This window comes from Pseudophryne corroboree, chromosome 6 (genome assembly GCF_028390025.1).
Source record: "Pseudophryne corroboree isolate aPseCor3 chromosome 6, aPseCor3.hap2, whole genome shotgun sequence".
NCBI lineage: Eukaryota > Metazoa > Chordata > Amphibia > Anura > Myobatrachidae > Pseudophryne > Pseudophryne corroboree.
The window spans coordinates 35,266,978-35,339,066 of NC_086449.1; the positions used below are offsets into that span (position 1 = coordinate 35,266,978).

Below are 72,089 nucleotides of genomic sequence, written 5' to 3' on the forward strand. Positions count from 1 at the left end.
CTTCACATTCTCCCGCAACTGGGGGTGCGAGGAAAAGGCTCAGAATTCCGAGCCCACCCGCTGGCGGTGATGCAGGGCAGTCTGGAGCGACTGCTGATGCTGACATCTGGTCCGGACTGAAGGACCTGACAACGATTACGGACATGTCGTCTACTGTCACTGCATATGATTCTCTCAACATTGAAAGAATGGTGGAGGATTATATGAGTGACCGCATCCAAGTAGGCACGTCACACAGTCCGTACTTATACTGGCAGGAAAAAGAGGCAATTTGGAGGCCCTTGCACAAACTGGCTTTATTCTACCTAAGTTGCCCTCCCACAAGTGTGTACTCCGAAAGAGTGTTTAGTGCCGCCGCTCACCTTGTCAGCAATCGGCGTACGAGGTTACATCCAGAAAATGTGGAGAAGATGATGTTCATTAAAATGAATTATAATCAATTCCTCCGCGGAGACATTGACCAGCAGCAATTGCCTCCACAAAGTACACAGGGAGCTGAGATGGTGGATTCCAGTGGGGACAAATTGATAATCTGTGAGGAGGGGGATGTACACGGTGATATATCGGAGGATGATGATGAGGTGGACATCTTGCCTCTGTAGAGCCAGTTTGTGCAAGGAGAGATTAATTGCTTCTTTTTTGGTGGGGGTCCAAACCAACCCGTCATATCAGTCACAGTCGTGTGGCAGACCCTGTCACTGAAATGATGGGTTGGTTAAAGTGTGCATGTCCTGTTTATACAACATAAGGGTGGGTGGGAGGGCCCAAGGACAATTCCATCTTGCACCTCTTTTTTCTTTTATTTTTCTTTGCGTCATGTGCTGTTTGGGGAGGGTTTTTTGGAAGGGACATCCTGCGTGACACTGCAGTGCCACTCCTAGATGGGCCCGGTGTTTGTGTCGGCCACTAGGGTCGCTAATCTTACTCACACAGCTACCTCATTGCGCCTCTTTTTTTCTTTGCGTCATGTGCTGTTTGGGGAGGGTTTTTTGGAAGGGACATCCTGCGTGACACTGCAGTGCCACTCCTAGATGGGCCAGGTGTTTGTGTCGGGCACTTGGGTCGCTGAGCTTAGTCACACAGCTACCTCATTGCACCTCTTTTTTTCTTTGCGTCATGTGCTGTTTGGGGAGTGTTTTTTGGAAGGGCCATCCTGCGTGACACTGCAGTGCCACTCCTAGATGGGCCAGGTGTTTGTGTCGGCCACTAGGGTCGCTTAGCTTAGTCATCCAGCGACCTCGGTGCAAATTTTAGGACTAAAAATAATATTGTGAGGTGTGAGGTATTCAGAATAGACTGAAAATGAGTGGAAATTATGGTTTTTGAGGTTAATAATAATATGGGATCAAAATGACCCCCAAATTCTATGATTTAAGCTGTTTTTTAGGGTTTTTTGAAAAAAACACCCGAATCCAAAACACACCCGAATCCGACAAAAAAAATTCGGTGAGGTTTTGCCAAAACGCGGTCGAACCCAAAACACGGCCGCGGAACCGAACCCAAAACCAAAACACAAAACCCGAAAAATTTCAGGCGCTCATCTCTATAAAATACTAATAAATTATGACTATTTTTTATTTGGAAATAACAAAAAGGGGAATTCCATGGAATATTTTATAAATAAGCGCTTTTCTATGTATAATGATCATGATCAGATTTTATGGTTTACATGATTAAAAATTTTTGGATTGTTATGCATTTTTATGTTGATAATTTGGTTGATTCTCTTGCAGAAACAGGTCCCACTGTATTTTCAAGATGAGATCCAATTAATGAACTGATCAGGTTTAATAATGATATTGTTTGGCAGTGGGTTACATACTGGAACTTCACAAAGGGTGGCTGTATCTTTATGAGTATTTTTAAATACATTCAAACAACAGTCATAATTCCTAAGGAAGGAGTACCATAGCAGTATTTATATATCTGTTTACATAAAGGAACTAGCCTAATTAAGTAAAGAAATAGAATGTACCTTTTGTTCAAAGCCCAGTTTAAAGAGTTTGAACACTGATCCATAGTGTAACTCAGTACACAATTGATCAATACTACTGGTAACCTTTAGAGTCAAATCTACCGTATAATATATGAGTATCTAACAATACACACACACACATATATGTATGTATACATATATATATATACATATATATATATATATATATATATATACCAGGTATGTGAGATCAAAAAATCCCAGCAGAGGGCACTCACCAGTCCAAGATAAATGTAAAAGGCTTTTATTAGTACATCAAAATCTTTGGTAAGTAGTCGACGTTTCGACCCATAGGGCCTTTCTCAAGACAGTCAAAAAAGACATCCAGTCAGCATGTCAGCTACAAGCATACTGACACTGCCTACCGGGTCCCCTTATATAGCATATCACATCACAATCAATAATGTAATCGCCCCAAATGAATCAAACATGCTGCTGCTTTGTTACCAAACCCTGTATATGATATAACTTTAGGTTTACCATAGCCAGACAGGCGCCACATTACATATTACAGGGACAAGCCAACAAGCACTCATTACCGATTCATGACAGCTGTAGACGCGAGCCACGCACCCAGAATTACCGGAAGTGCGTCATTCGCGTCTCACCAGTCACCATAGAAACTCTATACTCTGTATGTGGAACACAAACCCGGAAGTGCCGGAAGCGCATAACATGCGTTCCACCAGCACTCCGGGCTGCGCTCCACATTACCAGCGTCAGCAAAGATTACAACCATCAATACATCACATAGTATACTTTAGGAGTTTAGAATATTAATAAGTAATATCAATGGCATGGATTCATTATAGACCCATGAAAACAACTTTATAATCAGACTAAATATCTAATATAACATTTATGCTCATACTAGCCAACCATAGGACCACATTGCATATCACAAAAACAAGGTAATCAGTACTTATTAACGATTAGTACCGGCTGTGGACGCGGACCGCACACCCGGGAATCACGGATGTGCGCCATTCGCGTTCCACCGGTCACCATGGAAACCTTCCAATAGATCTATGGAACGCAAGCCCAGAACACGTCGGAAGCGCATCATATGCGCCACCCCAGTGCTCAGGGCTGCGCTATATATCACCACCATACATAGAGGATCAGTACATCAATATATCCCACTGTGCACTTCAAGAATTTGGAATAATCTTAATTAGTACCAATAGCGTGGGTACATTTCAACCAATAGGGACATTAAATCCCCGACATCATGTGATACACAGATCATCAATTGCACCATGATATGACCCCTATCAATTGTAAACATCTCATAAGGGAAATTGTACAAATCTATAACAAGTTCCCTCAAAATAGGCCACAATATAGCTCCATATTTCTAATTGCTATAAAAGAGGAACCGGCAGAAACAGACCACCAACAAATACATACACCAAATACACAAAAACACATAAAAACATTTTTTACACAGACAATAACAATAACAATAACACTGTACCTCCCAATGGCAGAAATCAACATGTGATTCCCATTACTAGTACTTAATGGATAAAAATATTCAGAGGATTATGTTCATTCAGACCACGTGGGGTGATAGTATCAAGTCTGTGAATCCATCGAGCTTCACACTTTTTCAGAGTAAGCACTCGATCACCACCTCCCAGAGGTTCCGGAACATGATCAATGACCATACAACGCAATGAGGCCACCTGATGATTAGCCTGGAGAAAATATTTAGCAACCGGTTTATCAGTATCACCAACTTCAATTGCTTGTCGAATATAATATCTGTGGTTGGCCATCCTGTCCCTAAATGGTCTCTTGGTCATCCCAATATAGTAGAGACCGCAAGGGCAGATAATTATATAAATCACATAGGCACTAGTGCATGTCAGGTTATACCTAATGGATATCCTTGTGCCATTATGTGGATGGCAAAATTGTTTACCACTGATCATCGAGTTGCATGTGGTGCATCCCTTACACTTATAGCAACCTGTCCTGCCAGAGCGCAGCCAACATGAGGGTACAGCGCTTGGTTGCATGGTGGGACGCATCAATAACTGGCATAAATTAGGGACCCTTTTATAGGCACACATTGGGTGTTTCACTCCACGCAACTTCAAAGCCAGATCTGTGGTTATTACTGGCCAATATCGATCATAGATCTTCTTTGTTGCCTGTGAAGTATAATCAAATGTACTCACATATATCATTCGATTATCCGGAATCTTATTTGTCATAGTGACACTCGGATGTCTATAACGGTGATACGCTTTATTGATACACCTCTCCAGTGTATTTGGAGAGTACCCTCTCTGCAAAAACCTTGATTTCATCTCATCGATCTGTGTGCGAGCAAATTCATTAGATTAATTAATCCTGAACACCCTTAAAAATTGGGAAATCGGGAGACTTTCCTTTAATGTAGGAGGGTGTTGGCTCGTAGCTTGTAATAAAGTGTTCCGATCCGTCTGTTTATGAAACAGCATGGTACTTAGTGTAGAACCCTCCCGCGATACAGTTACATCAAGGAAATTCACTGACTGTAGATCCTTATTATACGTGAATCTTATGGGTTAATCCAACATATTAAGGGAATATATCATATTGATCACCTCGTCCCTAGTGCCAAACCACAGCAGAAAAACTTTGTTGATAAATCTAACATATAATAGGCATTTGTGTCCATACTGTTGGAAAATAAAATTTTGTTCATAGATAGCCATATACAAGTTGGCATATGCTTGTGCCAGGTTGGAGCCCATGGCAGTACCATTGATTTGAGCATAAAAGGGTATAAACTGGACTATGAGAATGGTAATATACATGATTGGAGTAATCATGTCAGTCAAAAACCTGGTCAAAGAAGATACCCTGACCAGGGGGGTTGGGGAAGAGAAACGGACATACTAGATAATGAAGTTTTTCACCGAAGACGAGAATATCCCCCCCCCACAACAACAAGGCTGACGAGGCGGCTATGGCATGAGGAGAAGAAGCTCATACACTTCCCCGATACGTAGATATAGGAGGACATCATCATATTATAATCAATACTCGCCCCGAGGGAATCAACAGAGGTTCGCACAACGGAATAAATTTGAACATAGATATGAATCCCCTAGGAATAAAGTTTTTTTAGGGGAAAGAAAGAGGATGGTTTTACCATACCTCCAAGAAAAGGAACATCTTCATACCAGATTGGATTCACCGCAAGGTGTGAAAAGACAACTTTACCCAGGAGAAGAGGGACGAGAGGTGGAAGAAAGGTCACCAAACAAAAAACGAAGAGCGATCAACTTCTCACAAGAGCCAATGAATCAAGCATCGTCAACCTTATTAAGAAGGAACTATCAGCCCCACAGATCTCGGTATTAAGTAAAGGTCTGAAATTTGCTCCGAACCAACACGTTGATAAGTTTAATCTCTATGTGGACCTCAATAAATACATACACAGTTTAACCCTAAAGAGGCATTTCCTTAAAAATCCTACACCGAAATTGTCTTACGAACCGAAAAGCAAACCCTTAGTGGCTCCACCGTCTAGATACTATCCAGTGGAATCGAGAGGGAATCATATCGATTTTTTCTTTGACGCAGTAAAAGAGGATTTTAGAAGATTGAAAGTCCAAGATGATAAGTATTGTGGCAACCTTAATCCACAGGAAAGGTATGCCATTAAACAACTTAAGAATGATAACGAAATTGTTATCAAAACAGCAGATAAGGGAGGAGCGGTGGTAATCCAGGAGAGGGCGGCCTATGTCAAAGAAGCCATGACCCAAATTAATGATGCGGCAACATATAAACTGCTTAACGAGGATCCGACAGCCAGTTTTGGAGAAGAACTGTATGTGCTATTAAATGATGCACGTAGTAGAGGCATCATATGTCGAGAAGAGTTTGAATTTTTCAAGCCTCGGGTTCCGGTATTTTACCACTTACCTAAAATCCACAAAGGCTTAGTCCCACCCCCAGGAAGACCTATAGTGGCTGGAGTCGAGTCCTTGACTTCTAACTTGTCGCACTTTCTCGATTTAAAATTACAACCTTATGTGAGAGTACAACCTTCATATTTGAAAGATTCAACCAGTCTTCTCAGGCTACTTAATGATTTTTAGTGGCAATCCACTTATAGATGGGCCACAGTGGATGTACAGGCCCTTTACACATCCATTCCCCATTCTAAAGGACTTGAGGCTGTGAGCAACATCCTAACAATGGATGTGAATGTTTGTAAAGAAGAAAGAACCTTTTTATTGGAGAGTATAAAATTCATTTTAAATCACAATTATTTCGAGTTTGAAGGAAAGTATTACCTGCAAGAACAGGGGACAGCGATGGGGACTAAATTTTCATGGACAGCTGGGAGAGTGTGATGATCTATGCGGACGGCGGCTATCGATACCCTGACATCAAATTCTATAAGCGATACATAGATGATGTGATACTTATTTGGGATGGAGAGTTGGAGGAATTGAGTGATTTCATTTCAGAGATTCAAATTAATTCCCATAATCTCAAATTTACCTATAAACAGCATATTTCTACTATTGATTACCTGGGCGTCCTTTTAAACATCGAAGATGACGGGACTCTTGATACAAGAACCTTTTTTAAAAAGACCGACGCTAACAGTTTCATACCTTCAAATAGTTGCCATCTGTCTCGATGAAAAACTACAGTACCCTACTCCCAGTTTGTGAGGATTAGGAAAAACTGTAGCAGTTTGGAAAGGTACTGGGAACAATCTTCTATTCTGGTAGAACAGTTTTTAGATAGGGGATATAATGAGATCCATCTAAGGAGAGACCAGGTTCGAGCTTCTGAAATTGATAGAAATAGCCTTTTGGAAGTAAAAGAAAGTAAAAAAGAAGAACGTTTCACAGAAAGACCGTTCATAACACAATATAATCAAGAAAATATCAAGATTAGATGTGTTATGAATCGGCATTGGCATCTCCTTTTGAAGGACCCCATATTGGGACCACACTTACCTACCAAGCCTAACATAGTATTCAGAAAATCCAGGAACCTTAAGAACATTCTTGCTCCCAGCCAACTTCAGAATGATAAAAACAAGGGTGAGACTCTTAATGAACATCCTGTAATGAAGACATCAGGGCTCTTCCCCTGTAATAAATGTAAATGTTGTTGCTTTATCGATAAAAAAGGCTTTTGCTGTAAAGACGACAGCAAACGAGTCTTTAAACTGAGGACCATTGTTACCTGCAATACTAACTACGTAATCTATAAAATTGATTGCGGTTGTAACCTTTCTTACATTGGTAAAACCAAACGGTGTCTTAGGTTAAGAATACAGGAACACTTACGATATATTACCAACAAGGTCCAAAACCACAGTTTACCTCGACATTTTCAGGAGAAACATAACTCTCAAGTCCTGGGTCTCTCATTTACGGTTATCGAGCATATTATGGGAGATAAAAGAGGAGGAGATAGAGATAGACTGCTAGCCCAGCGAGAATCCTATTGGATTTATTCGCTGAAAACTTTTATCTCGTTTGGTTTAAATGAAACTATAGATATGGTAGCGTTCCTGTAGTATCATGTTTTTTCACACTTCAATATATTCCCTTGTTTATGTCTTTGATTATGATTTATATTCCCAATATTGGTGTATTTATAAATAATGGTGTTTAAAAGGATGATCATTTGTATTCCTATTAGGGGGCATTTGTTAATATCTAATATGTTATTTGTAAAAGTGGAGCCACTTTTAGGAGCGGTGCTTTAAATGTAGGTTGTTAATTAACAATAGACTAATTTATATAATTTATATTTTTTTCTAAATCATCATATATATGTAGCTAATAATGTAGGTGTTTAGTTAATAGACTAGGTAGAGTATCGCACTTTATCACATTATTCATTACTATGTGTATATACACATTATTATTCACTAACAAATGTTATTTTTGGTAGCAATTTCGTAGCGGTCTCCTAGGTTACCTAGTTTGATCTGTTTATTGGCCGCCCAAACCACATGTCTAATTGTCACGTGGGGTGGTCATGTGGTGAGATACAGCTGCGTGGAGTACTAACGTCCGCGTCACTGAACACTAGCTGCCCTGTTCAGCACCTATTGGCCAGTTCAGATCATGTGTCCGAGTGTCAGGTGATACAATCACGTGACACCATCCCGGCGCTGTGGAACGCAAACAATCGCGCTGCTGGAACGCAAGCCGTTTTACTCAGCGGCGCGATCTAGATGTAACTAGCTCTGTGGGACACTGGCCTTATCGACGCCGAGACATCAGTGTTCTAGTCCCAGCGCGGTGGGATTAGTTTTATCACGAAAACACTGTTTAAGGGGATAAGTTTCCCCACTACTGAGGTGTTTATAATTAACACCAGGACAGCTTTTTCACACTGTCAAAATCGAAAAATATCATGATGCATACCCCTTGTACTAACCCCTCATGCACATGCACGCTGCTCTTGCACCTGTTCCCCCGTGCGTACACATACCCGCAAGTTGCGTAGGGGACGCTCCAGCGTCTCGTGCGCATAAGATGTGTATTTACGGCGGAGTTTGTGAGCATGTAGCATGCGACTCGATCGTAGCATATTTAACCCAAATAGTGCATTTTGTAGTTAATATTCCCCTAGACCATGTCAGCGAGTATGATTAGTTTAAACTGTTCCTGGACAGAGAGATTCCTCTTTGCATGATAGGAAGGGTCAGATAAAGGTTGAAAGGTGGTGTCTAGTATCCAGCTGTAGGGTATTTTAAGGGTAACATTCCGATGTTAGTTAGGAAAGGATCGCTCGCTCCTGCATATAGTTATGTACAGAAGTAGATTATGAACATTAACTGTATTTGCTGTAAATTACACATGCGGCGGGAATCCTGAGGATACCTCCCACCAGAGCAGTTGGGGAAAGACACAGCCCACCTGTTCAAATCCACCTATGACGTTTGCTGTAATGTAGAGACACATCCCTGTGTCCAATGAACAATGAGATTACAGGTACCATTGTATTGTGAATGTATGTTGTGTATATAAGGACCACTGTTGCCTGGCCAGCCTCATGTCTCTGAAGGCTTTCTACCTGAATAGCTGAGGACTGGATTCCAGGTCGCGCTTGCGAAAGATTCCCCACGTATGTATATTCTCTGTAGCCATTGTTCATCTTATTCTCTGTTATTATGTTAGATTTCTGTGTTAGCTTGTAGTGTATAACTTGTACTGTTTTCCCCTTTTTCTCTGAATAATCCACGGCGGTGTTAGAGCTGCTGTGGTTGTAACCAAACCCGGTGTTGTGTTTTCACTTTCCTGCAAAGGGCTTTCTTAGCGTCTTAATCGCTCAAACAGCATACACATTATTAAGGTTTTTAAGCGTTACATCATTGCAGTATTTAACTACTAAGGTTTAGAGTATAAGCATATTCTTACTGTGTTTTATTAACAAGGTTTAAAGGTTATCAACTGTGTGTGCGCCCGCTGTGTGTATTCCGTACACTCAGCGCAGCGTGTGTACGCCAAGTGCGTACCACGTGCGGGACTCTGTACGCAAATAGCGTACAAAGTGCGTAGCACGTGCACGTGGTTTAGCGGCCATAGCGGCTCCACGGAAATAGTGTATAGCTTTATGTTTGAAGATAATAATTGACATTATCAATTGGGAGCTCGTCCGGTTCTCCTCATATCCGCAGCCTAGCAGGAGAAGGCTGACTTTTATCTATCAGCAAAGGGTGGGAAGGTAGAATCCCCTGTTAGCCGTTTTGTGGTCGGGGATACATTAGTGCTGATTAGATAAGCGTCTGCTCCGCTTGGTTTGAAGGGATGCTGGTGGGATCCGAAAGGTAAGAACGTAAAGCTATTGTTTGGTTTTAAATCTGTTAAATTTCTGTTTGGTGCCAACTGCGCACGCAACACACGTAACACATGCACACACCTGTATTTCATTTGTATATTTTCGCATATCTACCCTCTTGTTTGCCATTAGCATTGATCACGTGCTGAGAAAATTTGTTGCTATTTTAGTTAAAAATATAAAGTAATATTTAAGGGAGTAATTGTAAAACACACACGCAGCCTGAACCAGTTATAAAGGTTTATACAGGAGATACTGTGTGGTGTTAGTAAGCGATTATAGTTGAATATCGTTTACATTTATAGAAGCGTGTTATTTGTGTTACTGCGGGCGTATCCGGCCTTTGTACACGTGTCTCGGACAGCGTGCGAGACTGCGTACGCAACGCAAAGGCCTACACACGTGGCGTATATTACGCAGCGTGCGTACAGATACGCCCACTAGATACAAATCACACGATAGCATTGTTTTAGTTTGGGCGATACGGTAGCCACGCGATAATAGCACAAATTTGTTCAGTTTCCAATATTTTCGTTTAAAAGATCCTTCTCTTATTGCATCACCTCTGGGATTAGCCTGTTTCACCTGAATGAAAGTAATTTTCTGTACAGAAAAATCGAAGTGTATATGAGTGAACGAGCGTGTGTATGCAAATAAAGGTTTTGTGAACCCGGGATCCGGGATCCCAGAGGACACCAGTGAAGTGAACACTTGGTGGTGTGAGATTGGCTTGCTCACGTTAACGTTGATAAGGTATAAAGGAGCAGAGTAGCAAGTTTCAGCAGCCCTAGAGTTCGGCGAAGTCAGAAATCCGCTGACTAGGTCAAGCGAAGCTCTGAAAACCGTGGCCTGAGAAAGGTCAGCGGTGAGAGCGCAGCCCCGGGGGTTTGCGTAGTACCCATATAGGCCCGTTAATATGCTCCGGCTGAGGTTTCGCAGCTTAAACAACCGATTCCGTTGGTCGTTCAGCGGATAAGTAATAGTTACTTATACGCAGTGCGACTGTACCGCACGTTACTGTGTGCATTAGTTAGTTCACCTTGATACCCATTACGCAATTTGCGTACAATCGCGGGGTCATAGACGCTAATCGTACACGTAACGTGATTTGTGTAACAGGTTTTTTTATTTTAAGGGAGTTTCGCTGTTCACTCAGGAAATCTTCAGCAACTGATATTTACTGGGAGGGGTAGCATACTCCCACATGCTCTCAGTAAATAGAGGTTACACAGGGGCCCTAGGTTGGGTACGACCAGCGCTGCAGACAGTGTGTAGGTGTATTGGCCGACGTGGGCGAAAGTGAGTGAAAGCACTTGTTGGACTTTCACCGTTGCCTTACCTCTGAGTAACTTGGTTTTTGTAGGAATTCGCTGAGAAGGCAATACCTGCAAAGAATGGGGGCCAGTTGCTCAAGTAAGGGACGATCAACCAGGGTTCAGGTTGATATAATTCCGCGGCCCAAAGGGTCGGCGAGGTACATAATGTGTGAAAAATCACACTGAGGGCAATGAATGGGAACGAATGACTGTGGATGATAGGGAACCGTTCCCTAGGGTAGGCAGTTTTAATCCTGAGGTGTTGCAAAATCTAAGGAGAAGGATATGTCTGATAAAATCCAAGACACAAAGGATTAGACATTATGATTATTTACAGTTATGGCAACAGGAAGGTGAGATACAACGTGGATTAGCTCAAGCAGCTGGTTCCAACCCTAGCAGGAAACTGATAGCAACTGCACCACCACCACCGTACATAACAGGAGAGAAAATGGCTACAGAGAATGGCATACTGGTATACGATAAAAGTGCACTTAATAAATGTATTAATGGTGATAAGAGTAAAGTAGATAAGTGTATTGATGCTAATGCTAACCCGTGCAAGTTGTATCCCTTCCTAAACTTCCCTCAGGACTGCGACCCAGATGATGAGCCCAGCACGATATCGGCACTCTCTCTAGCAGCCACCATACAAGAAACTCAAGTGGGCACGGCCCAACCAGTAAGAGCAGTAGCGAAGGCCCCTAGTGGAGGGACAGGTGAGGTCGTGTCCAAAGGTAAGTACGGTACTGTACATTATGCACAGACAATTGCACCTCACATTGTAGAGTAAGGATAATGTATATCATAGAGAGGTAGTGGTGTCCGTATTAATGGACAGTTTAAAGGAAGTGTTGAGAACAATGGTACAGACCACTCAACCTAACTGGAGAGGTATCTCGGTGGCTGCATTAAGAGAGTCCGCTATTGAGCATGATCGGAACATCATTAGGCACAGGGAGTCATAGGGGGACAAGCTGATGACAGTAAGTATACAGGCCCTTACAACAAGGCCTCATCAGCCTAAACCCCAGACCCCTGTTGGTAAGTCGAATGTGATAACATGTTTTAACTGTCAGAGAGAAGGACATATTGCACGGAATTGCAGATTAAGAGACCCACATAAGGTATATCGACCCCCTAGACAAGAAAATGACCAAAGTTATGACGCATGTAATTGGAATCAGGGATCACATAGGGAAAATTTTGGGCCGCACCTGTAGTCTACAGCCAGTGAAATTAATTGCGAGCCTTGGAAGTAAACCTGAGGTCCCAAGTTGATGTAATTGGTAGGTCATTCCTTGTGGATACAGGGGCGGCCAGGTAAACTCTGTGATTTATCTTTAAATGTTTCCTCTTCATTTCTGACGTTCACCAGCAGAACTATAGCTCAAACGTCACATGTCTACTTGGTCTTTTCAGAGGTTTGCCCAACCCCAGTATATCTTACCAGCATCATTGTGCCTGGCCATGCACAGAGGGTGGAGAGTGGAAATACTGGTGGGGGAGACTGTGCAGAGATACCGATAGACATGTTGGTGTGACAGCCTGATGGTGAACGGAAATCTGACAATTTTTCTCTTTTCTATTATTCTCTCTCTTTTTGTTTTTTCATGTTCTACGGATAGTATGTCACACAACAGTTAAACAAATGGTAATGCAAGATTTATGCTCCCTACAGAAAGGTCGCTGACCCGGAGAGAACATCGTGTCACTGGAGTGTCTGTTCCTGGAGGACTGGTAGACAGCACTGTTGAGACGGCATCTGAGCACAGAGAACAAAAAGACTAGAGGCGGTTATCGCACCAGTTTTCTTTCCCTTCTAATTATTTTCTTTACCTCCCATTACCACTCTTTCTTTCTCCTTCTGCAAGATGGACTTACCCCAAGAGACTGCGTTCCGGGTTTTCCTGTTGACCCTGTTGTTGACCAGAACAGTCTGTTTCGGTGAGAGTACCAGAGAGGTCGAGAAAGGATCTGGAATGGGTTCTGATGACAAGGACGGATTAGTAGAATTCCAAGAGCAACACAGTCACTGAGCAAAGGCGAGTATCAGAAAACGATCTGGTAGTCAAGACACTAGGAGACATTGTGAAGGATTGTTAGCTGAAGAGAATTGTATCTGTAGGAATTGCGAAAACATAGTTGAGGACGGGTGCATCCAGAGATGTCAGTCCAGCCTTAATATCAACATGGACCGTCATCCATTGAGTGACTATCACTCATTAGTGGGTAAGGTTTTAAACCAAACGGAATGCTGGGTGTGCTCACAAGTACCTCAAGGTCATAGCAAGTCAGGACTAGTGCCATACTCTTTAACAATAGGTGAGGTACTTGAATTAAGGGGTGGGAGACCGGTGGACAAGAAATTTAATATTTCTAGGCCTCCTAGTTTGCAGCTCCACCAATATCATGTGGATAGGTCCTTAGTATGTTTTAACATTTCCAATCCCCGAAAGCCGGGAAATTGGGAAGTGACATGGAACAACCAAACCATGGCATTTTCACACAGAGCCGATAGAATGCCCGTAGACTCAGAACTTATACGCCAAATAGCCAACGGTGGGAGATATTTTCAGTATAGGTATACTCTAGGAAGTAGGACCATGCGGGTTGGAGAAGTATCACCAGGATACTGTGCGCATACCATACAGCCTGATACGTGTACTGAACAGATGAGAAAGTTAGGGATAGGATTTTTCACCTGGAAGGTTTGCAATATGGTGATGTCATATTCTGTCCCATATGTTCTCCCCGATGATGCATATTTCATATGTGGGAGGAAGGCGTATAAGTGGCTGGCCCCAAACTCAGAGGGATTGTGTTACATTGGAAGAGTGTTGCCAGAAGTAATGACCATTACCCATGATAAGATGAAAGACGTTCACCGCAATGCTCAAGCTCCTTACACTCACACTCACTACGAACACATTGTTAAGAGACACCTTATAGATAGGACAGAGCACGCAGCCTCTGATTTGATCCACGAATCCACCGGGATTCAATTTCTACTCGCGTTAGATATCACCCGTACCGCCAGAGGAGTTATAAATTTTAGGTACAGTATATTCACGTGCTAGCGAACCTGATAGACAATATCACCGAGATGTATGATGACACCTTCAGGTATACTGGGAGGGAATTGCAAGCTTACAAAACGGAACTGATCCAGCACAGGATGGTTCTCAATTACATCACAGCGGTGACAGGCGGGTATTGTGTCACCCTAGCAACTCAGTATGGTGTGAAGTGCTGTACATATATCACAAACAGCACAGATGACCCAACCGAGGTCATAGATCAAAAGATGGACGATATCTTGCAATTGAAGTGGGAGTTCCGAAGGAGACACAACCTTACCCTTACTGCTGTGAGTAATGAACTGACCGGCTGGGTTTCATGGTTGAACCCACGCAATTGGTTCTCAGGTTTAGGAGAATGGGCTCAAAATGTTATTGTGAATGTAGGGAAAGTTTCTCTTGTGTATCCTGGGAGTTGTCATAATGATTGGTTTGATATTTAGATGTGTTCGGATTTTAATGCATTGCAAGCGCAGTACCAAATTGATGAGTTTAAGGAGCAAGGGCATTGTTACAACAACTGGTTTAATTTATGACCCATCAATCGAGACAATGTTGTGATAAGACGTGATTCCACGGTCCGCTTCTTTCACCCGTTTCTCCTTTGTTTTTCTCCAAGGTAAAAAGACATCCACTCGGAAGAAGATTTTGATGCACATTTCTACAGACCGATGATGAACATTTCTACAGACATTTGATGAACTTTTTCACAGACTTTGCGAGACACTTTAGAGACTTTAAAAGACTTCGTATGGACACTTGAAAAAACTTTGCTTATCACCCACAGCAAAGATACACCTATCCGGACAAGACTTCGACAGACATCCAAGGACAATTACACACATTATCATATGAATGTATTTGTGACATATGCTTCTTATCTTCATCTCTACGATCTTCAGGTAGTGACACACATAGTCGACAGGTGACATAGGTACATATATTAGCACTCACATATTTTCCCCCTCCGTGTATCATCAACTAATGTGCACCCCATTTGTTGGAACTAGAAGCCGAAAAGAGCTCAGTAGTGTTTGATAGCCCACTTACAGACCCTTAATACGGGATAAGAAGGATTTAATGTATACTTCGCAATACCTCGAAGCTTATTTAGAACATGTATGGCACGATGATACATGACCCCTCAGACATGAATTTCATACATACATGCTTTTACTATCCCACTAGGTCATACATTTCCCACCTTCTCCTCTCCTCCCTCCACCCAATCATTTATAGGTATTTCATTGTATTGTATATTTTTCTGCTTAAGTGTTTGGATAGTGGCAGTTATTGTTGACTGACAAAGGGTGGACTGTCAAAGTCGAAAAATATCATGATGCATACCCCTTGTACTAACCCCTCATGCACATGCACGCTGCTTGTGCACCTGCTCCCCCGTGCGTACACATACCCGCAAGTTGCGTAGGGGACGCTCCAGCGTCTCGTGCGCATAAGATGTGTATTTACGGCGGAGTTTGTGAGCGTGTAGCGTGCGACTCGATCGTAGCATATTTAACCCAAATAGTGCATTTTGTAGTTAATATTCCCGTAGACCATGTCAGCGAGTATGATTAGTTTAAACTGTTCCTGGACAGAGAGATTCCTCTTTGCATGATAGGAAGGGTCAGATAAAGGTTGAAAGGTGGTGTCTAGTATCCAGCTGTAGGGTATTTTAAGGGTAACATTCCGATGTTAGTTAGGAAAGGATCGCTCGCTCCTGCGTATAGTTATATACAGAAGTAGATTATGAACATTAACTGTATTTGCTGTAAATTACACATGCAGCGGGAATCCTGAGGATACCTCCCACCAGAGCAGTTGGTGAAAGACACAGCCCACCTGTTCAAATCCACCTATGACCTTTGCTGTAATGTAGAGACACATCCCTGTGTCCAATGAACAATGAGATTACAGGTACCATTGTATTGTGAATGTATGTTGTGTATATAAGGACCACTGTTGCCTGGCCAGCCTCATGTCTCTGAAGGCTTTCTACCTGAATAGCTGAGGACTGGATTCCAGGTCGCGCTTGCGAAAGATTCCCCACGTATGTATATTCTCTGTAGCCATTGTTCGTCTTATTCTCTGTTATTATGTTAGATTTCTGTGTTAGCTTGTAGTGTATAACTTGTACTGTTTTCCCCTTTTTCTCTGAATAATCCACGGCGGTGTTTGAGCTGCTGTGGTTGTAACCAAACCCGGTGTTGTGTTTTCACTTTCCTGCAAAGGGCTTTCTTAGCGTCTTAATCGCTCAAACAGCATACACATTGTTAAGGTTTTTAAACGTTATATCATTGCAGTATTTGACTACTAAGGTTTAGAGTATAAGCATATTCTTACTGTGTTTTATTAACAAGGTTTAAAGGTTATCAACTGTGTGTGCGCCCGCTGTGTGTATTCCGTACACTCAGCGCAGCGTGTGTACGCCAAGTGCGTACCACGTGCGGGACTCTGTACGCAAACAGCGTACAAAGTGCGTGTTAGGGTCTCCTGCCCTGTGCTGCCACGTCGTCATGGCAACCGGGAGACAAGTGCTAGTGGAGTAACCTGAGCGCAGCTGATAATCCGGTTCGGGTCTTTTGCTGTGCAGTGGTTATAGGCTCTGTGCACGACTGGGGATCCGGTGCTGGTTTTTGTGCTCACAGTCTGTGAGGTCTGAGTGGGGCGTGGACAGCACCTGCTTTATAAGGCCTCTTTTCAGGGTAAGCAGATGCTGCTGAATCTTTGTTGGTTAGTCAGTTCATGAAAGTTAGCCAGTACTGTGTAGCTTTGTATTTGTTTGTTGCTTACTGCAAATAGGCCTGGGGATTTGGCATTACACTCTGCCAATCCAGACCTAGCAGTAAGACTGGAGTCAGTCGTTTAGCTTGCTGGGGTTCTGTTACTACTCTGTGAACTTAGCAAGTTTGCGGCTGTATTCTAAGACTTGCCTGTCTAATCCTGTCTCACTGTGCTAGGTGTCAGGGGTCAGTTTAGTGGCAGTAAGCTAAAACCTGTGCACTGCAAGTGAGAAATAGGATTGTGGAGACTCTCCTTGTGTCTATCATTCCATCTCTGACCAAGGAGTTTACTGCCACACCCGTTGGTAACCCTTTAGGGTTTTGCTGTTGCCCTTAGCAACAGCATTTCGGGTTCTCTATGTATTAAAACACAACATCTTGCTTTTTCCATCTGTGCAGTTCTAATACAAGGGAGATACCCAGTTCCTTAGCCTCTGGGCTTCTCTGTTCACTTTGTGTGTATTTTGTTACCCTATTACCTTCTGTGTACGTTATGTCATATTCCCCAGTTTGTCTGTGAGTCCATTTGTTTTGCATAACAGTTCAAACACCAGTACATTCCTGCAGACACTGGAGTGCATAACAGTTCTGACACCAGTACTTTCCTGCAGGCACTGGTGTGCATAACATATTCAGCAGCCAAATACTCCTGTTGAAATTTTGTGGGAATATGGAGCATACCCCTCAAAATACGTTGCAACAGGTGGTCGATCAGGTGCAGGTCCTGACTCGACAATTTAATGATTTGTCCATTAAAATGCACACCTCCCAGGCTGCTGGTGGAGCTCCCGCAGCAGCAGCACCTGCAGGGGTTAAGGAGCCGAAAGTAAATCTCCCGGATCGTTTTTCTGGAGATCGCTCGCAGTTCTTTTGTTTCAAGGAGAGCTGCAAGCTATACTTCCGGCTTAGGCCTCAGTCTTCTGGGTCGGAGATTCAGCGGGTGGGCATAGTGATTTCCTTGCTACAAGGAGACCCACAGGTCTGGGCATATGGGTTGCAGCCTGACTGTCCGTCGCTTAAAAGTGTTGATGCTTTTTTTACGGCACTGGGCATGTTGTATGATGACCCTGACAAGACGGCCTCAGCCGAGGCTCAGATTTCGATCCTTAAGCAAGGGCGAAGGCCAGTTGAGGTTTACTGTACGGAGTTTCGGAGGTTGGCCCATGATACCCAGTGGAATGACCCAGCCCTGAGACACCAGTACCGAAGAGGTCTTTCTAACCAGATAAAGGACCAACTGGTACAATATCCCTTGCCTGATAGCTTGGATCAGCTCATGCAGTTATCCATCCGGGTGGATAGACGGCTGAGAGAGCGTAGGCTTGAAAGGGAGACTGAGATTTCCTTCCTTCCCAAGGGAACCTCAGACTCTGAGGAATTTTCTGAGGAGCCTATGCAGATTGGGGCTACCCGCCTCTCCTCGCGTGAGAAGACGCGGAGGAGACAGCAGGGGTTGTGTTTGTACTGTGGGAATAAAGGTCATGTGGTAGTATCATGCCCAGAAAAGCCGGAAAACTTCAGGGCCTGAGGGTGATGGGAAATATCCTGTCAGGCCAGAAGTCAGAATTTCCCAAGAAGACGTTTATCATTCCGGTGACCTTGAAGATCCTCGGTCAAACTGTCAAGACTGAGGCCTTTGTGGACAGTGGGGCCGACGGGGTTTTTATGGACCGCCAATTCGCCCTGAAACACTCTGTTCCCTTAGTACCCTTGGCATCGGAAATTGAGATTTGTGGGTTAAACGGGGAACCATTATCCCAAGGTAAAATTACCTCTTGCACTAGCCAGATTTCTTTGTTTATTGGAGCCACACACTCTGAAAAATTGTCCTTTTATGTGACTGTCTGTACTTTTGCCCCATTGGTGTTGGGGTTACCCTGGTTAAGGGCCCACAATCCTCAATTTGACTGGGTCTCTGGGGAGATTCTTAGTTGGGGTACTGATTGTTTCAGGAGTTGCTTGAGCCTTCCAGTCAGGCTCTCGCAGCTAAGTTTGCCAGGATTGCCAGGGTGTTATGCAGATTTTGCGGACGTGTTCTCCAAAAAAGTTGCAGAGGTACTACCTCCCCATCGCCCCTATGACTGTGCCATTGATTTGTTGCCAAATGCTAAGCTTCCCAAGAGCAGGTTGTACTCCCTGTCACGTCCTGAGACTCAGGCTATGGCAGAGTACATTCAGGAGAACTTGGCTAAGGGATTTATCAGACCTTCACAGTCTCCAGTTGGGTCGGGGTTCTTCTTCGTGGGTAAAAAGGACGGTTCGTTGCGACCCTGCATCGACTTCAGGGAATTGAACCGTATCACGGTTAAAAACTCATACCCACTGCCTCTCATTTCGGTCTTGTTTGACCAGCTTCGTACTGCCACCATTTTTTCTAAGATTGACCTACGCGGTGCGTACAATCTAATCCGAATAAGAGAGGGGGATGAATGGAAGACTGCCTTTAATACCCACTCAGGGCATTATGAATATTTGGTGATGCCTTTTGGGCTCTGTAATGCCCCGGCAGTCTTCCAGGATTTCATGAATGATGTGCTCAGGGAATATTTGGATAGATTCTTAGTTGTATACTTAGATGACATCCTAATCTTCTCCCATTCCCTGGAGGAACATCGGAAGCATGTACGCTTAGTCCTCCAGAAACTCAGAGACCACCGGCTTGGGGCGAAGCTGGAGAAGTGCGAATTTGAAGTTCAGCAAATCGCATTTCTAGGATATATTATCTCCCCAGAAGGTTTCCAAATGGAGGGTTCCAAGGTACAGGCAGTCCTGGATTGGGTGCAGCCCACTAGTTTGAAGGCGCTTCAGCGTTTCCTGGGCTTTGCGAATTTTTATAGACGATTTATCGCTGGATTTTCGTCTATAGTGGCGCCCTTGGTGGCACTCACTAAGAAAGGGGCGGATGTTGCTCACTGGTCTTGTGAGGCTAAAGCGGCTTTTGCCCGTCTCAAAAGGGCATTTGTTTCGGCCAAGGTGCTGCGACACCCAGATCCAGAGCGTCCTTTTGTGGTGGAGGTGGATGCCTCTGAGATGGGTATTGGGGCAGTGCTTTCTCAGATGGGAGTGTCTGATAATCGCCTTCATCCCTGTGCTTACTTTTCCCGTAAATTTTCGCCTGCCGAGATGAATTATGACGTGGGTAACCGGGAATTGTTGGCTATTAAGGATGCACTCGAGGAGTGGAGACACTGGCTTGAGGGGGCTAAGTTTGTGGTCTCAATTCTCACTGACCATAAGAATCTGGCATATTTAGAGTCAATGCCAGGCAGGCACGATGGGCTTTGTTTTTTGCTCGCTTTAATTTTTTGATAACATATCGCCCTGGGTCAAAAAACATCAAGGCTGATGCGCTCTCGCGGAGTTTTGCTCCAATCCAGGAGACCACCGAGGAGCCGTTGCCCATTGTTTCCCCATCATGTATTAAAGTGGGCATTACCCAGGACCTCTTATCATTAGTCCTTAGAGCACAGGAGCAGGCTCCTCCAGACCTTCCGGTAGGTCTTTTGTTTGTGCCTCCTAGGTTAAGACAGCGAGTGTTCCTGGAATTCCATGCCAAGAAGTCGGCAGGTCACCCGGGTATTGCCAGAACTCGGGAGTTGCTATCTATGGCGGTGTGGTGGCCCTCGGTGGCTAAGGATGTGGATCAGTGGGTTCGGGCATGTGACATCTGTGCCCGAAATAAGACTCCTAGAGGGGTTCCTGTTGGCCCATTACATCCACTCTCTATCCCATCTAAGCCATGGACCCACATTTCAATGGATTTTGTGGTGGACTTGCCCAAATCCTCGGGGATGACAGCCATCTGGGTTGTCGTTGACAGGTTTTCGAAGATGGCGCACTTCGTTCCACTGGTTGGGCTGCCATCAGCCAGACGCCTGTCTGAATTATTTATGCTGCATGTTGTGCGTCTCCACGGGTTGCCACTTGATGTGGTCTCTGACCGCGGATCCCAGTTTGTGGCCAAATTCTGGAGGGCATTTTGTCCCGATCTCCAGATTTCTGTCAGCTTGTCGTCAGGCTACCATCCGCAGTCTAATGGGCAGACTGAAAGGGTGAACCAGTCCTTGGAGCAGTTCCTCAGGTGTTATGTCTCCAAGTGTCAGACTGACTGGGTTGCTCATCTGTCCATGGCGGAGTTTGCCTATAACAACGCGGCTCACTCTGCTACAGGGATCTCTCCCTTCCTTTGTGTGTATGGGCATCATCCTAAGGCCAATTCTTTTGACCCCCTGGACTCCACGCCTGGTGGTTCCTCTGTGGTTTCGGTCCTTAGAGGTATTTGGCGGAAAGTGAAGAAAGCCCTTGTGTCTGTGTCATTAGTGACCAAAAGGGTTTTTGATAAGCGGAAAAGACCCTGCAGCTTCAAATTAGGAGACTTCGTCTGGTTGTCTACCAAGAATTTGAAGTTGAGACAGCCATCTCATAAGTTAGGGCCCCGGTTCATCGGCCCTTATAAGATCACCAGGGTTATCAATCCGGTGGCATTTCAGTTAGATCTGCCCCGTTCTTTGGGTATCAATAAAACATTTAATTGTTCCCTTTTAAAACGGGCGATTAGTAATCCTTCTTCCAGTGGAAGACCTTCCCCTCTTCTGATACGTGGCCAGAGGGAGTTTGTTGTTGAAAGGATTCTTGACTCCAAGGTGGTTCGGGGTCGGCTGTCATTTTTGGTGCACTGGAAGGGGTATGGCCCGGAGGAGCGGTCGTGGGTGCGCAGTTGTGATCTTCATGCCCCCAGACTGATACGCTCTTTCTTCTCGCAGTTCCCCGATAAACCCGGTGGTAGGGGTTCTTTGACCCCTCGTCAGAGGGGGGGTACTGTTAGGGTCTCCTGCCCTGTGCTGCCACGTCGTCATGGCAACCGGGAGACAAGTGCTAGTGGAGTAACCTGAGCGCAGCTGATAATCCGGTTCGGGTCTTTTGCTGTGCAGTGGTTATAGGCTCTGTGCACGGCAGGGGATCCGGTGCTGGTTTTTGTGCTCACAGTCTGTGAGGTCTGAGTGGGGCGTGGACAGCACCTGCTTTATAAGGCCTCTTTTCAGGGTAAGCAGATGCTGCTGAATCTTTGTTGGTTAGTCAGTTCATGAAAGTTAGCCAGTACTGTGTAGCTTTGTATTTGTTTGTTGCTTACTGCAAATAGGCCTGGGGATTTGGTATTACACTCTGCCAATCCAGACCTAGCAGTAAGACTGGAGTCAGTCGTTTAGCTTGCTGGGGTTCTGTTACTACTCTGTGAACTTAGCAAGTTTGCGGCTGTATTCTAACACTTGCCTGTCTAATCCTTTCTCACTGTGCTAGGTGTCAGGGGTCAGTTTAGTGGCAGTAAGCTAAAACCTGTGCCCTGCAAGTGAGAAATAGGATTGTGGAGACTCTCCTTGTGTCTATCATTCCATCTCTGACCAAGGAGTTTACTGCCACACCCGTTGGTAACCCTTTAGGGTTTTGCTGTTGCCCTTAGCAACAGCATTTCGGGTTCTCTATGTATTAAAACACAACATCTTGCTTTTTCCATCTGTGCAGTTCTAATACAAGGGAGATACCCAGTTCCTTAGCCTCTGGGCTTCTCTGTTCACTTTGTGTGTATTTTGTTACCCTATTACCTTCTGTGTACGTTATGTCATATTCCCCAGTTTGTCTGTGAGTCCATTTGTTTTGCATAACAGTTCAAACACCAGTACATTCCTGCAGACACTGGAGTGCATAACAGTTCTGACACCAGTACTTTCCTGCAGGCACTGGTGTGCATAACAGTGCGTAGCATGTGCACGTGGTCTAGCGGCCATAGCGGCTCCACGGAAATAGTGTATAGCTTTATGTTTGAAGATAATAATTGACATTATCAACACTTTGTTTGTAATGCACAGAGGAGATTAATATTATTATACTTATAATGATAGAGATTAGGTCTGTTTCCACTGAACCAGTTTTATTGGTGAATAGCCCTGTCAATCATGTCATTAAGGTCTGTAACAACCAGATGCATTATGGGACGTATGGGATAGAGATTAGGTCTGTTTTCACTGAACCAGTTTTATTGGTGAGTAGCCCTGTCAATCATGTCAGTTTGGTCTGTAACGACCAGATGCATTATGGGATGTATTTACAATTAAGGTTTTTTTATCCCTTATAGTGTATTATAAAAGTTCACTTTAAGGCCATCAATTTTCTCACTTTAATGTTTAATCACTGTAACGATTTCAGCTAGTAACATAGGACTTATTCCAATATTATTTAAAGTTTTTAATACCCCAATCACTGCATTAGGGGAAGTGAGGTCATTTCTCTTTCCTATTTAAGGGTAAGTCTCAGCACACAGCCTCATTACACTGGTTGTGACTTGAAGCTATTGTAGCTACTGGTAAGGTAAGATTCATTATTTATTATTTGTGAGCACCGCTTTTAAATATGGCTCCATTTAGCACTTTATGTGAATGGAATCCCTTGTTTTCACTATGTCCTGCTTATTTTGTAAATAGGGGGTGTTATTATGACTATTAGTAACAATATGAAAGTTTATTAATATTATCTTATGAGATGATGAGATTTAACTCAATGTTCTGAATTTCAAGGATAACATATGGTTATTGGTATTTTTAATACGTTTTATACCCCCTTGGGGAACTAATTTCGAATTAATGAATTTTCGAAACTAGTGTATCCTTCTCCCCCCCTTTCTAAAGGGAGTTTATTAAATTAAAACTTCTCACACCTGTTATGAGCAAGTTCTCTGTCTCAAGAATCATATTCCTCTAATTTACCAGGTTACACACGCATATGAAATTGTGGTAGACCTGTGTATTTTAACTTGTTATCCAAATCCCTGAATCATAAGGTATGTGTTTCAATCTATTTAGCACATTAACCAATTTATATAAAGGCTGTTACGTTATATATCTCTAATTAGTGAATATTAATCATTTTTGTTAGGTCGCTTACCTATGTGAACTTGCATTCAGGCCTATGCGTTTGAACTTGTTATTCAAGCACTTAACCATAAGGTATGTGTTCAATGTACAGATATATTCATTTATTTGTTATTATTGAGCCCAGTATTATGCAGAATATGTTATAAATTGTTGTTAGTACTAAAAACGTATATTTCCCCAATTAGGCTTAATCTAACTTTCACCTGTGTACCCCACCGGTGTGTGGTTTTTACAAGTATCCAGAATATGTAATTGCCATTTAATTGATGCACTAACAGTATTTATCAAGCACTAGAGGTATGACATATGTAATTATTATGTTCTTGTGATGATGAACTCCTCTTTATGTGTCTTTTTCTTTCTCTTTGGTATAATTGTGAATTCTTTGTTCTGAGAATGTATCACATAATTGTTTTCCATGGGTTTATTTTAAGATCATCCTCCTTGTATGTTATACCATATGTGTATGTATATTTTTTCCTCACATATTTATATATATATATATATTTGTTTATTTTGCCCATGTTTTAAGTTCTGTCTTGCATTTTTCCTCGTTTATTGACATGTTCCCTCATATTATTGTTTTAATCAGGATAATATTCTGATATAATATTTTATATATATTTTTAGACATACCCCTGATGAAGTCTTAGAGTAAGACGAAACGCATCGGGTTATTTGTTCATAAACATCAAATCTCCGAATTGTCAAAGGAGAAGGAGGAATCTATCAAAGTTATTTCAACTGGTCCTCTGTACTATGTGGTGTTATCTGCAAGAAGAGATACTATACCGTTTTGTATCATTGCTTTTATGTTGTAATACATTTTTACATGGAACATGTTAAATGTGGTTTTATGCTCACGAATTAGGAGAAAATATCTTAGGGAGACTGCTGTTTTTCCCCATTGAATATTGGGTGGAAAAACAACCCAAGTGCGCCCATTCCTCTACTGGCACATATATATATATATATATATATATATAAATATATATATATATAATTATTTATTTATTATTATTATCCTTTATTTATATGGCGCAACAAGGGTTCCGCAGCGCCCAATTAAATAGTACATAAACAAATAATCAAACAGGAAAACAGCAACTTACAGTTGACGACAATATAGGACAAGTACAGGGTAAATAAACATAGCTACATCAGCAGATGGCACTTGAATAAGTATCAGGTGGCAGAAGACTGCTGGATTTGGTGCAGCTGAAGATTATTAAAGTAAGAACAGGGTAAGCACATGAGGGAAGAGGTCCCTGCTCATGAGAGCTTACATTCTAAAGGGGATGGGTAGACAGACAGGGGTGAGACAGATGGGGTACATAGAGAGCGTGGAACAGAGGTTTAGGATGTGATTTGGCTGGGTTTGGTGAAGAAGTGGGTCTTGAGAGCCCGTTTGAAGTTTTGTAGAGAGGTGGAGAGTCTGAGGGGGAGAGGTAGGGAATTTCAGAGAAGTGGTGCAGCACGTGAAAAATCTTGGAGGTAGGAGTGGTAGGAAGTAATCCATAGGCAGGAGAGTCGGCGAGCATTAGCAGAGCGAAGAGGACGGGTGGGAGTGTAAAGCGAGATAAGATCAGAGATGTAGATGGTAGAGGAGTGGGTGAGGGCTTTGTAAGCAAGTGTGAGAAGCTTGAAATGGATTCTGAAAGGGAAGGGGAGCCAGTGAAGGTCTAGTAAGAGAGGAGAGGTGGACGTAGTGCGTTTGGTGAGGAAAATGAGCTGGGCAGCAGCATTGAGGATAGATTGGAGTGGAGAGAGGTATTTGTCAGGAATGCCAGTCAGGAGGAGATTACAGTAGTCCAGTCTGGAGATGACCAGTGAGTGGATAAGAGTCTTAGTAGCATCCTGGGTCAGAAAGGGTCTGATCCTGGAAATATTTTTTAGATGAAAACGGCAGGTTTCTGAGAGGTGCTGAATGTGTGGTTTGAAGGAGAGGGAGAAGTCAAGGATTACTCCAAGACAACGCACTTCGGGGGTAGAGGAGATAGTAGTGCCATCAATAGATAATGAGATTGTAGGAGGTGAGGTTATGCGGGAGGGAAGATGATCAGCTCGGTCTTGGACATGTTAAGTTTAAGAAAGCGCTGGGACAGCCAGGAAGAGATAGCAGAGAGACAGTTGGAGATACGAGTGAGGAGAGTAGGGGAGAGGTCTGGAGAGGAAAGATAGATTTGAGTGTCATCAGCATAGAGATGATATTGGAAACCAAAAGAACTAATGAGCTTACCTAGTGAGGACGTATAGAGAGAGAAGAGAAGAGGACCAAGGACAGAACCTTGGGGTACCCCTACAGTTAGTGGAAGTGAGGGGGAGGTGGAGTCATGAGAGGAGACAGAGAATGAACGGTCAGAAAGGTAGGACGACAACCAAGAGAGGGCAGTGTCATGCAGACCAATGGAGTGAAGGATTTGCAGTAGGAGAGGATGGTCCACAGTGTAAAAAGCAGCAGAGAGATCAAGTAGAATAAGTAGAGAGTAGTGTCCCTTAGATTTAGCAGCATGGAGGTTATTGCATACTTTTGTAAGGGCAGTTTCAGTGGAGTGGAGAGGACGGAAGCCAGACTGGAATGGGTCAAGCAGTGAGTGTGAGGAAAGAAAGGAAGTAAGGCGGTTGTAGACAATATACGCTCAAGGAGTTTGGAGGCAAAAGGGAGGAGAGAGATGGGTCGGTAGTTGGAGAGAGTGTTTGGATCAAGGGTAGGTTTTTTAAGAATAGGAGAGATGAGTGCGTGCTTGAAGGCAGAGGGGACAGTGCCTGATGAGAGGGAGAGATTGAGAAGGTGGGAAAGATGGGAACAAGCAGAAGAAGAGAGGTAGCAGAGGAGGCGGGAGGGGATAGGGTCAAGTGGGGAGGTGGTGAGGGGACAGGAACGAATGAGGGCCATGACTTCCTCTCCAGATGCATGGGAGAAAGATGACAGAGTTGGTGCGAGGGATGGGGAGGGTTGGTAAGGGATGGGAGAAGGCTGGTTACTGATGGTCTGGTGTGATGTGATGTCCTGACATGTGGAGTCAATTTTGGATGTGAAGTAAGTGGCAAAGTCAAGAGCAGAGAGTGAGGAAGGGAGACGAGGTGGAGGTGGGCAGAGGAGTGAGTTGAGAGTGGCAAAGAGGCGCCGGGGGTTGGAAGACTGGGAGGAGATGAGGTTCTTGAAGTATGACTGTTTAGCAAGAGAAAGGGCAGCACTGAAGGATGAGAGCATAAGTTTGAAATGGAGGAAGTCTGCCTTAGAGCGTGATTTCCTCCAGTGTCGCTCAGCAGTACGTGAGCATTTTTGCAGATATCTGGTGCATTTGGTGTGCCAGGGTTGAGGTGTTAATTTGTGAGGGTGAATAGTGGTTGGTGGAGCAACAGAGTCAAGAGCAGAAGTAAGGGAAGCATTGTATGTGGAAGTGGCTTGTTCAGGGCATGAGAGAGAGAGAATAGGAGAGAGAAGTGAGTCAAACAGGGAGGAAAGGAATGTGGTGTCAATAGCTTCAATGTTACGCTTAGTGATGGTAGCCTTAGGAGGTAGAGATGGGGAAGTCGAGAGAGATAGGTTAAAGGAGAGCAGGTGGTGGTCAGAGAGGGGAAATGGGGAGTTGGAAAAATCAGAAATATCACAGCGGTGAGTGAAGACCAGATCCAGTGAGCTCCCATTCACATGGGAGAGTGAGGAGGTCCACTGGGAGAGACCAAGTGAAGAGGTGAGGTTAAGGAGTTTAGAGGCAGGGGATTGTGTGGGGATGTCAATAGGGATGTTGAAATCGCCTAGGATAATGGTGGGAATGTCAGAAGAGAGGAAGTGAGGGAGCCAGGAAGCAAAGTTGTCGATGAATTTGGAAGCAGTGCCGGGGGGGGGGGGGGGGGGGAATGACAGCTACTCTAAGATGGACTGGTTGGAAGAGGCGTATGGCGTGGACCTCAAATGTAGAGAATATAAGGGATGGTTCTGGTGGTATGAGTTGGTAGGAGTAACTAGAAGGTAAAAGGACCCCAACACCACCCCCATGGCGACCCCCAGGTCGGGGTGTGTGTGTGAATGCGAATCCCATATACACACATAGGATGCTGTAAGGATCCCGACAGTCAGATTACCGATGCCAGAATCCTGATACTATTCGGAACACTGCCATCCTGAATATGTACACATCCCGATGTCAGATTACTGTCACTCGGAATGCCGATCGTACACACAACGTGACACAGCAGGGGTAAGCTGCGCGTAGGGGGGGGGAGAGGTTAGGTTGAGGCTGCGGGGGAAGGATTATGCTGTGGGCCGGGAGGGTTAGGTTTAGGGATTTACAGGGGAAGGTTAGGCAGTGGCTAGGGAGGGTTAGGGGGGTAGGGGAAAAAGGTATAACTCTCCTTACTCACCCCTGTCGGCATCATCGCAATCGGGATCCCAACATCAGTGTTTTGTATATCGGGATCCCGGATGTATCGCAGAGATGTATCAATTATCACATGTAGGGACAGAGTTTGCGGTCATGCTCTGTCGCTGTGATGCCTCTTCGCAGTATCATCAGGCTATTTTTCTGAAAAAATACCACGATGTCCTGCTGCGCATGTGCCGCTCCCACCGACATTGCTGCATACCGGTGCCACCCGGTGGACCCCCCCCCCCCCCTGTCACGACTACCCCCGCGCACGGCGGACCCCCAGCAGGATAATATACTCACCTGTCCAGGGAGCCGGTCCCCGCTGCTTCTGCTGGGCTGTCGGGAGCCGGATCCTGTGTGCTGTGGTGACCCCCGGTGCTGTAAAGTGCGCTGAAGCTTTCCAGTGTCACTTTACTGCACCGGGTTCACATTGCCGCACATGGGGAACCCGGAGCCCGGCAGCGCTCGCCGGAGCAGCAGACACCGGCTCCCTGGACAGGTGAATATAGTTTTTGTTTTTTTTTTACTTTTTTTTTCTTTTTTTAACACTTTGATCAGCTTGTGTGTCCATTGGACAAACATAGCTGATCACAGGAGCCGGGTCCCACTCAGATTTCTCTGCCAGGGGCAGAAAAAGCTGGGCAAATGCCTGCCTATCGCACTGCTGGCCTGTGATCTCGCCATCCTGAGCTGGCGACATTGTCACAGGGCACGCTGCGGTATTTTTCCACCTTTTTTTTTTGTAAACCTGGTCAGATTGCATTTCCCATTATAAGTATGGGGAATGTGATGTGGCTTACTAAAAAAAAGTGAATTAAAGGGTTTGGAGCAGTTTTTCATGAAAACTGCTCCAAATGCTCTTTAATACATTCAGGTAATACTAAAATAATGTGAAAAGGGTGTGAAAAAACTAGTGATGAGCGGGTTCGGTTCCTCGGAATCCGAACCCCCCCGAACTTCACCCCTTTTACACGGGTCCGAGGCAGACTCGGATCCTCCCGCCTTGCTCGGTTAACCCGAGCGCGCCCGAACGTCATCATCCTGCGGTCGGATTCTCGAGAGATTCGTATTCTATATAAGGAGTCGCGCGTCGCCGCCATTTTTCACTCGTGCATTGGAGATGATCGAGAGAGGACGTGGCTGGCGTCCTCTCAGTTTCTATGTTCAGTGCGCTGCAAATATCTGTGCTCAGTGTGCTGCAAATACCTGTGCTCAGTGTGCTGCAAATATCTACGTTCTCTGCCTGAAAAACGCTCCATATATGACTGTGCTCAGTGTGCTGCAAATATCTGTGCTCAGTGTGCTGCAAATTTCTGTGCTCAGTGTGCTGCAAATTTCTGTGCTCAGTGTGCTGCAAATTTCTGTGCTCAGTGTGCTGCAAATATCTGTGCTCAGTGTGCTGCAAATATCTACGTTCTCTGCCTGAAAAATGCTCCATATCTGTGCTCAGTGTGCTGCAAATATCTGTGCTCAGTGTGCTTTATTGTGGGGACTGGGGACCACCAGTATTATATAGGAGGAGTACAGTGCAGAGTTTTGCTTACCAGTGACCACCAGTATTATACGTTCTCTGCCTGAAAAACACTCCATATCTGTGCTCAGTGTGCTGCATATATCTGTGCTCACACTGCTTTATTGTGGGGACTGGGGACCACCAGTATTATATAGGAGGAGTACAGTGCAGAGTTTTGCTGACCAGTGACCACCAGTATACGTTGTCTGCTTGAAAAATGCTCCATATCTGTGCTCAGTGTGCTGCAAATATCTGTGCTCAGTGTGCTTTATTGTGGGGACTGGGGACCACCAGTATTATAGGAGGAGTACAGTGCAGAGTTTTGCTGACCAGTGACCACCAGTATTATACGTTCTCTGCCTGAAAAACGCTCCATATCTGTGCTCAGTGTGCTGCAAATATCTGTGCTCACACTGCTTTATTGTGGGGACTGGGAACCACCAGTATTATATAGGAGGAGTACAGTGCAGAGTTTTGCTGACCAATGACCACCAGTATTATATGTTCTCTGCCTGAAAAATGCTCCATATCTGTGCTGCATTGTAGTATATATAGTAGGAGTACAGTTCATAATTTTGCTGACCACCAGTATATAATATATAGCAGTACGGTACAGTAGGCCACTGCTCTACCTACCTCTGTGTCGTCAATTATACTATCCATCCATACCTGTGGTGCATTTAAGTTTTGCACAGTATATATATAGTAGGAGGACAGTGCATAATTTTGCTGACCACCTGTATATAATATATAGCAGTACGGTACAGTAGGCCACTGCTCTACCTACCTCTGTGTCGTCAAGTATACTATCCATCCATACCAGTGGTGCATTTAAGTTGTGCGCAGTATATATATAGTAGTAGGACAGTGCATAATTTTGCTGACCACCAGTATATAATATATAGCAGTACGGTACAGTAGGCAACTGCTCTACTTACCTCTGTGTCGTCAAGTATACTATCTATCCATACCTGTGGTGCATTTAACTTGTGCTTAGTATATATATATAGTAGTAGGACAGTGCATAATTTTGATGACCACCAGTATATAATATATAGCAGTACGGTACAGTAGGCCACTGCTCTACCTACCTCTGTGTCGTCAAGTATACTATCCATCCATACCTGTGGTGCATTTAAGTTTTTGTGCGCAGTATATATAGTAGTAGGCCATTGCTATTGATATATTACTGGCATATAATTCCACACATTAAAAAATGGAGAACAAAAATGTGGAGGGTAAAATAGGGAAAGATCAAGATCCACTTTCACCTCGTGCTGAAGCTGCTGCCACTAGTCATGGCCGAGACGATGAAATGCCATCAACGTCGTCTGCCAAGGCCGATGACCAATGTCATAGTAGAGAGCATGTAAAATACAAAAAAATAAAGTTCAGTAAAATGACCCAAAAATCTAAATCAAAATCGTCTGAGGAGAAGCGTAAACTTGCCAATGTGCCATTTACGACACGGAGTGGCAAGGAACGACTGAGGGCCTGGCCTATGTTCATGGCTAGTGGTTCAGCTTCACATGAGGATGGAAGCACTCATCCTCTCGCTAGAAAACTGCAGTGCCACTCCTAGATGGGCCAGGTGTTTGTGTCGGCCACTTGGGTCACTTAGCTTAGCCATCCAGCGACCTTGGTGCACCTCTTTTTTTTCTTTGCATCATGTGCTGTTTGGGGACAAATTTTTTAATCTGCCATCCTGTCTGACACTGCAGTGCCACTCCTAGATGGGCCAGGTGTTTGTGTCGGCCACTTGGGTCGCTTAGCTTAGTCACACAGCTACCTCATTGGGCCTCTTTTTTTCTTTGCATCATGAGCTGTTTGGGGACTATTTCTTGAAGTGCCATCCTGTCTGACACTGCAGTGCCACTCCTAGATGAGCCAGGTGTTTGTGTTGGCCACTTGGGTCGCTAAGCTTAGCCATCCAGCGAACTTGGTGCACCTCTTTTTTTCTTTGCATCATGTGCTGTTTGGGGACAAATTTTTTAATCTGCCATCCTGTCTGACACTGCAGTGCCACTCCTAGATGGGCCAGGTGTTTGTGTCAGCCACTTGGGTCACTTAGCTTAGTCACACAGCTATAATTGATGGTTGGTTCAATGTTCTAAAATGGGTATTTCGGACAGTTTATTCTTTGAGTAAATGATTGGAATGCAAAAACAATGAAAAATCTCCTAAAATCCCATACCAACCGTTAGTAAATTTAACTCATGATGTTACAATACTGTATACACATCTTTGTCACTGCATCAACATCATATGCAACATTACATTTATACTACATGTAATTTCTACCATGACTTTATCATACTCTTCCTCCCACATTTTAGTAAAATCGCAATCACAACATCAGGGATGTTTCCATAAAATAATTTATATAATAAAAGTTTCAGGACTGTATATGTGTCCTCTATAATACACACACTTCCCTCTGAAGCCATTTTAGAAGATTACATTTACCAGTTTTGAAGAAAATATATTTACTGAATGCTACCTATTATTAATGTCTTTTTATGGTGCCGCAAAGTGTTTGTAGCCACATACAGGGACATTACAATAAAACGCACAAATAATACAACAAGATCAGACAGACAGTAGATCAGATTTCCTTATCAGTGAGTGACAGATGATAACCAGTCAGTGATGACAAGGATGGTGCAGGTTGAGAATCAGGTGCCTATGGAGCCCTGAGAATTTAGAGGCTGCATACAATACATTAGGCTGTCAGTATATGTATAGTATATCACTAGGGCTAGGTCAGTAACTGCATAACTGAGAGACACCAACTTTTCAGTTAGAATTAAAATGAATATTTGAAATATTAAAAAAACAACCCAAGAGAATCATAATATGATTACAGATTATAGTATTTGAGACAAAAGGGGGAGATAAAATATCTTTTATACCTTTGCTTTGCATTTAGCAGACTACTGCTGACCATTTATTATCTAGCACTAGGTGCTCGGGTGACTTTGATGAGCAGTCCAAGAGTATACAGTAAGTGATAATTATCATGTAAGACACAGCCGGTTCTAGATCTTGTGGAACACAGTGCAAATGTTTCCTTTGCCCCCCCCCCCCCCTCCACCCCGTTATAGAAACAGTGCGTGCCTCAGGCATGTGGCAAATTTATAGGTGTGTGGCTATGTGGGGAAGGGGCATGGCCACAAAATAGTATAAATTCACATTACACCTCACAGTAGTGTCCATCAGTTACATTATACCACACAGTATTACTTCTTATACACATTATCCCATGTTAGAGATCCTTACACGCACTACACCACTGTAGAGCAGAGCCTCATATACACATTATGCCAGGTAGAGACCCTTATACACATTGTGCCAGGTGGAGCCCCTTATACACATTGCTCTAGGTGGAGCCCCGCATACACATTGTGCAAGATAAAAACCTTTATACACATTGCAACAGGTAGAGCCCTTTATACACATTGTGACTGATAGAACTCCTTATACACATTGCACCAGGTAGAGCCCCTTATACACATTGTGACTGATAGAACTCCTTATACACATTGCACCAGGTAGAGCCCCTTATACACATTGCACCAGATAGAGGCTCTTATACACATTGTGCCAGGTAGAGTAGGTTATACACATTGCGCCAGATATAGCCCCTTATACACATTGCGCCAGGTAGCGCCCCTAATTCACATTGTACCATATTGAGCTCCTTATACACATTGCACCAGGTAAAGTACCTTATACTCTTTGCTCCAGGTAGAGGCCATTATACACATTATACCATGTAGAACCCCTTGAGAGAAAGAGCGAGAGTGTGTGTGTGACATGTGTGTCATCCACTGCCTGTATCATCGTCACTAGCTAGCTCTCCAGATGCAGCAGTAGGTCCCCCAGCTCCCAATGAAGGAGTAAGTCAAGCCGCCTCCTCTCCTTTGCTGTCCCCGATGTCCCGCAGCTGCATCGGACTTAGCTGCCCAGAAGTTAGTAGTGGAAAGCGGCCAGCGGGGGTGGGGACCAGGAGGCGGTCAGTGTGGTGTGCACAGCAGGGGGGCCACATGCAAATCAGATGGTGCTGCTGAGGTGATGGCAGCCATACACTCAGGCCGCAGCTCCCCGGGCGGCCGCCCTGCTAGCCCTCACCTAGAACTGCCACTGCTGTAAGATTATGCAAAAATACCTGAGATCTGCATATATACATACAGTGCACAGATCACACCAGCTGACCCATTTGATGCACATGGTAGAACGTGACAAGTGATGCATGTTTCCATTTTACAGATGACTACTGTCTAATCCACACATTATGAACCATACGTATACCATATATATAAATGTCATCCTCTTCCTCATTTTAATGGTCTGTTCCATGGATCAGAGATGCAGACTTCCACCTATGTCAGTGCTGGAGGGCGTAACACAACCTGGAGATATCATGATCGGAGTCTTGCTAAGTGTTCATTTTGACAAAATCTACCAAAAACTTACATTCAGTGAAAGACCACCCAAGATCCTGTGTACACTGTAAGTAATTCATTTATTACTGAAGTTCTCAATATTATGCTGACAATGCTTCTGTTCTGTTGGGTATTCCTGTGCAGTTCCAAAAATGAAGTGTTGCCTATCAATAGGTATTGCACACGTCTACAGTTTATATACTGATCACATGTAGCTGTAAGATAAACATTACTGAAGATATTAAGACAGTGCATATATTCGCAATTCACATGTTTTATAGCCGGTCTCATGTATCTACAGTTACGTTGTACAGAATTATGCCATATCACCACTTGTGGCTGAATGGTCATATTTGTGTAGTAATGGGGCATTTTGAGGGCATTTGGGGGTATGTAAATGGAATATGTTGAGCTGTGAATACACAGAGATCATTTTAATTTAATATTTCCTTCAATTTTTTTTTAATAAGAAACGTTTGGCCTAGGGGTGTCATGAAAAAAATTCTGATACTCTAGAGCGTCACAATTCAAAAAGTTTGGGAACCACTGGATTAGGAGTAAAAATAGGCAGTAAGCATTAAATAGTAATCCACTGTAAAACAAAAGTCTTTTTTATATATGTGTATAGCATATGACACCCCCCAAAAATCAATGGTTTAAATGGGAACCGGTCTTTAGGTCAACAGTAAGTAATTCGACACTGTCTAGGTCGACCACTATTGGTCGACAGTAAGTAGGTCGACAAGGACTCTAAATCGACAAGGACTCTAGGTCGACATTTTCTAGGTCAACATGACATAAGGTCAACATGAGTTTTTCAATATTTTTTTTTCATTTTTAGAACTTTTTCATACTTTACGATCCACGTGGACTACAATTGGGAACAGTAACCTGTGCCGAGCGCTGCGTCAGCGGGGCGAGACACCTTCCCCGAAGCATGGCGAGCAAAGCGAGCCATGCGAGGGGACACGTTGCACTAATTGGGGTTTCCGGTCACTGTACAGAGAAAACAACACCAAAAAAACTAAAAAAAAACTTGTGTCGACCTTTTCTCATGTTGACCTAGTACATGTCGACCTAGAGTCCCTGTCGACCTACTTACTGTTGACCAATAGTAATCGACCTAGACACTGTCAACCTAAGTCTTATCTACCTAACATACCACACCCAGTTTAAATATGCAACCCCTGGTTTTAATTGTAGCATAATGAAATAATAAGTAGAAAAATTAATTTCTGTGTACACTCAGATCTATTCTACAATGACCAAGTGGTTAGGATTTATAAAAATATATTTTAGTAAAAAGTTATGTTTATTTGCAAATATTACTGTTTGCAAACTATTTATTGGAATGTTGCATTAAGGATTAAAGAAAAATGTCTGATGAGCTGTTATCTATCCTAAAGGTTCAGTTTGGATAACTACCATCTGACTCAGACCATGATACACACCATTGAAGAGATCAACAGGGATCTCAATATTCTCCCAAATGTAACATTAGGTTTCCAGATGTATGACACCTGTAATGTACCTCATAAAGAATTACAAGGATCATTACAATTCCTAACTGAGTTCACCACGATCACCTCTAGCAGCCGGTGTAGTTCTCGGCCATCTTTCCCTGCCATTATTGGTTCCACTCTTTCTGCAAACTCAATCATCTTGGCTCATGTTCTGGGGACTTTCAGATACCCACAGGTAAGACGTTTTGCAGAGCCACAAAATATACCTTACTATTGTGAATTAATTACTATGTAAACAACATGTTAATAAGAGTGTAAGAATGTGACATAAGGTTTCAGTAAATCAAAATAATACTTTGGGCCTGATAGAAATAGAAGCCGTGGAGGCAGCAATTGCATCTTTTTCCACAACAGTGTCACTGTATTCATGCAAATGCCATGACCGATTCTCAGTCTACTGAGATGGCCACTGGCAGTGGAGCCATTCCATCATGGCACATGTCAAGACACATGACCGTTGCACCATTGGTTGCAGTATCAAAGATTGATCCTACTCTATAGCAGGTGCAATTTATCCATCTGAACATGGCCATCTTTGTCAGGGCAGCTACAACTTTGGATGCAGTCCGCTGACCTCAACTCACCCTGGTCTGGCTAGCCGCCAACCTGTTACTTTCCGGGAATGCCACTGACTGCCAATCTCTTTGCGTTCAATTCCAATCTGTGTCTCAAAGCTGTGACCATTGGGGCATATGCGTGGTGCGATTCTAGCGCATGTGCAGACTGAAAACATTGGCTGCTTGCATACGTCAACCACAACATGCACCTCTGAACCAGGTCCTTTGATTCTTGATGGATGCAATTTTAATTGGAAGTCAATGATACAGTATTCTTTCTCAGCATTACTCACATAACCTAGTTTCTGACCTCTTACTCACGCACCTAGTTCCTGACCTCTTACGCAGCCTAGTTGCTGACCTCTTACTCACGAAACCTAGTTCTTGACCTCTTACTCACGCAACCTAGTTCCTGATCTCTTACTCACGCAATCTAGTTCCTGACCTCTTACTCACACAACCTAGTTCCTGACCTATTACTCCAATAACCTAGTTCCTGACCTATTACTCATACAACCTAGTTCCTGACCTCTTACTCACGAAACCTAGTTCTTGACCTCATACTCACACAACCTAGTTCTTGACCTCTTACTCACGCAACCTAGTTCCTGACCTCTTACTCACACAACCTAGTTCCTGACCTCTTACTCACGTAACTTAGTTCCTGACCTCTTACTTGCCCAACCCTAGTTTCTGACCTCTTACTCACGAAACCTAGTTCTTGACCTCATACTCACAAAACCTAGTTCTTGACCTCTTACTCATGCATCCTAGTTCCTGACCCCTTACTCATGCAACTGAGTTCCTGACCTTTTACTCATGCAACCTAGTTTCTGACCTCTTACTCACGCAACCTAGTTCCTGGTCTCTTACTTCCACAACCTAGTTCCTGACCAAATACATAACCTAGTTCCTGGCTTTTCAAGCTTAGCTAAGTGACACTTTGGGACCAAGTTTAACTTAGAACACGCCACCCAAACGGACATACTGTATTGTTTATTCAGAAATTTGTGTTAAATCTGTAGATAAGTTCACATACACCTATCTTCCAAGTGTGCCAAATGGACCCAATTGCTGAACCATGAAAAATGCGGTTAAGTCTTGTCATGCGTCAGTTTTTGCTCAATAGTTTAAACTTGGTTCTGGCTGCAAACCAATGGCATCTACCTGGCAGTGGTCAATCAATAGAAGCAGCTGCCTTTTTCATTTGGTGCCAGCTACGAGCCAATCAGGATCCTTCTGATTTGTAGTCAGCGTCAAATTCAAAAAGTAGCCACCACTTTTAATGGTTTTCCAGTTCACGAGCTGCAATAGGTTCACGGCCAGCACCACGTTTAAGCTGCCACCACATTTGTCATGATGTCAAGACCCAATGCTCCATCCCAGCTCCTATTAGAGATGTGTCCACTCTTGAAAAGAAGGAAGTACAGAGCGAGCAGTGCAGTGGGTGAGAGAGTGGATTTCATAGATAGACGAAGGTATTGAGAGAGGGAAGCAGGCAGTGAGAGGTGCAAGGGATGGGAGAGGGAATCAGGCAGTGAGAGGTGCAAGGGGTGGGAGAGTAAAGCAGGCAGTTAGAGGTGCAAGGGATGGGAGAAGGAAGCAGGCAGTGAGAGGTGCAAGGGGTGGGAGAGGGAAGCAGGCAGTAAGAGGTACAAGGGGTGGGAGAGGTAAGCAGGCAGTGAGAGGTACAAGGGGTGGGAGAGGGAAGCAGGCAGTGAGAGGTGCAAGGGGTGGAAGAGGAAAGCAAGCAGCGAGAGGTGCAAGGGGTGGGAGAGAGAAGCAGACAGTGATTATGTTTTTGTCACAAGATTATTGTCATTTTATGACTTTCTTTCTTTGCTTTCAGGTCAGTCCATATTCAAGTGCTTCTTTACTGAGTAACCAAAAAATGTTTCCATCTTTCTTCAGGCCTGTTCCAAGTGATAAAACACAGTCTATGGGACTGGCTCTGCTGGTTTTAAACTTTAATTGGACCTGGATTGGTTTTGTGGCTACAGACAATGATTATGGTATTCTGGGAATACAGATAATAAAGCAAGAGATCATTAAGGCTGGAGCGTGTGTAGCTTTTACTGAATATATACATCTGGGACAGCCAGATCGCAATGCTCCACATATAGTGAAGGTTATTAAGGAGTCATCAGCTAAGGTGGTTGTTGTATTCTCTGCTGATCATGAATTTGTTCCTGTTGCAAATGAAATGTTGAAACAGAACATCACAGGGAGGATATTTATTGGAAATGCCGGTTGGGTCAGGACCACATTACTGTCAACAAGAAATTATTTTTGCATTTTTTCTGGCACTCTTGGCTTAACCGCTAATAGTTATTTGGTTCCAGGATTAAGTCAGTATCTCAGCAAGATACATCCTCCTCAGTCTATGAGGGAGACCTGGGAGAACTTATACTGGGAGAACTTATACTGGGAGAATGTTTTCAGCTGTAAATTTCTTTATGGGAAAAACCTTACTAGTAATTTGGAGGCTCAAGTAACAGAATGTACAGGAGAGGAGAAGTTAGATGATGTCAGGAGCAGCTCCACCTACATCAGCAGCTTAAAATACTCTTATTTGTCTTATTTGTCAGTGATGTTTTGGCTAAAGCTTTGGATGATCTGAGAAGCTGCAAGATGGGTGATGGTCCATTTTCCCATGGAACCTGTGCAGACATTTTGAATTTCAAACCATGGCAGGTAATATACCGTCTAAGATATAGGAGTCACATGTAAGTTTTTTTAATATAAATATCATATGTCCCTAGTACAGTATGCATAATTTATGTTTGAAAGTTGCCTAACTGTAGCATCTCCACATTAGTACAGATGTGTCCACATTAGAGATGAGCGGGTTCGGTTCCCAGAGAACCGCCCCCCCCCCCCCCAAACTTCATGTTCTGAGCCGGGATCCGAGCCTGGCTTGGGAATTCCCGCCAGACTTGGAAACCAGAACGAGGCAAAACGTCATCATCCCGCTGTCGGATTCTCGCTGGATTTGGATTCTATATAAACAGCTGAGCATCACCACCATTTTCACTCCAGACTTGGAGAATGAGGGAGATAGACCTCTGTCTCTCTGTGGGTGGTGGCATCGGGTGGGGTCAGTGTGTGCTCTGTAGGGATGCTGCTCCTGTCACTGTTGTATACTTGTGCTGTTAGGGGTGCTGTCCTGGCTGTCAGTTGTGTTTAATGTGCTGTTAGGGGTGCTGCAGCTGTACATGGGTGTTGCTGTCCTGGCTGTCACTGTGTTGTAAAGGGGCAGGGGCACTGTCCTCCTGTATGCTGTAAAAATTCAGGGGTGCTGTTGTTAAAATCAAAGCACACTGGTCCTGGATGTTGTGAAAATACAGGGGTACTGGCCCATTCTTGTATGCTGTAAAAAAATCAGGGGTGCTTCTTTTGTTAAAATAAAAGCACATTGGTCCTGTATGCTGTAAAGATTCAGGGGTGTAGTTGTTAAAATAAAAGCACACTGGTCCTGTATGCTGTAAAAATACAGGGGTGCTGGTGTTAAATTAATATTACACTGGCCCTCTATGCTGTAAAAATCTTGGGGTTGCAGTTGTTAAAATAAAAACACACTGGTACTGTATGCTGTGAAAATACAGGGGTGTCGGCCCTGTCTTGTATGCTGTAAAAATTCAGGGGTGCAGTTGTTAAAATAAAAGCACACTGGCCCAATATGCTGTAAAAATTCAGGGGTGCAGTTGTTAAAATAAAAGTACACTGGTCCTGTATGCTGTAAAAATTCAGGGGTGCAGTTGTTAAAATAAAAGCACACTGGCCCAATATGCTGTAAAAATTCAGGGGTGCAGTTGTTAAAATAAAAGTACACTGGTCCTGTATGCTGTAAAAATTCAGGGGTGCAGTTGTTAAAATAAAAGCACACTGGTCCTGTATGCTGTGAAATTACAGGGGTACTGGCCCAATCTTGTATGCTGTAAAAATTCAGGGGTGCTTCTGTTAAAATAAATCATACTGATCCTGTATGCTGCAAAAATTCAGGGGTGCAGTTGTTAAATTAAAAGCACACTGGTCCTATAGGCTGTAAAAATACAGGGGTGCTGGTGTTAAAATAATATTACACTGGCCCTGTATGCTGTAAAAATTCAGGGGTGCAGTTGTTAAAATAAAACATTACTGCCTTGCCCCGGGTGACAAGAATCCTAGTTTTGGCCCTGTTGCCAGTACCTGTTTTGAACAGGTTAATGGATAAGAAAGTTGATTCACCACAGATGATGGAAATTATTTATTAAGAGGAAAGTCCCGGAGCAGAGCATTCTGTCCATCCTGGATATGGTCATGTTTGTAGTTATGACTTAAGTTTAATTCCATAGGCTGCCAGCTGATTAGGTTGTTTGGTGCCTATGGAGGCATGCCATGCTCATGTGTGTGGGTGCTTCTCATGTGCTGGACATGCCCCCAAAGAGGTGTGGCTATGCCCCCAGCATGCTTTGGCCACACACCCTCTAAGTGGGCAGGGGGGCCCAGGAAGTTGTTGTGCCGGGCCTCAGGATTTCTCTTGGCAGCCTTGCCTATTATATACGCTTACCATAAGTGGTGCAAGTAGAAATTTTTCTTAGTGGTACTGATAGTAAAAATGGGCATGGTCACATGTCATTACACATTATTCCTCACACCGTAATGCTTATTAGACATTATGCCACACACCGTAATGCTTATTACACATTATGCCACACACCGTAATGCCCACTACACATTATACCACATGCAGTCATGCCTATTACATATTATACTACACACCGTAATGCTTATTACATATTATACTATACACACTGTAATGCCTATTACATAGTATGCCACACACAGTTATGCCACTGACACCATTTTATGTCATACACACAAAAATACAGTGTCATCAATATACTTTTTTTTCGCTCCCCCTTGGCATTTTAGTGCCGCTTACACACATAATGCCCTCTGCAGTGCCGCTTACACACACTATGCCCCCTGCTGTGCTACTTACACGCATAATGACCCCCTAGTGTCGCTTTCACACATAATGTCCCCTGCAGTACCACTTACACACATAATGCCTCTAGTAGGACCACCCTACATGCTCGTTGCCATGGGTTTCTTGCTCGTTGCCAGGGGTTGCATGCTCATTGTCAGGGGTTTCTTACTCGTTGCCAGGGGTTGCATGCTCATTGTGGACAGAGACCCTGCACCCTGCGGTGCCAGTGGTGGGCTGGTGGTACTGCGTACCACCACCTTATTTCTTAATGGTACTCCGTAACACCCCGTACCACCCTGCTTTCAGCACTGCTTACCATACTATTCATTTAAACTGGGACATTTGTGGATTAAAAAGGTTCTCTAGCTGATTAAAACCAGGCGAAATGCAGGTTCAAAGTCAGCCAGCCACAGAACCTGTGTAATTCATAAGTATTCCAGTTTAAAGGAATAGTACGGTAAGCATAATATTTTACAAAATGTTATTAAATTTGACCATAATTTTGGTGTCACATCGGCATTCAGCCAAAAGATAACAGCAGAAAACTGCAGACGTCTCTGCATCAGAAAGACAGCTTTGTTCCAAAAAGAGTGAGTTTTTCTGATTATCTTGAACTGTCAAACACCTGCTGTCTGCATAACCTGGATCCTTAGTGAACTCCCAGCTTGGACACTGAAAAAACTACTATTTGGGCTGGGTTTTTTTTCCTCAGTAACATCTGACTGCGTACAGTATGTCAATGTCAATTTGCATTTATACCCCTGAAAGTCCTGTATGAGTTACCAATGCTTTTTTACAAAATCTCCACAATTATTCCAAGTAATAATAAATTGTCAACATCATCATTATTTTATTGATACAGTGTTATTTTTCCAATAGGTCTCAAGGCGCTTATCAGATAGGATGAACAGAAAAGTACATAATACAGAAAGTACAGATGTAGCTATGCTCATCTATCCATGATGCACGGATGGCACGACTAGTGTGCCAATGCAAAGACATCTATGGAGTGAACACCGATTGTGACTTATCTCAGCACGGTGTTCTCTGCCTCTTACCATGATGCTTATGCCCATGTGTACACGTTGCGGGAAAAGATGAGGATAGCTATGTCCGTATAATTGTGAAAGGAAAAGAGACCACCACACTCTCGGCGCACACAATACTTAAGAGAAGGGGTTACAGTCCCTTAGTTGCTCTTCACTGGTGTCCAAATCCTTTGAATATTTCTCAATACCTCAAAAGGAAAACACACAAAAATAGTGTAATGCTGATAATTACATCCAACCGATTAAAATAGAAAGAGGACTCATACACAAATGGAGGTCTTCCAAATTATTAGTAGACTATGGAAGCTCATGGAAGCGGAAATATCCCATTTAGAGGGATAGACCCATTCACAGCGGCTTTCGGTCCTTGGGATTTCCCACTCCGGTTTACATGTAAATTAAAAGGAAACTTCCGTAGTGTAACACCATATGGTACATTTATTAAAACCACATACAAAAGTAAAATGAACTCCTACCAGATGGAAATTTCCTGCATCTATATTATGCATTATCTTTGTGGATGTAATGTTTATATGCTGTATTGCCTACTTATTTTAGTAATTGGTTGGATGTAATTATCAGTGTTATGCTATTTTTGTTCGTTTCCCTTTTGAGGTATAGAGAAATATCCAAAGGATTTGTGCACCAGTGAAGAGCAACTAAGGGACTGTAACACTTTTTCTTAAGTATTGTATGTGCTTTGAATGTGGTGGTCTCTTTTCCTTTCACAAACGTAATGTCTGGAGTGTGGGTGATACTCTATCCATTAACACTTAGCAGCCTTTATTTGCACAATTGTGGTACTCTTCCTTGTTGATTATGTCTGTATATTGTTGTGCATACATATTTAATGACACTGTACTTACTTCTGCAAATTTACTGCTCTCTCTCTATCTCACACAGTCTTCATTCCCACTTCCAATTCTCCTCAACCTACTTACCCCATCCAGACCATGAACATCTTTTCTACAACTTCACCCTCACTCAGTGTCTACCTAATACTTTATTCTATCCCTTGTTCCTACCTATATCCTACCCTCTAGCATCTTCCACCTCACTCCCCTTTTATGTCTCCATTGCAGCTCTCTGTTTCACTTCCCCACCTTTGCTGTTCCTCCATTTTCATTTATGTTTCCCCCACCATGGTCCTGCTGCCCCACCACTACACCTTGCTTCCTCCCTCCTCTCTCTATCACCTCACCTCCATCAACATTACACGAATCTCCCTTCCTGTCCATCACCTGCAGTTTCTCTTCCTAGCTCAGGGGCCTACACCATCACTACACTTTCTTCATCTATGTCCTCCAAATTAATTTCACTTGAATGCTACAGCAGCTGTGATAATCTCATTTACATCTCTCCCACAAACTCGGCCCTGCTCTCCTGTCCCTCTGAAATACCAGATCTGTCTGTAACCAACTGGTTCCCACCCATGACCTTTTCCTCTCAACTCCTTGAATCTCCTAGCTATTACTGGAACCTGGATATCCCCCTCTTACATCACATCTTCTGCAACTCTCTTCTCTGGGTGCCTCACATTCTCACATACCCCCCCAAGCCATGGGTTGCCATGGTGGTCATGTTGGGTACTTCTATCCCTAAAATTTTCCTACCAACTCATATCCTCAGTACCAATCCTTTCTTTCTCTTCATTCAAGGTTCATGCTACAGATGAAGCCATGCTAATCATGGATCTATCTGTGACTGAGTTTGCCCGGCGAGACGGACTTCTGTGCACGAATGGGACTCATGTACATCGTAGACGTGCACGTGCCCCATTCAAAGTGGATGGGAGCAACACTGTGTGCTCGCCAGCGTGCCTGGGTGCACGCCACTAAAATATACAGTGTCTTCTTTATTTCTGTGATAACTACTCAACCTCACAGATCCACACCTCAACAATGGCATTCCAAATGCACTTGGTGGAAATTGCGTTCCAAGGTAGACTTCCACATTTCAAAATCATACTTTCAACTTACAATGCTCCCCTCTATCTCTCTAAACAGTCATATTTTAGGAACCTCATCTCCTCCCAGTCCTCAAACCCCCAGCATCTCTTCAACACTTTCACCTTCCTCCTCTGCTTACCCCACCTTGCCGTCCCTTCTCACTCTCTGCCCTTGACTTTGACACCAACTCACATCTGTAATTGACTTCATATGTCAGGACATCACATCAGAACCTCAGTACCCCACCCACCTCCTTTCCCATACTACCCTTCAACATCTATCTTACTAACTCTACATATTTCTCCCCTGCATCTGGAGATGAAATCATGGCCCTCATCCAGTACACCCCCTCTCACTTACCCATTGAATGTATTTCCTCCTGCCTCCTCCTCTACCTTTCTTATTTTCCCTGCTCCCTTCTTACCCACCTCTTCAATCTTTCCCTCTTATCAGGACTGACCCCTATGCATTCAATCATGCCCTTGTCATCACCCCTTGGTCATGGATGAGGACAACGACTTAATCTCCAGATACAGGGGAGAAAGTAAGGGACCTAACACTCTCTAAAAATAGGGACCAATCTCTCGCATCCTTTTTGCTCCAAATTCCTTGAGCATATTGTTTAAAACCTCCTTACCACCTTTCTTTCCTCAAATTGCTGCTTAACTTATTTCAGTCTGACTACTGTGCTCTCTACTCCACCGAAACTGCCCTCACTGAAGTCACCAATGGCCTCCTTGCTGCCCGATCCAAGGGCCACTTCCCGCTGCTCATTTTCCTCTAACTTTCTGCCGATTTTGACACTGTTGACCACCGTCACCTTTTACAAATTCTTCACTCCCTTGGTTTGCATGATACATTCCTCTAATGGCTTACCTCCTACCTCTCTGACTGTCACTTATCTGCCTCATCTCATACTTTCATTTAGCTCCACTACCACTAACTGTATTTTTCCCCAGATTTCTTTGATCTCTCCTATTCTCCTTCTATATGTCATTTTTAGGTAAGCTCATTAGGTCTTTTGACCTCCAATTTCATTTGTCTGCTAATGCTAAAATCTACCTTTCCTTCCTGACCTCCAACTTCTCTCCTTACTCGTATCTCCAACTGTCTCTCCTCTTTCTCTTCCTGGATGTCCCAGTGCTTTCTCCACTGAAAGAGAAATTTGCCACTAAGCACCATATTAAAAAGAATACTAAGAAAACAGAAACCAGTATTCTAACTCTCTAGTGGCTCTTTGCCAAGGACTCCAACAAAGAAGTCTGGTTTCAGTGCAACTAGTGCACAGATTGTGACCCCCCCTTTTTTTCTCAGGTAAATAACATTCAAAACAAAAAATTAACATAGGGGGTATTCAGGAATTAATAAAATTACCTAACTAATTAAGAATTGTGAGTACTATTAAATCTATAACATTAAATGAGGGCTAAAGGGTAAACCAGGTCAAGGCACAGAAACCAATAAATAAATAGAGTTATGGAGACTAGGTGGTGAGCCTAATGCTATTTTATGTTCTTTACATGAATTCAGAAGGGAACTTTCATAGGGTGGTGAAGATAAAGCTTAGCTGCTGCTAAAAGAGAATCCATATAAAACTGGAAAGGATGCCATATTGTGAACTAAAGACCAGGGAACTAATTATGGACTTGGCTAGTGCTGGGCACATCTACCAGCAATGTCTAACAAACAATTATATTAATAATAGAAATTAGAGTAGTAATTAATGTATTTGTACAGCTTGCCTTTTATTCTGTTTAATTAATTTTAGTATATATTATGAAACAATAGACTACATTCGTGAGACATAAAATAGATTTAATTTATTATCTTTCTAGTGTCAACAAATGATACCCTTCTTCTCCCACTCTTCCCAGCTCACACACTATATTAGGAAAGTCCGACTTATACTTAGTGGTGGTAAATACATTTACTTTGATAAGAACGGAGACCCACCTGCAGTCTATAGTATTGTGAACTGGCAACTGAGTCCGGAAGGGACTGTAAGGCAAATTCCGATCGGCAATTATAATACTGCCTCACTTCCTGATGACGCTCTGACCATCAACTCCAGTCTGTTGCTGTGGCCAATGGGGAATCAGCAGGTGAGGCTACAGATGAAACTCTGGTTCCTGTACAACTGTATAGTTCTTCATATATTTATAATCCAGTATTCTATGTTATTTGTACTTAATGCATGTGGCTCAAGCATCTAATCCAGTGGCTACCAAACTTTTTTTGAATCACGGCACTCTAGAGTATCAGCATTTTTTACATGGCACCACTAGTCCAAAAGTTTCTTATTAAGAAATTCAGGGAAAAAAAATTGTTTTTATATGTTTTATATGTTCAGGGACAAGATTCGCTTTTGTTTGTCCACATATTTTATGATTGGACACCACCAGCACTAGTTTGCCTATTGCATTGACCATAAATAATGTGAATTGGTCCTTGCCCCCCAATCCGAGTCACCCCTGCAAGTTCTTGGATGCACCCCTGGGTGCAGTGGCACATAGTTTGGGAACCACTGAGCTAATCAGCAAATGAGTATGCATCTATCTTCTATATAAATACACTATCCAAAGAAAAAGTATTTCCAATAAAGGGACACTCATTGACTAAATGCATATTCTCACATAAAGTCACGAAGGCATGCAACTAATTAATAATTTAAAATTAACTGTTACCGTTAACTTTAAAAGCCAGCAAAATCTAAGTGTACATTAAAGTGATAAGTGTGATGAGATTTGTGAATAAAAATACTCATTCCACTGTCTGTTGTCCACGTTTCTTTGAATGATTGTAATTATTGTGAAAATTTAAATTCCATCAAACATATTGTCTTAAATGCCCAGAGATAATGTATATCAATATCCTAATACTTAAATCTAAAGCTAGATCCTATAGAATATACAGGAATGTGTTACAGGGTCTCACTTAAGCCACGTTTCACATATGTCTAACCGTACATCACACATGACATATTTAGGCTCATATGAGTATACAGACTCTGTGTCTCATAAATGTCCCTATTTATATGGACATATATTAAATAGAATCTTCCACCATCATTTGTGTACTAAATTACAGTAGCCAACACCAATAGTCCAATCTTAAAAGCAGTGATACAGAGAAAGCTAGTGGTAGAGGAAATTTTATTTATTTAATATAAGAAATTGCAAATTGAAACACGCAACAGAGAGTGGATTGAGTAGTTTAATTCGAAGATATTATCACAATTATCAATTTCACTTTCACATTTATTTTGCTGGCTATTAAAGTTAACAAAAAAAGTAATTTTGTTGTTATTAATTAGTGGTCACACATTATCTATCTTTATGACTCCCTTTGAGAATATAAATCTACTCCATGAGTTCCCCATTACGGAAATACTTTTTCTTTTATTTGGATAGTGTACAGTACGTATATATACAGTAGTTTATTCCTAGATACACCTCCCTGCATTAAATTTGAATTTGATAATAGTGTATAAATAATTGGGGGATGTATCTGTTATTCTTCTTTTGTTTCTTCTATATAAATAGTCAGACACCAAGGACCAAATGTAATAGAGTGAGATTTTCAGAAAGTGAGCTGTGAGCATTTAGTCCATTGTGAAGTGCAAATTAAATAATCTCTACTATAGCAGCAATTGGTGTTCATATAGGTTTGGACATTGGATCAGCACAGCAGTGAGTAATTGGGTTCATGGGAGTAAATGTTTCTAATTAAGGATATTAGCTTTCCATCCCTTTTATGAAACTTGTATAACAGATCTGTGCATTGCTTGAATATAGACCAGAGCACAGAAACTCAATCAATAAAGCATCACGGTCAGGTTTATGCATTATCGTGTCCCATAACTATATTCACATTATACATTCTTATTGTCTAGAACCTTATTTGCCCTTCTGTTAGGCATTTCAGTTCACAAAAAGATGGCTAAGGCAAATAAGAATAAAAAAAGACAATATTTTAGATTTAATTTATTTAATTTATTTAGGATCAAATTCTTCTTATCCTCAAAGATATATTTGATAAGCAGAAGGTTTCTGTCCTCCCTGAGCTCGCCTTTGGGACTCTCTAGTTCTTAGACAGTTTTATAATAGATCATATGTATTAATATGTAACACTTTTATGACATACAGTACATACAGTAGATATTAAATCATAGCATTGTTGTAATCTTCTTATGCAAACTGCACAGACTGGATGGTCTTATTTGCCCCATATGGCTTTGTATTCAAACTTGTATGCCCAGAATATATAGCTACCTCTCTTATATCTTTATTAAAAATTTCCCTGTCCATAGGTTGTACAAGAAGAGTGTGGTAGATGTTGCTAAACTACACAGCATACAACTCACAAAACTTGTTATTAAACATTTTAATCTTAAGAAAGGACAGAATTGTGACTAGTATGGTTAAAATCCTATTATTATTTATTATTATTATTATTATTATTATTATTATTATTATTAAATAAACAATGTTTAAGATACAAAACAAAAGGCATTTACAAGCTATCACTATGAAACAATAAATGTTTAAAAGACCATTCATAAAATACAATTACATATCACTGTATGCCCAGGTTCCTCGTTCGGTTTGCAGTGAGAGCTGTCCTGCAGGATACAGGAAGGCTGCTAGATCAGGATACCCCATCTGCTGCTTTGATTGTGTCCAGTGTCTACAAGGAGAAATATCTAACCAGACAGGTAAGTCCAGGACTTTCTTCTTACCACAGAGACTTCAGAACTGAACAACTCTAATGTATGTAATAAAATATTGAAATATATTCAAAATTGTGTCAGATTCACTACAAACACTTCTATCGCATTAGAGGTCCTGTACTATTTTTCAATTAATGTGAATCAGAATTTTCATAAATATATATTATATAGTAACCCTACCCCTTCAACTATTTATACTAAGTCAATTAAAAAATTTCTCTTGTAAGTTTATACATGTCGGTAGAAATATACCTTATTGTTTAATTAGTTTAAGGATCTGTCTTGGAAGACATTTTAGTAAACTTTATATTTTTATCTTATTTTTTATTTGTCTTTTAATTTTAAAGAAGGTGTCCCAACCATGTCTCAACTTAGACAAAGGATTAATAAAAAACAACCACATGGACTCTCTAGACATTATTATAACCTCCAGTTAAACTCCCAGTAATGCTACGTCTACCACTACCACCAAAATAAAATTCAAGGGTTTGCGCTTAGCAAGTTCTTCATTTTTACCTCTACTTCATCCACATACTTCTGCAACTTAAAATATGTTATACTTAAAAAAATATGCCTAAAAAATGTAGCATTAAAAAAAATCCAGAAATTTGAAATGTGAGTGGCAGAACATGTACTCAGGACTTACTAAATTTTATGTATAATATTGAAATATATCCATTATGCCTGCATACAATAAACAAATATAGGAAATTGTCATTCAAAGAATACAGATTTGCAAAATATTCTCTAAATAAATGAAAAAGATAAAAATTACAGAGATTAGCAAACTTGCAAAGACTTGTTTCTGTTGGCAGGGTTTGTCATAAAGGTTATCCGGACTCCATGTTGACACCAAATAGGTTGACACACCTTAGGTCGACACCAATTGGTTGACACACCTTAGGACAACATGGACAAAAGGTCAACAGGGACAAAAGGTCAACATGAACAAGGTCACATGGAAAAAGGTTGACATGAGTTTTTCCAATTTTTTTCATTTTTTTTAACTTTTTCATACTTTACGATCCACATGGACTATGATTGGGAACGGTAACCTGTGCCGAGCGCAGCGGTAGGGGACGCGGTGCACTAATTGGGGTTCCCGGTCACTTTACGAAGAAAACTACACCAAAAAAACATAAAAAACTCATGTTGACCTTTTCCCATGTCGACCTTGTCCATGTTGTCATTTTGGCCATGTCGACATAAGGTGTGTCGACCAATTGATGTCGACATAAGATGTGTCGACCTTTTTGGTGTTGACCTAGAGTCCCAGACCTGTCATAAAGGGTTGATCAAATAGTAAAATGACCAACTGGGATATGACAAAGTCCTTTGTTTTATTCACCAATCTTCTTATGTATTCACTAGATGTTCAGTGTAAATGCAAATTGCTTATGGCTTGCTTTATTAGGAAACAGAGCATTTAATACATGTTTATTTTCACCTTTTGGTAGGTGTTTTTAGAACAACTAGTTCTTTTTCAAAATTCCTCATTATACTGTTTGTTTTAAACAATGTTGCACTATATTTTCTGTTTTTTTTTCTGTTTATTGGAATCACTATTGCCATTCTGAAACACTGAAAAAGATCTGTATAAAATGCAGATTGTTATCTTCTGATAAGAGTATTTAATTTAGCCAAATTTGCACAAACGGAATCCCTATATTCAATTGGAAGAGTCTTGTGATGAAGGCTATTGGATTTACTCAAATTTCCATATTCATGTTGGGTTTTTGCTGCATGGGATTAGTTTAGTAATTGCTCCATGGTTCATAAAATTCATCGCCAGTAGCTCCAAATTCTTCATTACGTCAATGCAATTGAACAATAATATTTTGGGCCAACAGCCTTATCACTGTTGAAGACAGGGACATTTGTTGTTGATATGAAAAATTTTGGACAATATATTGCAGATTACAGATCATAGTAAAGATATCTGAATAAAAGCCAACACATAATCAGGTTAATAATTGATATGGGGGAAATAAACTGGTCTGTTTGACAATTTTTTAAGTGTTTTGTTAAGTATGATGGGCACAGTGAGTTAGACCTCAGAAACTCAAGGATTAGAAGATTTTCCAAAAGTATGCTCAAATCCTCAAATATGAAACAGAATTGATCAACTCTTTTTTAAAATACCATTGTCATATCTATTTAAGAGAGGAGGTGGCCCATGTACAGTCTCTGTATGGGCACTCTCCTCAGAGTTTATTGTGCATGTAGAAAATGCCATAAACATGCCCACTACACCATTTGACAAGTGATTTTGCAGTACTGCCATGGAACAATGATGAGGAGAGTAGGAAACCTGACTGAGTGGTGTGCAACGTGGACCCCCCTGCATCTAGGGACTTGATTGATTCACCACTCTTTATAGAATATCATTAAGTTGAGAACATTACCTCAAAAAACAATAGCTTGCATATGTGTCCTGATAACTAAGGATATGTACAGTATGACATGACAAAGTTTGAAAGGAGTGAACCTATGATAGAGAGCAGGCAATGAGTTTACAATGTAATGATTATAGGTGTGGTGGTCTTTACAATGCATGGAATTCTGACAACAATAATGCTTGTATCTTAAACATATACGACAGGCAAGTAGTATAAACCTACTCTCACTGTTTTTTTTATATCATGCAACACATTAATTACATTTATATTTTGTATCATGCAGATTCAATAAACTGCTTAAGGTGTCCTTGGAATCAGTGGCCAAATTCTGAGAAATCCAGATGTCTTCAAAAATCAGTGGAGTTTCTTTCCTATGAAGATACATTGGGAGGACCTTTAGCTACAATCAGCATAATATCCTCACTTATTCCTGCTGCTATTTTGAGGCTTTTCATCTTGCATAGACAAACATCTATAGTGAAAGCCAATAATTACTCTCTAAGTTGTCTTCTACTGATGTCCCTGTGTCTCTGCTTCTTGTGCTCTTTAGTATTTATAGGTTACCCCCACCACCAGACGTGTCTCCTGCGTCAGGTACTGTTTGGCCTGGCCTTCACTTTGTGTGTCTCAAGTATTTTGGCTAAGACTATCCTGGTGGTGTTAGCTTTTATGGCCAGTAGACCAGGCCGCAATCTGAGGAAATGGATGAACCCCCAAGTGTCCTACATGATTATTATTACCTGTTTCCTGTTACAACTCATCTTGTGCATCACTTGGTTGTCCATAGCTTCTCCATTCCCACAATATAACACTGAAACTAAACATGAAAGCATTATTGCTGAGTGTAATGAGGGCTCCCCCATTGCCTTCTGGACCATGCTAGGTTATCTGTTCCTTCTGGCCACCATTAGTTTCATTGTTGCCTTCCTGGCTCGAAATCTGCCTGACAGGTTTAATGAGGCCAAGTTTATTACCTTCAGCATGCTGGCCTTCCTCAGTGTCTGGGTGTCATTTATCCCGGTCTCCCTCAGTGCTCAAGGTAAATACATGGTGGCCATGGAAATATTTGCCATCTTGGCTTCCAGTTGGGCTCTGGTGATCTGCATGTTTCTGCCTAAATGTTTTATCATAGTGTTCAGACCAGATCAAAACAGTCAACTTCTCATTATGAAAATTAAAGATTAAGATAAGATAAACAGCTATAAACATTATAAAGATCAATAAATATATAATACTGTACATATGATTATGCTGTCAAATTATAATAGTTTATTACTGTTACAGTACAATATTACAGCAGTATATATTGGGATAATAAGACCACTAGAACCATGCATGAAGAGACCTTCACATATAGCAAGTCATATTTATCTTATGCCGGGTACACACTAGATAGATGGGGAATTGTTCTGACGGAACGGATACCCGCCAGCCCAGAATGTGTGTACACACTGGGGTGATGCTGATGAAGGACATAACAAACATTTTCCATCCTTCATTAGCATACTACAGGACACTCTTGACAATGCTTGGTTTGAATGAGGAGGGGGCAGCAGTGTTGAGGGGAAGGATGGTTAGAAGGTTGGAGGAGGTTTTAAACTAGGCGCCTGGGGGCAGGGACAAGAAAGAATTGATGGGACAACTAGAGAGAGTAGAAAAGTGGGATGTATTAATTATAATGGGGGTGCAGAGGGGGGAAGGAGAAAAATAGTCAGCTATGGTATAAAGGAAAACTCAACTTCCTAAGGAACCGTCTACAACTAAACTTGCAGTTCAGGGAAACTTAAGTGTACGCTTGCAAATGCAAGAAGCCTTACAATTAAAATGGGGGAATTAGAAACGATTGCACTTAATGACCAATATGATATCATAGGCATTACAGAGACATAGTGGGACGATTCTCATGACTGGGCATCAAACATGGAGGGGTACACCCTCTTCAGGAGAGATAGAACTAATAATAAAGGACGTGGTGTTTGTTTTTATGTTAAGCCATTTTTAGAACTTTATGTAAAGGAGGTCATTTAAGAGGTCCCCTGGTGATAATGTAGAGTCATTATGGGTTGAAATTTCAAGTGGGGGTAAAGATACAAAAAAGCTTTTAATAGCGACATGCTACAAACCGCCAGATATTAGTATGTCGGACGAACTACATCTCTTGCAGCAAATAAAAAAAGCTGCAGCACTGGGGGAGGTCATTATGATAAGGGTCTTTAATTACCTGGACATAAACTGGAACACCTAATCAATAAATACAGATAGGGGAAACAGATTCTTAAACATACTAAAAAATCATTACTTGTCCCAGGTAATTGAGGAACCAACTAGACAAAGGACAATACTGGACCTAGTACTAACTAATAATATGGAGATAATAACAAATGCTAAAGTAGGGGAGACCTTGGGAAATAGCGATCATAATATGATCACATTTGATATCAGCTTCCAAAAACAACACCATAAGAGTCTAACAAAGACTTTTAACTCTAGTAAAGCCAACTAGCTGAAACAAGCAATGAAGGACATCAATTGGGACATTTTGTTTCATGGTAAGAATATGGCTGAAATGTGGGATGTTTTTTCAACTGAACTCAATAAGTACACTCATTTGTTCATCCCCAAGGTAAACAAAAGCAGGAGTACTCAATTCAAACCAATGTGGTTTAATAAGAAGTTTAAGGAACATATGGATAAAAAGAGGCAAGCTTTCAAAGCATTTCAGTCTGACGGGAAGGCTTAATTATTCCAGTTCTACAGGGAATGTAACAAAAAAAATGCAAAAAATAAATCAGATTAGCCAAAATAGAAAATGAAAAACAAATTGCAAAGGAAAGTAAAACAAACTACAAAAAGTTCTTTAAGTATATAAACGGTAAAAGGTTAAAAAAAGAGAATATTGGACCACTAAAGGGCGAGTTGGATGTCTTGATTAATGATGATAGGGAAAAAGCAGATTTATTGAATAAATTATTTTCATCAGTATTCACAAGAGAGGACAGGTTGACAAGAGTAGTGCACAACATCAGCAATAAAAATGACCTGTTGCTAAGTACATGGTTAAACGAGGATGTAGTACGGGAGAGACTAAAATTAAATAAGTAAATCTCCTGGGCCGGATGGACTACACCCCAGGGTTCTTATGGAATTTAACTCAGAGCTTTTGAGGCCCCTATATTTGATTTTCAATTAGTAAATTACATCAGGAATGATACCAAAGGATTGGCGTACAGCAGAGGTAGTCCCAATATTTAAAAAGATAATTAAAACTCATCCTGGAAACTATAGACCAGTAAGTTTGACATCTATAGTTGGGAAAATAATGAAAGGTATATTAAGGGATAGTATACTGGAGTACTTAGATACCTCCAAGGTTATTAATAGGAATCAACATGGTAGGACAGGTCATGTCAAAGTAACTTAATAAACTTATATGAGAAAGTGAGTAAAAATATCGATCAGGGTAAAGCAAAGGATGTGGGCTTTCGGGACTTTGCTAAGGCCTTTGACAAAGTGCCACATAAGAGACTCATTTTCAAATTGAGAGAGCTTGGGGTGGGTAACACTATGTGTACTTGGGTAAGTAATTGGCTGTACAACAGGGAACACCAAGTGGTGATTAATGGGAAGTTCTCTGAATGGGCCTCAGAATTTAGTGGAATACTGCAGGGTTCCATACTTGGGCCATTGCTGTTTAACATATTCAATAAAGACCTAGAAGTGGGCCTAGAAAGCACAGTGTACATTTTTGCAGATGATACTAAACTGTGTTGGGTAATTAATTCAGATAAGGATGTTGAGTCTCTATGGAATGCCTTATCCAGACTGGAGGTCTCGGCAGACAGATGGAGAATGAGGTTCAATATAGAAAAATGTAAAGTTATGCACTTTGAGATTAAGAATAATCTCGCAACATACAGTATAAACTAAATGACGAAAATGTAGGGATAACGGTGGTTGAAAAGGATTTGGGTTTGCTCATCGATAATAGACTCAGTAGCAGTACACAATGTCAAAATGCAGCAACAAAAGCAAATAAGGTGTTAGTTTGCATAAAATGGGCAATGGAGACAAGGGATGAGAGTGTAATCCTGCCACTGTATAAATCATTGGTATGGCCGCACCTGGAATATTGTGTACAGTTCTGGGCACCACACTAGAAAAGAAATATCTTGGAACTAGAAAGGGTTCAGAGGCGAGCCACCAAACTGGTTAAGGGGTTAGAGGCGCTGAATTATGAGGAAACACTCACAAAGTTAGATATGTTTACACTGGAAAAGAGGCGGCTGAGAGGGGACATTATTAACATTTATAAATACATTAAGGGACAATACAAGGACTTATCAGATGGTCTGTTTAGCAAAAAAATGCTACACAGGACAAAAGGACACCCTTTGAGGTAAAAAAAATAAAAATATACACTACGAAGGAAAGGGTTCTTCACAGTAAGAGTAGTAAGGATTTGGAATTCTCTACCAAAGGAGGTAGTAATGGTGGATCCACTAAATAAGTTTAAAAATCGATTAGATAAATTCCTAACTGATAGAAAGACCAAGGTTACAGCATCTAAATTATATTTAATTTTATAATACAGGATCAACTCGATGGACATTTGTCTTTTTTCAACCTCCCCAACTATGTAACTACAATGTAAACAAGCGTCCGTCGCTATTTTTTATATAATGTATTTTTATTGAAAAAGATAAATTCATTCAGTGCAAGAACAGTCACAAAGTATGAGTCATCTCTGCATAACTGACAAGTGAAATAATAACGTTTCATAAGCAGCCGACACAATATCCACGATAAACATCTGGAATAGCCCAATGCATACATAACAAACAACGTAAGTATGAGAACAGTGAAAAAACAAAGAATATCTTTGGAAATCTCAGGAGAATTATTGAAAGTAATATAATAAGCTAGGGCCATGTCAAGCTCAGCCTTACAATAAGCATCCTGCAGTAGGGACTCATTTAGACGCCATGTCCACTATCCTAGGGAGGAGCATGAAATTGATAGAGTAATTGATATTGGGGCATGGTCAGACCAGATAATTGGGCCTATGGATGCATCTAACAGAAGGGGGAGGTGTCTGCGGCTTAAGAACAAATAGTCCAAGTGAGAAAACACCTAATGGGAATGGAAGTAGAAGGAGTAATTGTGGTCAGTGGGATGCAGGACCATCCAGGTATCGGCCAACTGATGTTCATGGAAGACTTTATGAACTTGGCGGTGCTTTTGTTTAGAAAATCTAGGTAGGGGTGTCCATAATTGGATCTGACGTCCAGTTGAAATCCTCTCCTAAAACAGTAATGCCTTTCAAAAGAGGGTCAATATGTGTAAAATGTGATGTAAAGAAATGTGGTTGAGTTTGGTTAGGGGCATTTAGTACAATAAAAGTAAACCTTTGTTGAAAAATCAGGCATTTTAGTAAGAGTAATCTCCCTGGAACCAATCTATGTACTGAAACATCAATAAGATGCAGTCTCTTTGAAAATAGGATTGCTTCATCCTTAGACTTTTCTTCTGGATTATTACTATAATATGCGATTGGTAAGTGACGATTAGTAAAGGAGGAATTATGGGTGCCAATTTTAAAATGCATCTCTTGTATAAAAGCGACATTTACCCTTTCTGTCCACAACAATCTAAGTAATTTAGATCTTGTTTCTGGGATATTAAGCCCTCGTACATTAAATGAGGTGATATTAAGCTTAGTTGGTGAAATCATGGTATCCAAGTTGAGAGACTCACTATCATGGTTCCCAGTGAGAACTATAAGAAGAGAGAGAGAACAGTGAAATAACAAAGGAAGAAAAAGTTCAAGAGGAAAGATAGGTGGCAAACAACGAAGTACAACTATAGTGAGGAGACGTTTAGAATGGGGAGGAATAAACTTGCTGTGAAACTGTAAACATTATACATTCTCACATAGTAGGTAACATGGAAAAAAGAAATATGTTGTCCGCACAGACTTAAGAACAATACATGAATCAGAATCGAAGGACAATCAATATATAAGTAACACTCTTACCCCTATTTTCTATATCATGCATTTCTATGCTTTTGTATTAGTTAGAGACAAGGGGGGGGGGTGCTCCCTGAGAGTTAAATTAAACTATTGCACAAAACTTTACCAAAGGAGGTAAACAAGAACTCTCCTAGAATGGGGCACTCAATTGGTGTTAAATGCGTGTGCTACACCATTGGATCAATAATAGGGGAGGGAAAAGAAGAAGGACAATTTATTAAGACTTAACTTTTATTATAGATCAATAATTAAAATGATTTGGAGATTATACTCTCTTTATCTAAAAAGGCGAAATATAAACACAATACATACAGTACAACATATAACAATTTAAAAGGTACAGGTGATCTATGAACTCCAACGGACCTTAGCCCTCTCAATAGTAGAGAGTCAATTTATGAATGACAATAGCAAAAGTTAGTCAAGACCTTGTGGCATGTTTCATGGTTCTGCTGCCTCGTATGTGCTGCTGCATTATATACGTGGTGAGAGACCCTTACTTGTGCCAGCCTCTAGAGTCATAGACAGTGCCAGAGCATCCACAGAGAGTGTCTCATTCACTTCTGCTTTTGGTTGATGACCCTAGGGTCAGTGCAGCCAATGAGAGAGCTACTGACACTCTACCTGCTCTGGTGATGAAGAGAGTACAGAAAGTATAGGAGGCAAGACTATGTAGCAAACTTCGTGGTTCTACTACCACGCATGTGCTATAGCATTATATGCGTGTTGAGAGACCATTACTAATGCTAGTCTATGGAAATATAGACTAAGCCAGTCAATATGCACTGTGTCTCATTCGCCTCCAATATTGGCTGATGATACTGAGATCAGTGCAGCCAGTTCGGGGGTTACTGACACTTTGCTATTGTGGTGTTATAAAAGACACAGAAGGCACTATTAAATTTAGTACAAGAGAAAGGAATACCACATCTACTTGTTTTTCATATAAATGCTGCGTCTATATGAGAAGAATTTGTACCTATAACTTGTGCCCTCTGATACCATATAACGGTTAGTCTCTATATAGAGTATACTTCGTTACAATATTTCACTTAATTGAAACATCTATGGTCATCTGATACATATTATCCACAGTAAAGATCAACATATACTGTTTATCACAGAAAGGATAATTTTCTCTCAACACCCATCATAGGTGTTGCCCAGATTATATTTCTATATGTATAGATAAATCGTTCATCAAAGTTATAACCTTTTACACCACTGAATGTTGTTTGGAATGTATCATGCTGGCTTTAGTATTCCATTAGCCTTCTATCTTATACTCCTAAATGCTGATTGCTATACAGACAATAATAATCGATCCTCCAAAGAATAACAATACATTTTGTGGTATTTACCCTGACTATAAAGCACGGTGGTTACACGTATATAAACTAGGTGGTCTGTTGCCCCTGGTAACAGTGCTTGAAGGCTTGTACTTTTATACCATAACCCTGAACGCAGAAAAAGTGCACAGAGTTAATGCAAAGTGTAAATCTAGTCAAAGAGGATACTGATGATTATATCACATCTGCCTCCTAAATTAATACTTCAGGATTATTATTGCTGTGTTTAAACATTAAAGTCATTCATAAAACCGTGGAGACATAGTGAAATTTAGCATACTCGCTTTGTGAAGCATACATATATAGCCTATAATGGCCTATCACCCCTGGCAACGGTTGTCATGGTAGACGGTATTTATATATCATGCACGGACCGTGCATGTAATAGCATGCAATTCGCTATGACGTCAGACCAAATAAATGCCTTTAACTGGGGGCTTCACAGTTGAACAATTTTTTTAAATCATACGACCTGTACCGGGGGGCAGCCCGCCGTGCGCACTGGCGGGGCGCCCACAACGCTCCTTCCTTTAACGTACGTTTCGCCTATGGCTTGTTCACAAAGGGGGAACCTTTACAGGTCGTATGATTTAAAAAAATTGTTCAACTGTGAAGCCCCCAGTTAAAGGCATTTATTTGGTCTGACGTCATAGCGAATTGCATGCTATTACATGCACGGTCCGTGCATGATATATAAATACCGTCTACCATGACAACCGTTGCCAGGGGTGATAGGCCATTATAGGCTATATATGTATGCTTCACAAAGCGAGTATGCTAAATTTCACTATGTCTCCACGGTTTTATGAATGACTTTAATGTTTAAACACAGCAATAATAATCCTGAAGTATTAATTTAGGAGGCAGATGTGATATAATCATCAGTATCCTCTTTGACTAGATTTACACTTTGCATTAACTCTGTGCACTTTTTCTGCGTTCAGGGTTATGGTATAAAAATACAAGCCTTCAAGCACTGTTACCAGGGGCAACAGACCACCTAGTTTATATACGTGTAACCACCGTGCTTTATAGTCAGGGTAAATACCACAAAATGTATTGCTATTCTTTGGAGGATCGATTATTATTGTCTGTATAGCAATCAGAATTTAGGAGTATAAGATAGAAGGCTAATGGAATACTAAAGCCAGCATGATACATTCCAAACAACATTCAGTGGTGTAAAAGGTTATAACTTTGATGAACGATTTATCTATACATATAGAAATATAATCTGGGCAACACCTATGATGGGTGTTGAGAGAAAATTATCCTTTCTGTGATAAACAGTATATGTTGATCTTTACTGTGGATAATATGTATCAGATGACCAAAGATGTTTCAATTAAGTGAAATATTGTAACGAAGTATACTCTATATAGAGACTAACCGTTATATGGTATCAGAGGGCACAAGTTATAGGTACAAATTCTTCTCATATAGACGCAGCATTTATATGAAAAACAAGTAGATGTGGTATTCCTTTCTCTTGTACTAAATTTAATAGTGCCTTCTGTGTCTTTTATAACACCACAATAGCAAAGTGTCAGTAACCCCCGAACTGGCTGCACTGATCTCAGTATCATCAGCCAATATTGGAGCCGAATGAGACACAGTGCATATTGACTGGCTTAGTCTATATTTCCATAGACTAGCATTAGTAATGGTCTCTCAACACGCATATAATGCTATAGCACATGCGTGGTAGTAGAACCACGAAGTTTGCTACATAGTCTTGCCTCCTATACTTTCTGTACTCTCTTCATCACCAGAGCAAGTAGAGTGTCAGTAGCTCTCTCATTGGCTGCACTGACCCTAGGGTCATCAACCAAAAGCAGAAGTGAATGAGACACTCTCCGTGGATGCTCTAGCACTGTCTATGACTCTAGAGACTGGCACAAGTAAGGGTCTCTCACCACGTATATAATGCAGCAGCACATACGAGGCAGCAGAACCATGAAACATGCCACAAGGTCTTGACTAACTTTTGCTATTGTCATTCATAAATTGACTCTCTACTATTGAGAGGGCTAAGGCCCGTTGGAGTTCATAGATCACCTGTACCTTTTAAATTGTTATATGTTGTACTGTATGTATTGTGTTTATATTTCGCCTATTTAGATAAAGAGAGTATAATCTCCAAATAATTTTAATTATTGATCTATAATAAAAGTTAAGTCTTAATAAATTGTCCTTCTTTCTTCTTTTCCCTCCCCTATTATTGATCCAATGGTGTAGCACACGCATTTAACACCAATTGAGTGCCCCATTCTAGGAGAGTTCTTCTTTACCCCCTTTGGTAAAGTTTTGTGCAATAGTACGTAACATGTCATAGTAAACAATCAATACGGTTGGAGACTGTGTCTGAAAAGAAATGAACAGGTACAAGCAGGGCCGGACTGGTCATCTGGCACTTCTGGCAAATGCCAGATGGGCCGGTGTGACTGTCAGTGCCTGCTTCCTGCCTGAGCAGCCCGCCTCCCTGTCGACACTCCCAGTACTCGCCGCCTACCTCAAGCCGCTGTGCTCTGCAGAAAAGTGCGGCTGCTCTTCTCTTCCCTCCCACCTTCCCAGAAGTCAGTATAAGCGTGACGTCATCACACACATCCGCACACCATTCTGGGTCCGGGAGCAGCTGCGGTGCAAAGAAGAACAAGGAGCAGCAGCAGCAGCCCCACCATAGCATTGGGCAACGGCACGTGGTGTACTACACGCTGCCACCTGCACGCCAACAAGCACCCAGCCTGCCTGTCTGAGCCCCTGTCCCTGGATCCTGGCCCCAGCAGCAGAACAGCACACAGCCAGCTGCAGCATCAGGATTGCAGGGAGAGTGCTGCCCCCCTGGCCATGGTGAGTGTGGGTGTATACATGCCCTGGTTGACTCTTACTCTCTCTCTCTCTGTCTGTTCTCTCTCTCTCTCTCTCTCTCTCACTGTCCTCTCTTTGTGTCCTCCCCTCTCTCTCTCTCTCTCTCTTTGTCTCCTCTCTCTTTGTGTCCCCCCTTTCTTTCCCTCTTACTGTCCATTCTCTCACCCTCCATCCCTCCTCCCACTTCCCCCCTCTCTCTCTCTCTCTCTCTCTCATCCTCACCTCTATCTCTCATCCTAACTTCTCTCTCTCTGTCCTCACCTCTCTCTCTCTGTCCTCACCTCTCTCTCCCTCTCATCCTCACCTCTCTCTCGTCCTCACCTCTTTCCCTCTCATCCTCACCTCTTTCCCTCTAGTCCTCACTTCTTTCCCTCTCGTCCTCACCTCTCTCTCTCTCTCTCGTCCTCACCTCTCTCTCTCTTGTCCTCACCTCTCTCTCTTGCCCTCACCCCTCTCTCTCTCTGGTCCTGTCCTCTCTCTCTCTCTCTGCCCACACCTCTTGCCTTCTCTCATCTCCACCTCTCTTTCCCAATCTTGTTCCTTACTCTCTCTCCTCATACTCACCTCTCTCCTCATCCTCACCTCTCTCCTCGTCCTCACCTCTTTCCCTCTTGTCATCACCTCTCTCTCTCTCTCTTGTCCTCACCTCTCTCTCTTTCTCTCATCCTCACCTCTCTTGTCCTCACCTCTCTCTCTTTCTTGCCCTCACCTCTCTCTCTCTGGTCCTGACCTCTCTCTCTCTGCCCACACCTCTTGCTCTCTCTCATCCCCACCTCTCTTTCTCAATCTTGTTCCTTACTCTCTCTCCTCATCCTCACCTCTCTCCTCATCCTCACCTCTCTCCTCGTCCTCACCTCTTTCCCTCTTGTCCTCACCTCTCTCTCTTGTCCTCACCTCTCTCTCTTTCTTGCCCTCACCTCTCTCTCTCTCTGGTCCTGACCTCTCTCTCTCTGCCCACACATCTTGCTCTCTCTCATCCCCACCTCTCTTGCTCAATCTTGTTCCTTACTCTCTCTCCTCATCCTCACCTCTCTCCTCATCCTCACCTCTCTCCTCGTCCTCACCTCTTTCCCTCTTGTCCTCACCTCTCTCTCTCTCTCTTGTCCTCACCTCTCTCTTTCTCTCATCCTCACCTCTCTTGTCCTCACCTCTCTCTCTTGCCCTTACCTCTCTCTCTCATGTCTGGACCTCTTTCTGTCTGCCCACACTTCTTGCTCTCTCTCATCCCCACCTCTCTTTCTCAATCTTGTTCCTTACTCTCTCTTCTCATCCTCACCTCTCTTCTCGTCCTCACCTCTCTCTCTCTCTCTTGTCCTCACCTCTCTCACTCTCTTGTCCTCACCTCTGTCTCTTGTCCACGTGGCTGCTCCTGATTGGCTGCTGGTCCGCGGCAGATTTGAAATAGTAGTGCCGTGGTCATAGGAGCTGCACTGCAGGGTTGCACCAAAGGCCGCCGGCCACAGCCGCCTCCTCCTCCACTGCACCGGTGCTGCCCTCAGCCTTCTCTACCGACATCGGTATGGGTGAGGTTCTCTGTTTGTCTTTAAAATATAAATTTCCTTGCTCTAGATGGGTGTACAGTGAGGAGCTAAACTGGATAGACCTGTGCCCTCAGTCCTTCTCTGCACCTCTGCCAGCTCCTGCAGCCTCCTCATCTGCACCATCTTTGAGGCCCATAGCCTCCTCCGCCCTGCGCCGACCACAGCCTCCTCATCCAGCACATCGCAGACCACAGCATCCTCAGCACTGCTGCTGCTAAATAGGTATTCTTACCCTGCTGCCTATCTCACTCTCTAGTCCCTATTGTGTGTGCTTGCTGTCCCTCTCTCTGTCACTCTCCCTGTCCCTATGTTGCTGCTGTCACTTTCCCTGTCCCTCTCCCTGTCCCTCTATCCCTGCGGTCACTCTCACAGAATTTTGTCTCATTCCATGTGGCATAATGTGAATTTTGGCTCATTCTGTGTGATATAATGTGAATTTTGGATCATACCGTGTGCTATAAAGTGAATTTTGGCTCATATCATGTGCTATAATGTGAATTATGGCTCATTTTGTGTGCTATAATGTGAACTGTGGCTCATTCTGTGTGCTATAGTGGGAATTGAGGCTCATTCTGTGTGCTATAATGTGAATTGCATCTCATTCTGTGTGCTATAATGTGAATTGCAGTCATTCTGTGTGCTATAATGTGAATTGCGGCTCACTGTGTGCTATAATGTGAATTTTCGGCTCATTCTGTATGCTATAATGTGAATTTCGGCTCATTCTGTGTGCTATAATGTGAATTTTGTCTCATTCCGTGTGCTATAATGTGAATTCCGGCTCATTCCATGTGCTATAATGTGAATTTCAGCTCATTTTGTGTGCTATAATGTGAATTTTGGCTCATTACATGTGCTACAATGTGAGATTCGGCTCATACAGTGGGGTATAATGTGAATTTCGGCCCATACTGTGTGGTATAATGTGAAAGGGGCACCAGTTCTAGATAGTATAAGGATTCCTACTATTGTGATGCATAATGTGTATAAGGGGTATATAGTGTGGAAAACTACACTGAAGGACATGCCCACTTTTGAGTGGACACACCCCTTTTCTGGAGCACGTGCTTAGTTACAACTTTTACTTTTCCATACCCCCACTTCAACATTTCCACTTCAACCACTGGTTGTGTGTATTTTAAGAGAATGATGTACACGTGTATGTTGTTATAATAATTATATTTGTAAGAGCATAGACTAAGAAGTAGGAGGAGTCAGGAATAGTAAGGGGAGGAGTCAGATGCTGACACCGAGGTGGGCCTGTGTGCTTCAAAAATACCAGGGCCTATTTTTTGTTCCAGTCCGGCCCTGGGCACAAGGGTGATGAGTCTGAAAACATAAAGAATCTCACTGTCAATTCAGAAACCAAGAGAAATGCAATGGAGAAACAACACAAATGACAATAAGGCAATGTCAAGTATTCCCAATGTCCAATGGGACCGAAGCGGTAAGAGGTCTCTCCTGGGGACTTTGGACTTTCTGCCAGGAAGTATGGGTGGAGAAGAGTAGATGTAATTCTAATTTGGTATGTTAACATCCCAATCTAGAATATCGGGAGGCCCAAGGTTGAGCAGAAGGAGGAGAGATCGGAAGGATTGTGTAAGGAGTGTAGTTTCCCAGAAGAAGACACTTGGAGATTGAAGGGGAATTCCCAGCAGTACTTTAGTTGCTGCTTGCGAAGTTTGTCTGTCAATGGTTTCAGAGCTTTACGTTGTTGGAGCGTATGCCAGGATAGGTCCTGGTAAATATAAATCAATGTTCCGTTGAAGTCTACTCCATCTAACTGCCGGACTTTATGCATCATTTCTTCTTTTTGTGAGAACTAATGTAGATGATATATAATATCACTGGGTCAGTCAGAAGGGAGTCCATGAGGTTTAAGTGCACAATGTGCTCTATCAAAATTGATCATGTCACTAGGATCATTCCCTAGGATGTCATTGAAGATCTTCATTAGATCATATATTAGGCCAGATTGCGGGACATCTTCAGGGAGGCCCCTTATGCATATATTAGTCCGTGTACCTCTGTTGTCAAGATCCGTCATTCTATTGTGCAGGAAGCGTAGTTCTGTAGACTGAGACGAGATTATGTCTTTCAAGGAATGGAAAAGTGAGTCAGAGGAACCTTGGTTATCTTCTAAAGTTGTAAGACGATCAGATAGTTGTGAGATGTCATGCCATACTGTTGCGAGTTCTATTAACACTTTTCACTTATTAATTTTTTAACACTATTTCTCTATTTTAATGACATTTCATGTTTGTATCATCCTCTCTATAGCTTCGGCTTCCTAAATACTAATTTATTATCACTATAGTTTTTTCACTGGTATGCTACACTGGGCTTTCTGGCTTATGCTGGTGTTTTGGTGTGCAACAACCTGCACCTAGATATAGCGCTAGGGACCCCAAATATACAGAGACGCCTTGATGCTGCTTTGGGGCTTAACCACACATTTGCGCAAATATGTGTAACCAAGATCTCTAAATTCTATTATTATGTGGGATTTATATCTGGTTACTGTTATCATTCAGGGTGCTGGGGGAAACCAAATGCCTTTTTTTCTTGCTCAGAAATACCCCTCCCTTTCGAGCACCTGAATGACATAACTAAGCTAATTGAGCATCTACCAATATATATATCTTCTAAAGTTGTAAGACGATCAGATAGTTGTGAGATGTCATGCCGTACTGTTGCGAGTTCTTGCCTAATTGTGTCTTGAAGATCTTGATTAGTTGGAAGCAATTTGATATAGGACAATACTTACATTCACTTCCATTGTTAGTAAGAAGGAGAGCTGGGCCCTCAGCAGGAGGCGAATTTGGCGAGGTAGACAGAGAGGACGGGCGGCTAGATGCCATTGAATCTTGATTAAGCTTTGAGGGTGTAGGTTGAAGAAATGGCCTCATGTCCACCTGAGAAAGAGACTCCTTGGAATGAGACAGGTTACCTTTTTGTGAACCTCTTTTTTTCTGACCGTAATGTGTGAAAACAACATCAGTAGCAAATAACGGTCAGAACCTTTATGAAACATTGCTGTAGATGTTATATTAATGCATATCTAGTGAGCGACTAACTCCCATGGGGTTGGCAGTATCAGGTCATCACTTTTCAAGCTGCATTGTGATCGGACACAATGAAACTCTTCTCATCTTAGTAAATTGACGATGTAGAAGAATGGTTAACTAGGCCAACCACTATGTGGAACTAACTGAGCACATGATCGATCCCATACTTTATAAATCCAGCCCAATATACTACAACAAATGCACTGTGATAAAATAGTGCCGGCATGTTTAAATTAGGCAGAGAAAGGCAGAATCCAAACCGTGTGTGCTGATAAAGAGAACCACTAAACCTTTTGGGTGTGAAGTTTCTCAGGGAGACAGATATTGGGGGTCATTCTGAGTTGTTCGCTCGCTAGCAGTTTTTCGCTGCCGTGCAAACGCTAAGCCGCCGCCCTCTGGGAGTGTATATTAGCTTTGCAATAGTGCGATCGCTTCCATCGCAGAACGGCTACAAAAAAAATGTGCAGTTTCAGAGTAGCTCCAGACCTACTCAGCGCTAGCGATGACTTCAGACCATTCAGTTCTTGATTTGACGTCACAAACACGCCCTGCATTCACCCAGCCATGCCTGCATTTTTCCTGGCATGCCTGCGTTTTTCTGAACACTCCCTGAAAACAGTCAGTTGACACCCAGAAACGCCCACTTCATGTCAATCACTCTGCGGCAGCCAGTGCGACTGAAATGCATTGCTAGACCTTATGTGAAACTACACTGGCCATTGTGATAGTACGTCATGCATGCGCATTGCACCGCAAACGCATGTGCAGAAGTGCTGGTTTTTTTGTTTCATTGCTGCGCAGCGAACAATTTCAGCTAGCGATCAACTCGGAGTGACCCCCATAGAAGAGTTGTCTAATTACTCATGCAGAATGACATCTCTTAGTAATTAGCACTCTGCAGATATGGTATAACACATCTGAAGTCAGTCAGTCTCGGTGACGGGGGAGCAGGAGTCCACACCCCACGCCGACCTCCGAAGCAGCAGCTGGGTGCAGTCAGTAAGGGAGGCTGCAGTATAACTCAGCAGGTAGGCCTCATTCTGGGGGGACTCCAAACAGGGGTCAAGGGACCAGGAAAGCTGTGGATTATTTGTCCCGGGTATTTAGTAGTGATGAGCGGGTTCGGTTCCTCGGGATCCGAACCCCCCCGAACTTCACCCATTTTACACGGTTCCGAGGCAGCCTCGGATCTTCCCGCCTTGCACGGTTAACCCGAGCGCGCCAGAATGTCATCATCCCGCTATCGGATTCTCGTGAGATTCGTATTCTATATAAGGAGCCGCGCGTCGCCGCCATTTTCACTCAAGCTTTGGAGATGATAGCGAGAGGACGTGGCTGGGTTCTCTCAGTTTCTGTGTTCAGTGTGCTGCAAATATCTGTGCTCAGTGTGCTGCAAATATCTGTGCTCAGTGTGCTGCAAATATCTGTGCTCAGTGTGCTTGCAAATATCTGTGCTCAGTGTGCTGAAAATATCTACGTTCTCTGTCTGAAAAACGCTCCATATCTGTGCTGCATTGTAGTATATAGTAGAAGGACACTGCAGAATTTTGCTGTGACCACCAGTATATATATATAGCAGTACGGTGCAGTAGCCCACTGCTCTACCTCTGTGTCATCAAGTATACTATGAATCCATACCTGTGCTGCATTTTAGTTGTGTGCAGTATATAGTAGGAGGACAGTGCAGAACTTTGCTGACCACCAGTATATATATAGCAGTACGGTACAGTAGTCCACTGCTCTACCTCTGTGTCGTCAAGTATACTATGCATCCATACCTGTGCTGCATTTTAGTTGTGTGCAGTATATAGTAGGAGGACAGTGCAGAACTTTGCTGATCACCAGTATATATATAGCAGTACGGTACAGTAGTCCACTGCTCTACCTCTGTGTCGTCAAGTATACTATGCATCCATACCTGTGCTGCATTTTAGTTGTGCACAGTATATAGTAGGAGGACAGTGCAGAATTTTGCTGACCACCAGTATATATATAACAGTATGGTACAGTAGTCCACTGCTCTACCTCTGTGTCGTCAAGTATACTACAAAAGTTCAGTAAAATGACCCAAAAATCAAAATTAAAAGCGTCTGATGAGAAGCGTAAACTTGCCAATATATCATTTACGACACGGAGTGGCAAGGAACGGCTGAGGCCCTGGCCTATGTTCATGGCTAGTGGTTCAGTTTCACATGAGGATGGAAGGACTCATCCTCTCACTAGAAAACTGCAGTGCCACTCCTAGATGGGCCAGGTGTTTGTGTCAGCCACTTGGGTCGCTTAGCTTAGCCATCCTGCAACCTTGGTGCACCTCTTTTTTTCTTTGCATCATGTGCTGTTTGGGGAATATTTTCTAAATCTGCCATCCTGTCTGACACTGCAGTGCCACTCCTAGATGGGCCAGGTGTTTGTGTCGGCCACTTGGGTCGCTTAGCTTAGCCATCCAGCGACCTTGTTGCACCTCTTTTTTTCTTTGCATCATGTGCTGTTTGGGGACTATTTTTTAAATCTGCCATCCTGTCTGACACTGCAGTGCCACTCCTAAATGGCCCAGGTGTTTGTGTCGACCACTTGGGTCACTTAGCTTAGCCATCCAGCGACCTCGATGCAAATTTTAGGACTAAAAATAATATTGTGAGGTGTGAGGTGTTCAGAATAGACTGGAAATGAGTGGAAATTATGGTTATTGAGGTTAATAATACTATGGGATCAAAATGACCCCCAAATTCTATGATTTAAGCTGTTTTTGAGGGTTTTTTGTAAAAAAACACCCGAATCCAAAACACACCGGAATCCGACAAAAAAATTTCATGGAGGTTTTGCCAAAATGCGTCCGAATCCAAACCACGGCCGCGGAACCGAATCCAAAACCAAAACCCGAAAATTTCCGGTGCACATCACTAGTATTTAGGAGCATGAAAGAGCATGTTCTGCAAAGTAGCAGTGGGGTACCCCTTTCTATATGCCCCCAAAGTAGCAAGGCTGCAGGAGCTGAAGGGAGATGCAGCTGCTACTCTTACCAGCCAAGCCACGCCCTGCATCCATCGCTATTGACCGTGGGAGTGAGCAATACACCGTACACACTGAGCGATGTAGGCAATAAGTCGTTATGAGACTGCATATCGTGCCGACATCACTGTAATGTGCACCCCACTTTAGAGTCCGTTATGCTCATATCCACTTAGATGTCCTCATTATTTTAAGCAGAGAATAGTAGTTTGTGTACCGAGTACCGTGGGTAATTGGAAATCCCCATTTGTGTCTTTTGCAATGGTGCCACAAGACCTGGCTGACAATGCCTAGTGCTGGTAGTGAAAAAATCTGAAACACCCCATTTCCTTTATTCACCCAGTCTTTTACAATCAACCTAGCCTGTCAGTGCTGAATACAGCATATATTCTTTTTTTATTATACATTGCTAGATGAGATACAGTAGCATCGATTACAGCTGTATCTCTGGCCAAAATCAATTCTTTACAATATAGTCACAATTTGCAGATGTCTGCACCCTCTGGGATATTACGGGGTCTATTATTAATTTCTCACGGATCTTTCTTCCTGGATAGACCAGTTTCAAAGAGTTCGCAGGCTTGTTCAAATGCGTTTTCCCTGTAACAGCAGGGCAGCAGTAGCGGGATCCTTCCAGTGCACCTCCATAGAGCAAGCGGTATCGGCGGCAGTGACGGCAGGGGATTAGACGCTGGACCCACGTTGCTGTCAGCAGGACAAGCGCCATGGGTTCTATCCTCAGACTGCTTCCCTGTATTGGCGGGGCAGCAGCAGCGGGATCCTTCCAGCACACTCCCATAGAGTAAGCAGCATTGGCGGCGGCAGGGGATCAAACTCCGGATTTACGGTGCGGACAGCTAGACAGCACCACGGGCCCTCTCCTCAGATGGTAGGTCAGCGACGGCAGACATCAGGGAAAGAAGTGAAACAGGGATTTTTGTGAAAATTCTTTGAAGGAACCAAACTCTTTGATACTGTTCTATCCAGGAAGAAAGGTCCGTGAGAAATTATTAATAGACCTCGTACTATCCCAGAGGATGCGCACATCTGCAAACTGTGACTATATTGTGGACTATTGGAAGTGGGGGTGACCACTTCAGCAGAGGCTGCAGCACTATTGTTTTGGAGCGCTGGTTTGATAACTTTTTTGTACAAAATCAATTCTTTGTTTGCAACTTTTTCTAGTGAGTTGTCTGGCTATTTTATCTAGTGATTTACATGTTTGACATTAAGTAAATGGAGGGACGTGGCTTGACTGCTGACAACGGCAGTTGCATCTCCGGTGAGTTTCAGCAGCCAAGACAGAGAAACTAACTCTAATTTCCCTGGTACCTTCTGTACCCCTTTCTGTTGGGTGTCCACCGACCTCGCTGTACTGGCTGGGCTTCACTGGTAACTTCCTGCTGCAGACTCTCTGCATACTGCAGCGTGTTGTCCAAGTGGCTTTCTTGGGCAAATGAATTCCATCAAAATTGCTCTCACCAGCACTGTCCCACAGCGCTTCTGCAGTGCATAAGGAATCTAGTGCCTGATTAAAGGGTGAATGAGTGTGTATTGGTGAACTTAAAGCTCAACAACCTACATACATATCACCTGGAGACGTTTAGATGCTTAAGTTCTAATTTTCTTCAGGGTGGTAGGTAGAATCTTGATATTGAGCTCTCAAAGATGCTAATGGTCTTACCCAGTATACCGTTTGGAAAATGTTATTTTTCAGAAATTATATACTGATCTTTATGCTCAGGACCCCCTACTCTAGAGAATCAGGCCTTGTTTAGGAAATCATTTCAGTCACCTCAAGGTTCTGTCCAACAATTATCTTTGCTTTTGAAACCCATTAAGTTGAGGCTGCTATTGTTATCTAACCCTCTATCATCGCCGGGCCCTAGCGGCTTCACCAGCGAATATTTTAAAATTTTAAAACCCCAAGTACTCCCCACCCTGGTTGCCTTCTTTAACGCACTTATTGGGGAGTGATCTTTATCTTTACATTTTAACATGGCTCTGATTAAAGTTCTTCAGAATCCAGGTTATGAGCCAGAACTGCCTTCCTCTCATCGCACTGTTTCTCTATTAAACACAGATAATAAATTGCTCAATAACATTCTAGCAGAGAGTTTGCAATGAGTCTTCTCTTCCATCATCCACCCAGATCAAATGGGGTTTGTTTGGGGCATACTGTAAATTACATAACCAATGTTTGGAGGCTCTTAGTGTCCATTTTGCAGAAGTTTTCCTGGGGGTGACTCTAATGTTTCATTAATGCTTGTTGCTGAAAAAAGCCTTTCATTTAGTAATTTGGAGTCACCTCTATGAAACTCTGGAGTACTTTGGATTCAGCTCTTAGTCCGGGAAAGACTAAGCAAAATTAAGATTAATAAATCACCTGATCCTGATGGACTTCACCCGAGGGTTCTTATGGAGCTTAGTTCACAACTAGCACGACCCCTATACTTGATTTTCAATAGTTCAATTAGATCAGGCATGGTACCGAATGATTGGCGTATAGCTGAGGTAGTGCCATTATTTAAAAAGAGATCCAAAAATCTTCCGGGAAACTACAGACCAGTTAGTTTAACATCTATAGTGGGGAAAATATTGGAAGGAATTCTAAGGCACGTCATACAGGAGTATCTACAGTCCACTAGGATTATTAGCAAGAACCAGCATGGGTTTGTGAGGGACAGGTCATGTCAGACTAACTTAATTAGCTTCTACGAGGAAGTGAGCAATAATTTTGATCAAGGAAGAGCAGTGGATGTGATCTTCCTAGATTTTGCAAAGGCCTT

At 42.4% G+C, this 72,089-nt stretch overlaps 1 protein-coding gene across 1 annotated transcript; it reads left to right on the forward strand.

The window, feature by feature from the left end:
- Positions 1-34,168: 34,168 nt before the first annotated feature.
- LOC134934202 (extracellular calcium-sensing receptor-like) lies at positions 34,169-52,619 on the forward strand. Its single transcript, XM_063929692.1, has 8 exons — positions 34,169-34,323; positions 35,663-35,954; positions 38,186-38,853; positions 38,925-39,030; positions 44,016-44,108; positions 45,537-45,566; positions 48,897-49,020; positions 51,718-52,619. The coding sequence occupies exons 1-8, from the start codon at positions 34,169-34,171 to the stop codon at positions 52,617-52,619; spliced, it is 2,370 nt and encodes a 789-aa protein (XP_063785762.1).
- The last annotated feature ends 19,470 nt before the right edge of the window (positions 52,620-72,089 follow it).

Coding starts and splice junctions, on each gene's coding strand:
- LOC134934202 (XM_063929692.1), top strand. CDS start 34,169: ATGGATCAGAGATGCAGACTTCCACCTATGTCAGTGCTGGAGGGCGTA. Junction 35,955..38,185: donor GGACTTTCAGATACCCACAG/GTAAGACGTTTT, acceptor CTTTGCTTTCAG/GTCAGTCCATATTCAAGTGC. Junction 39,031..44,015: donor TGAATTTCAAACCATGGCAG/GTAATATACCGT, acceptor TCTTCATTCAAG/GTTCATGCTACAGATGAAGC.